The sequence below is a fragment of the Homalodisca vitripennis genome, chromosome 8 (assembly GCF_021130785.1).
Source record: "Homalodisca vitripennis isolate AUS2020 chromosome 8, UT_GWSS_2.1, whole genome shotgun sequence".
NCBI lineage: Eukaryota > Metazoa > Arthropoda > Insecta > Hemiptera > Cicadellidae > Homalodisca > Homalodisca vitripennis.
The window spans coordinates 40,980,222-41,052,310 of NC_060214.1; the positions used below are offsets into that span (position 1 = coordinate 40,980,222).

Sequence of the window (72,089 nt, forward strand, 5' to 3'; positions counted from 1 at the left end):
TGGAGACGAGGTCAGTTAAAAGGAACATAGTTTAATCATTTGCGAAGTAAATCTTTATAGGGGAAAGTAAACTGTAATAATGATTACTGTTATGGATTTATAAATTATGTAATAATGCTAAAATTTTATAAGAAAATGCATTAATTTAGTAAATATTTTGTATGTTATTAAATAAGCCTTTAACATGTTATGTTATCAGAATATGAACCTCCAAGGCTCGCCTTATATTCAGTGCCCACTCGATATTTGTGAGAGGCATTCGCGTTTTGGAACTAAACTTTATTCAACTGAAATCGGAAACTGACTCGGCTTTGGTAGTGAGCACTCACCCTCGTTGCCAACGTCCCATTGGAATGAGAAGCGGGGGGTTTATTTATAACGTTTTGCAAAAGGTCGGATTTTAAATAATAAAAGTCCTTTTTCCAGATCCAAAATTTCATTTATATTATAACCATTTACACCCTTAAGTAGGGATTATCACACTCCTAACCAAGAGGTACTATTTAAATGTTCCAAAAACTATTTGGCTGAGGGAATTTATCAAAACGAAACTGAACAGAAATAGAAAAGACCCTTACTTTTTCATCATAATCGAGATGAATGAAAACGTAAAGTACACCAAATTTAATGTTCCAGCAATAAAATAAAATAAATGGGACTCAGTTTTACCTTTGGATCCTTAATCTGTAGAACTTTCAGTAAAAATAATTACCATAGCGAGTAAGAGTAGCTAACCATTTATTCCAAGGTGGGCAAAACATGTAAACAACTCATAAATGAGTTTAATAACTAGGATTATGCGAAAAATTGCTTTATTGGTTATGTAGGTCTAATTCATGGTTATATTGGAATTGATCAATATACATTGAGTTGTATAATGTTGTTTCAGTGTTTTATTTATATTTATTCTTTAGTTCATGACAATGAGCATCAATGTAATTTAACCAACGCTAGCCTCGTAAGTTATCTATCACTATATTACTACACTCGGCATCATTGTATACAGTAAACTAAATATATACAGAAAAATATTAGATATTACTCAAATAGGTATAACAAGTTAAAAGTTAGTCATGTACTACAAGTATAACATGTTGCGGAAATCTTCTGTTAGTGAGAAGTCAGTGTAAGACACTAGAAGGTGAAGAACGTTGACAGGCTTATGAATGAAAAGCGTGTTCTTCATTTACCTTCCCATAGAGTAGCATCTGTTTTTTCATGCAGGAACAGATGTTCATCTTTCACCTTCTCTGATAGTGGGTCTAATCTTAGTATACCAATATCTGAAAAAATCTCATATGAATATTTATCTCTATGTTATAATCCAGACTGTAGCCAATGTGCGAGACAAAACTCCAGGACTTGAACTACCATTCGTTTTCGGACGGTAATTTGATTCTAAATATGAAAAATGAAAAACTGTTGGAGGTACAAGATAAATTTTGTATTTGTTTAAACATAAATGGTTTCAAAAACGGTAGCAGTACTAAACATCACACGCCAATATTTTGCCATCTTCCAGTTCTTTAAATGTTACATAAACTTTTAAATTTGATTGTGATATGAATAATTTTTATTTCTCTTTTATTAAATTTTTTCCGAACACTATGCAATTAGTTTTGAAACGTACAGAATTGGCTCTATATTCATGCATGTTTTATAGATTTATATGAAGCCAATCGGTAAGTATACGACTAGAAACTAACAGCCTTTTAACCAACATTTGTACTTTTTTCTCTAGCTCATTTTAGAATATTTCAAAATTCAGCCGAAGAATATGTTTAGTTATACTTTGTTGTAAACTACATTGGTAAGAAATTTACTAAATAGATAATGTTACGTTATACATTTTTGACCATATTGGAAAATTCATGCTATTAGTAGCCAGTTACAATTAAAAGACAAATTAAGATTTCCTGTGTATTCGGTATTTTGAGGCACCAATAGTGTTACACTTTCTGCATATTTATATGGTTGTGTACACGTAAGTGTATTCTTAAGCTAAAATGTTTACTTTGGATTTTGAAAATAGGCTGTGGCAGTTGTGATCTATCACGGATAAAACAATTCATATTATTTTCAGCAATGTCCAACTGGCAGTTATTTCATATTGACCTAACAGAAAACTTTAAAAAAATGTAGTTTCGGTTTTTTGCTAAGATAAACAGTACTTTATTTATTACAATCGAACAATAACTTTGATATATTAGCATAAACTTCTAAATATAAAAAATAGCCAACGAAATTTACTTCTCTAGTGCTAGTAAACTATTGTTTTATGTTTCAATGTTTCATACTTAAACAAATTTTAAAAATATAAACCCTTAAACATTGTACAAAAGCTCTACATTTATAGCATAATTATGTAGTTTTAAAATATCCTTGTAGGCTAGACATAATATCCCATTTAGTTGTTTTGTCAATAAGCATAAATGTATACATGAAGCTGATGATATGATTTAGGATCACAACCAAAACCAATTTGTGCAGCAATTAATTAATAAGCTGTTTTGGCAGCTATAATATTGCAAGCAAATAGGTCCGTATTTCTGAATAATTAATTGCCATTTCGTATCTACCATAATAGCACTGGTTGGATAGTTATGAGAATAAATGTAAAATGCAGTGTTTAAGGATAATTAAATAACAAACAAAATATAATACATTTAATTCAAACAAATACAGTAGGTACGATTCACTTCTAAAACAAGTCATTTCAGGTTGGCAACACTGGCATCGTTACATGGTAGTGACAATATTGCCAGGAGGAAACAAAGGCACCATTATATTATAACATGTCAACATGACAAAATAAAAGACACTCTGTTATCTTCAACGGAGATGATTCGACACTTGTGTCCAGTCGGAAAGGATTCTGAAAAATAAATGAAATTAAGTTAAATATATTTTTAATTTCTCTTTGTTGCTAGATTGAAAAATTCACGCGGCTTTGCACGCAATTTTCTATTAAGCAACATTGAGTCATAAAAATAATGACGCACATATTCTTTTAAAATGGCATAATACACACTCTAGAGTCATGATTACTGAACAATATTTCAATTTCTTGATTCGTGTATAATAATTTAAATGTTGTAATATTTTAAAGAGTTAAATACTTTGGGACCTTGAAATTGGAGAGTGAGACAAATTTACATGTATAATAAAGTACAAAAATTTATTTGCAACATTCTGTAATAGTTGAATAATATAAAAATATTAGAAAAACTTGAAATATTGTATGCCAGAGTGGATGAATATTAAGGCCGTAGTAATCTCATTGAAAGTGCTTGTGATATATTTATAATGGAGCCTTATGAAAATTTTGAATGGTAACTATACATGTTTAAGGCTCATTTCATTCCAGTTTTTATTCTTATGAGGAAACTACCACTTGAGAAAGAGATGGAGGATTTTGTATCTCTTAGTGTAGTATTATTGATATCTTTCTAAAAACCTGTTACGTTTACAACTATTTTATTGATTTTAATTTTGTGCGTCTTCTCTTACAAATTTTATGTTATGCAAAAATATTTTTACAAAATTTTAGAATTTTTGTTGGGATAGTAATATTGAAATTAACTGCGTTGTTCACTAGTTAGGCAAGTATTGTGCTTACAATTTTCTTATATACATCTTGTGTTCTTCTCCTTCCCACCAAATCTTCTGCTAACGAAGTGCTCGCTGAAACTCTGAAAAACAAAATTTCATTTTATTCATTAAAACAAAACTAATATGGTTATCCGTAATGAGTAGGTTTATTTTTTAATACACAATTTGCAATTATCTTTGGTTAGAGTAAGTTTTAGTTTCTTTATTTAGTATATTATTATATTACTTAGAATTTCTTTTGGCATCTATACTATCCGATAAGTGCTAAACAATTAATAAACTGGTCTGACATGGACTTTCATTCCTGAACTCCAGTCAGGAGATCGTCTCCTATTGGCAGGATAACATGGCGTGGTTCGTCCGTCTAGGAGAGCTTGGGCTAGACGCGGACTACAACAATCTCATAGGAATCTTGGCGACATAACCTAGTCCGATAACGGTCACTCGAGCAACAAAGTGTGGGCTCCTTTACCCCTCCTTATAACACCCTTTCTTTTTGTACCGACCTCTCCACAAAAGGAAAGCTCAGGAGCTGTCCGTTTTATTATATTAAACAATAAACTATTCATTACTTATAAAAAAATGTAACTCATTTTAATTTTTATTCCTAGTTCGCACGCAACACAGTATTCAACTGGACCAGCAGGATTTCAAAAAGGGTTACCCATTATCGATTTTCCAGTCTCGAGATTTAAATTTTTATTCACGGCAATCATAGGATTGTAATACTGAGCCCGGAGTGATTACGTGTTAGTTCTGACGAGTAATTTTGAAGGATATAAAATTTAAGCTTATATAATTAAATGTATAGTTTATAACATGTCATTGTATATACCAGAGCAAATACATATTCAGAATTCTTTTCAGTTTCTAAAATGCAACAAAAATGATCTTAATAGCAAAAAATATATTGTTTGCTTTAAATTTCAGTGAAAAACACTTTTATAACACATAATTATATTGTACAGTACAACTTTATGTAATAAGCAGCTTAGCATTCTTCAATTACTAAATTGGATTAATTTGGTTTAATACAACGTAAAATACAAGTTATTTTCTAGTTTTCTTATAAAGTTTCAATATTTTTCACACCCCAAAAATATATGTTTGTATACTATTTTGGTATATTTTGTATGTTTTTTGTATATTCTTATTTTGAATTTTTGTATTTTGTACTTGGTATAGGTTGATTTTGAATTTGGTATGTTTTGTATTTGGTATTTTTGTATTTTTGTTTTTTATTTTGTTAATTTTTGTATTTTGTATATTAAAATGTGGCTATGTAACATATTACAGGAAACCTATTTGTAAATATTAACAATACAAGATTTCAGTTTTGCAAGGATATTGCGTATGTGAACACAATCTTTACCTTCAGGCCCATCACTTTGAAACGACGTTATGAAACCATATCAATAGTTTAAAAAAAATAATTTTTGTAAGTTCTAAAATTATGTATATTAAATAATACCTTGCAATTGAATCTTATGAGATTGTAATATATGATTCTCTTGTACGTTCTGCACTTTCAAACAGTTTAAATAGTCATTATGTACTTTGATACGATTCTTAGGGTTTTTTTAAATGAGTTCAATATTTTACTGGGCCCATGATATATTATTTGAAACAGGTAACGTGAATTTCTAGCATAGTTATGTTCCAACCGAATATATGTAAAAGAAAGGAAATTCAAGCTCATACCTGCCTTTGTAATGCAGACATTTTTAATAGCTTCAAAACTAAATGTATAAAATATAAATATTATAGTTTATTTTAAAAAGTTATGAGAATGTACATTTTTTCACCTGAAAGTACGGTTGCAGAGATATTTATAACAATGTAACTGGTGAGAAATTTGTTTAACAGTTACATTATCGAGTTATTTTATAATTTTAATACTTGAATCAACAACTTCAACTATTGCAACTTGAACTAGTGCAATAATATTCAAGTTACTAAGCAGTATTTGATATGGAAAAGCTTTTACGCAATATCAAACTGTGGAAATTGGATTCTTGTTAAAAAGTAGGTGGTGTTTATAGATCGTGCCTGCAAGTGACAGGCAATTTTATCTCAACCCAAATACAGCATTTGATTATCCAACCGAACCGATCATGATCAATAATTTAGTTGGATAACCTTCTTATCTTGATACCTACACAACATTATACCACACAGAAGATTTTAGATGTATATGGTTTGCAATACTGTATTTTCATGTTTTTATTTTACCTTATGGTGAAGACGAAATGATATTAGTATAATTAATTATTGAGACTAGGTAGTCACATATTGTTAATTAAGTATGAAGCATGAGGACAATAATGTATTGAGATATATTCCATCCGTACTCTTTAAATTTTGCATAACATTTTATTTTTGCATGGACAAGAATATGTTCTATGGTGGTGCATGGCCAACTATGCAATATTCCTGTCATCTTCTTTTTGAATGATTGCATGTCTGTGTATGTTCCAGCAGAATATCTTGAGAATGAAATGAGTTATAGAATTGTAATTTCGATGTAATCTCAGCGAAGCCTGTCTGCGCAACAAGTGGTAGCGTACTCCTTCCTTGTATAAAGAAAATTGAATGTAAGTAATGCATATTTGGATGGCAAATCTTACACATAAGAGGTCCAATTTATGTTCTCACTGGAAGTCCATACTACCAGAGTCACCTTCATATTTTCTGCGTTTAAACTTGATTCATTTCATTACCTTTTCAGTGAAAAGTATATTTAAATAAACAAAACGCAATTGGACCGAAATCAGTCTAATATAATTTATTTATTTAGAAACCCTGCAATACTTTTACCATGAACTTACATTTTGAGTGCAACAACATCGACATATTCTGAAATTTAGAGTGAGCTTTTTTAATCTTGGGGATAAAAACTTCGTCTATCCTCGAAGTAGTGTAATCTACTTACCTTCAAAATCCACAGTACCCGAGTCATCCACATCAATTTCATTGACCATCCCGACAAGCTCAGCCTCCGGGATATCAGGATCCAATTCCCTCAGGATCTCTTTGAAATCCTCCGTCGTGATGTATCCGTTTCCTGAAAACAAAAATTAACTCAGCTACATACTACTGGATTGAAATAGTACCCTTCCTTCCCTTCTGTTTTTATCATTGTAAATCCCGTTTTAATAAATGCATATTCATTATGAAAGTCCTGCCATAATTATAGAATTAATAAGGCCTATTATATTTATACAGCCTAGTATTAGTTACACCGGAAATAAATCATTTATACGGTCGTAGTGTACTGAGGTCCGTCGGATTATTTCAGTTAGTTACGAAGTCGGACGCTAGGGCTAACTTTAATTGTTTCCGTTCAAATATTTGCTACCTGACCTCTTACTCCACGGCTGGCAGTCCAAGCGTTCACATTTCCGTGCCTTAATTTATAGCATTGGATGAGTTATCTCTTGTGTAACTAATATATTCAAAGCTAATACATAACACTTTTAAATTTATGTCGTTAAAAATAGTAAATATTATAAATAAAAAAAAAATTCGACCTATAACTATTTTTTAACATAGTCAAGCAAAGTATTAATACTAACTAATTACTTCAATTTTGAGAATAGCGATGAGCTGTAGAAGGGATTTTACTTTTATTGTGTGAGAATGTTAAAGTAGTATGTCACCATAGTAAAGTCGTACCTGAGAAGAAAGGTTCGCTTATGGCTGGTTTGTACCTTCCAGATAAACTTACACTGGTAAAACAAAAGCCGATGTGTTACTTAATCTGGGATGTCCAGGAGTGGCTACTCACTGAACAAAAATGTCAAGATATTAAAGTAAAAAATAGTATCGATAGGGTAATTCTACTATGGAGTATGATTGTTTGATTGAGAGGAGCTCCCTTACTGTATAGGCTGTTGCTCGCTTGGGCATGAGAAAATATTGTCCCCTGCCCGCTTTGAATGGAACATACAGAAACAGAACTAGCACCCTCTTCTTCCTAGGCGAAATTACTGATATAAATTGATCGCTATCCCTTGTCAGATCTTGACAGAAGGCATTCCTACCTTACCCATCATGAATATTTGGTCACTCCGGAAGCCAAATACCCAAGTGAACAGGTTCGTCCGTTTAAGACTAATGAGAAAAAACCTCAGATTTCTGAGTGAACAGAAAAACAAACAATTTATTCGAGAACATCCTCCACGTTCTTTGCTTGAAGGTTATCTTTGACGATGGAAGGATTGTGAAGGAAACATGATTTTTTCGGACATTTGCCATCGTTTAGTGAATCAAGAAATCAGTAACACTACGTTTCGAGATCTGCAATCTGATCTCTTCTTCAGGCAAAGAACTAACCTAATACATAATTACAAACTAGGTTAAAATAAACAAATCTTACCAAAGCGTTGTGGCACGCCTAAGTCAGGAATCACAACCTACATGTTGTTTGTCAACTTCACGAACTCTATAAACATGCACTTCATAAAAAACTATACAAAACACTAATCATTAAAACTTAACTACGGAATACAGGTCACAATACGTCTTCACTCGTCTACTAACCACCTACGACTGACCAGAGGGACTAGCCAATGGTAATCGTCACGGCTGGCTAAAACAAGATGGCGGAAATAAGAAGAAAGAAAGAAATGAAGACGTATTGTTGTGATTCCTGACTTAGGCGTGCCACAACGCTTTGGTAAGATTTGTTTATTTTAACCTAGTTTGTAATTATGTATTAGGTTAGTTCTTTACCTGAAGAAGAGATCAGATTGCAGATCTCGAAACGTAGTGTTACTGATTTCTTGTTTAACTGAACGATGGCAAATGTCCGAAAAAATCCTGTTTCCTTCATACTCCACGTTTCTTGGCACTCCCACCAGTTATAAAATAAATTACCCCCTCCCAGAAATTGTCTTAGCTATTATTGTTTATTTTCATAAAAATATCATAATAACGCAGATTTGCAGACAGGTTTTTACATGTGTCCTGAATTCTCACTGGAACAATGATCACAGCGTAATCTGACGGCTAGACCTAAGAATTATCATTGGCGATATATATTTCACATCATTAGTGAATTCTCTTGGTTAGTCATAGTTATTAGGGCTGCTGTATTATGTGTGATTAAACTAAAAACGAATAAGAAGCCACGCCTGTTGATTAAAATGTATTTTCAGAAGGTATCGTTAGCTCATTTGTTACATGTTCAACCAATACACCATAGAAGATAAATGTCTGTCTTATTTCACTCTTGGATGGTGTTCATTTACTTTCAACTACCCTTAGGACATATCAATTGACGTCAGTGAATCTGTTATCTTAAGAGACATAGAAATTGTAATTCACACTTGTGTGTAAATAACCCGCACTAAACGCTTGTTGTAGCGTTATGTCTCTGAAGGTTTGAGGGCATGAACTTGTCCTGGCTACATTTCAGTTAGAGATATGAGTTTATGGATCATGGTGAAAGCTTGATACGCGCCTAACGGGTCTTAAAACTCATTAACATGATACAAAGTAATTATGATAAGTATTCAACAAGCAAGAACTAATACTAAAGAAAGGGAGTCGTTAAATCCTTGATATAGGTTTCAAAAAACCACAAAAAATGCTGAATTCAAAAGATGTCTTCCGATCGTTGATCATAAATCCAAGATTTCAGATCCAATCCATATTTGGAAGACAATGATATAGTCCCTGACTTACCTTCTCTGTCGTAGAATCTGAAGGCCTCCTTGAGCTCGGAGTTGAGGAGTTCTGCGTTCGTGTCCTCCTCCTCCTCAGTCAGGAACTTAGACGCCAGAATACAAAACTCCTCGAACTCCAACTCTCCTGATCCTGGAAGCAACACAGAAAAAGTTTAATAAAGAAAAGGATAGATCTCCAACGAGCTGCAAGACGAAATATCTTCGTTTATTCTCATACAAATGAAATAGATAATTTGACCAGACTTACAATTGGGTACAAAAAGTACTACCATGGACCACATTTAAATAATGGCTAATAACTTGTCGTACATAAAAATCCAGAAATTTATTGCAAATAAACCGATACAAAGGAGTACCAAAGGATTAGAAAGAACGGAATGCCAGAGATATCACTCAAACGGACGAACTCTTCATTTAATTTTAAATTCTTAAACAATAGAGTTTTTCACTGTACCGACTGCTATGATACGGATGGAGCTTTCTTACATACATAAGGACTTCCTTTTGTGTTTTGATTCTAAAATCTATGGTATTCTTCCTTGGGCCAAGACGAAGTCATATATAAGCCTGTAGGACCATTTCTACAAAAATGTATTTCATATAAGGACGGGCATGTTGACGGACAAACAGGATTTAAAGATCGGGCTCTTAATAAGGAATGGACAGCTTACTTGTGTAAATATTCTCTGTAAATTGTACATTACTCGCATATTTTAAATATATGAATGTACCGCTTAAAAATAGTTTACTCCCTAAATAACGATTAAATAATTTTTTAATGTAATTAAACCTTTTGTTTGTCTAGTAAAAAAATGTAGTCATAATTGATTAAATTTTGGTACAAAATAATTCAACAAGTTCTTTTTTTCAGTAGCTGCACAATTAGCTGCATTACTCTTAAGATGCACTTGTTATTAAGAAACGTGTAACAGCCACATGCCACCTAAGAATGGATCTCCAGTTTCGTCCATGTTACTTCAGGCTCTGGAATCTGTTGTGAGGAATAGTAACATTCTGTGTAATTTATGTAATATTGAAACATTTGAGGAAACAAATATTTATTTTAAATGACACACATTGTAAAAAGAAAGGTTACAATGATTCAATCCTCCCACTAAAAATATGCGATACTTCGGTAAATTCAATGCAACACTTGACATCTTCCAGATTGCCGGGTAGTGGTGAGAGGATTGAGATTCCATATTTTATGTGTTTCCATATTGTTGGAATTGTTGGATACGGGGAAAAATACAATAGTTTCCATACTGTCAGTTTTTAAATTTAAATTATTTTACAAAGGTTTTATATAAAGTATTTGCGTGGTTATAAAATCAATGTTTTTGTTATTACTCAATAGTATTATATTGTTAAAATATATTTTATGCTTTTGTTACAATTATATGTAAAAGTTTTGTTTCAGCAATGTGAATTGCAGTTTTAAATTCTTTCCACTATGATTAGTTTGAACGGATAACAGGATTTCGGACATTTGCCATCGTTATAGATTACAAAAGGTGCCACAACGTTTCGAGGATTGGAATCTATCCTCTTCGTCAGGTGTTGGATGTATTAATACATGCAAAAAGAACAGAGAGAAGTTAGGAAGGGAAAGAAAAAGGTTAAAACATACCCTAAAGCTGCTTGGGGTCCAGTCCAGGCGTTGCCACTTCACAGGATGCAAGTCACAAATTAATCACAAGTACGACGATCACAGTCATACACCACACTAGCACAGGCTACAGTAGGATACTGAGTACAGTATACCGTACAGTTTTAACCCGTTTCTTTGCTTTTCTCTGTTGTTTATTTTTATATGTATTAATACCAGCCCCACCTGACGAATAGGATAGATTCCAATCCTCGAAACGTTGGTGTTATACCTTCTGTAACCTATAACGATGGAAAATGTCCGAAATCTTGTTATGTTTTCAAAACTTCCATCAACAAACTTTAAACAAAGAATTATTAGTTTTTTAATTTAATATATTTGACAACAGTTTAACATTAAAAAAAAATTTTTAGTAAACGGGTTACTTACGGGTTAATTAATTTTGTGACCAAGATACAGATTTACAATTAAAATTTCTTTGCCGGGTTGACGTTTAATTCCTAATTTAAATCGCCTCGCTTTACCACTCCGCATTAAATTATTCCAGAGTATATTAGATTCCAGAAGGCTCACTCCAGTATGTTAATTAATTCACCCAAAGCTAATTTCCTACTTAACTCTACTCGTACTTGCCTTGACTTTCGCATTTTGAAGTAATTCATACGAAAATTTAATTAACTAACCAATTGCTATTTATTTGCCTACCATTATTAATTATTATGTTTTAACATATGTTAATAATTTCTTAATTTTTCATTACATATACCGATAAATGTTTATTTCAATTTACCCATTCCTTTATATTTTTTGAAATATTACATTTGTGTGGGAGGTAGAAAATCTTTATGGACTCTATATTTTTAATTATTTATCACGACATCAATTCTTTAAAAAATATTATTAATACGCCGTAGCAGGCAAACAGAGTTATCAATTGTTACAATCAATGCATATGGTTATGTGAAATGCAGAATTCACTGGTATAAGGTTTATAAAATCGAAAATCAACAATATTTTTCTCAATATAAGGTATTGTTCTATTTAAAATACGCTATTTAATAAGGAAAATTTGCTGTTTTAGAATTTTAAAAACATTTTAAAAATCTACTGTTGATTGAACGTATCACTCTTGGCTTAAAACGAATTTAATTTCTCTCTCTGTTTGTTTGTCAGACTGTCCACACAGTCTTTAAATTTTAAATGAAACTTAATTTCTTCAGAAACAATAATGAGTTCTATGATGATACATGTCCAAATATGAAATTTGGCTGAGCGTCATTGAATTTTACTGAGGAGGCAGGCACAAGTTTTCTTTTGTGTACAGGGCGGGTGTAAAATTTGTTTTCTGTATGATTGTGTGTCTATCTCTCTGTCTGCAGGATATATCAAGAATGAAATAAGTTAAGGATTTAAAATTTTATGCAACCTCAGCAAAGCCGTCACGTGACATTATGTTGTAATGGAACAATTGTTTAAATTGTTCATTTCATTACACACTTTTCTATTCCAATATACAGTATATTGGTGATTCACCATGATATTAAAAAAATGGAGCTCATTCTACGAACAAAAGTAATGAAAAAGTTTATATAAACATGGGCTTATAAAAACTTTATTTATTTATGGTATGCAATATATATTTCTTTACAATCGAAGTACTAAATTTGTTTTATTTCAGGTTTGGCACAAATTTTAAAACTATGTTTGAATTTATTTTACTAAAATAAATTTATGCAGGTTGTCATTGAGTAATCTTTCGTAGAAGAGAAACAGCAGGATTTTGGTTTAAGCACGTAAACTCATTCAAAGATTAATTTTTGGAAGGATATCCCCACTTGTTTTTTAGCATCCCACTGCTAATTTAATATAAGTTCATCTTGCCAGGACATGTCAGAAATGATTGCTTTAAGTATTATAAATGTCTTTATACTGCCATAAGCATTTTTAACAGTATTCCAACTGATGCTGAACGTAGCATCACATACATACATTTAACATACATTTATGTCAAGCACTCTTCTATCGTTACACTTCTGAAATGGGTTTAACGCACAATTAATCACCATAAATTGAGCACGATATTCACTGTAATTCATGAATTTACGCCATGGGAGCTCATTCTACGTGTAAAAAAGTTTATATAAACATGTGTCCAGAAATGTTTCGTTATTGAGTTACGGCTTGTAAAAATTTCACCCTGATTTCAGCTCAACATGTTAAACAAGGTCTCTTTGCATGGGGTTTGTGATAGTTGCAATAGAAAAAATTAGATACTAAACTTGCTTGGATATGTAATCAATACACTTTTATAATTTAATAATATTCATTCAACCGACTCTACCTTTCGGGAAACCCCCTCTACCGCCACACAACACTGCTTGCGGCTCGGTTTGTTAGGAATTTAATTTAGATATTGTAGTAGCACACCACAATGTGCCGAGTTTAGTTTGGCTTAATAAGTTGCAGGAGAATTTAATTATAGCTGAAACTGCATAGTTTAGTTAAACCATCAGTCATCTCATTAGTAGTTACTGAGAAGTAACCGCTCGTTGTTTAGGCAAACTTCAATAGAACCGTACCTTCTCGCGGTTTTAGAAGATTGTACCATTCTCTGTTTAATTGGAATGACAAGTCAATTTAAATTTAGGAATGAACTAATAAACTCTTTCCTCATAAATTAAAACAGTAGATGCCACGGTCGTATAAGCTTCACGTTAGTATCATGCTTATAAACGAAGATTGGTTTATTCGCAATGCTTCCTCGTAAATTGGCACTTTAATATTAATTGTAATATGAGTGAATGTGTAAACCTTACATACAATTAACAAGCATCCAAATTGAATTGTACAGCTGGATGGTTTTGATGTTGAGAGATAAATAAAAAACAACAGATCCGAGGGAGGGAAAGAGAGAGAGAGAGGGGAGAGAGAGAGAGAGAGAGAGAGAGAGAGAGAGAGAGAGAGAGAGAGAGAGAGAGAGAGAGAGGAGAGAGAGAGAGAGAGAGAGAGAGAGAGAGAGAGAGAGAGAGAGAGGAGAGAGAGAGAGAGAGAGAGAGAGAGAGAGAGAGAGAGAGAGAGAGAGAGAGAGAGAGAGAGAGAGAGGAGAGAGAGAGAGAGAGGAGAGAGAGAGAGAGAGAGAGAGAGAGAGAGAGAGAGAGAGAGAGAGAGAGAGAGAGAGCTTGTAAAGAATAGAAGAGGTCCAGTTAATGGTAGAATTAGGTCTGGCCGTCGGATCGCATTATGAACAGTAGGTCCAGTGTAAGAAATGTTCAAAAGTGGATGAATTTTCTCGTCGTAAAATGAAATCAGTGGTCTGTACTCAGGGCTCACAAATATTCAAAATCAACAATCTGTGCGGCGAATTCAAATTCTTAATTTTAAAACCTTAACAAATCAAGACATTCTTCTCTGGGATATATTTTAATTTTCTAAATTAAGTTACTTTAATATGTTCCCTTAATACTTATTATGTATTTAACATGAACAGTCAGTAATGACTAATTAAAATCATAATATTGGTAAAACATCAGATTTTCAAAAAGTTGCTGTGATTTAATACAAAATTCTACAGGTTATGGCTGATTAAACACATTAAGAATTTATTGCATACTATATATACTCGTTTGTGTATTGTTTACTAAATTCCATTTAAATTACTGGGGCCAATGGAAGAAAACACTTTTCAAAAGACTTTATCGCAAGGAAAAGTTTACTAAAATTCTTACTACGTCTTGGGAGAAACTTTGAGCCAAAATTTGTTACTAGGTGCTTATTTATTCTTACCATCGACGTCGACTTCTTTAATGATGTTCTCTAGCTGGGCCTGGGTTTGCGCGTGTCCTAGAAGTTCCAAGATGGTGCCAATCATGTCAATCCCGATGCAGCCTTTCTTCTCGTGATCGAAGGCAGTGAAAGCATTCTTCAATACTGAAAACAGTTAGCTTGATTACATACATCATGCATTTTTAATAGTTTTTATATTTATGCCAATTGGTAAGATTTATTGTGCAGAGTTCTCAGAAAACTTTTAAAGAATAAAATATACTGCTAACAATTTGTATTTATAAAATAGAAAATGTAAATGCAAAACTACCACTCTTATCACTAATTCGATCGTAAGTACACTTTAATGTACAAAATTCCAAACGCAAGAAAAATTAAATTAATTTTTTGTCGCAATATATTTTTAATACAAGGATATTAAGAAACACATTAGTTCTAAATGTGTTGAGCCTACGCACAGGCTTTCTACAAGCCTATGTAGGCTTATTTCCTAGGTCACTAATATGTTTTATTAATACCTAATGAGTTCAACTTCTTAAAATAAATTAACTGCTAATATTAACGAATGTACAAACTAGTTATATAATAAGATTCCTTTATTGTATATTATTAACTAAACTTGTAATTAATACTTAGTTTTTACATTGTTACATTTTGTTTATTTTTAAAGGAGTTTGAATTTTAGTTTGTACACTGTTTCATGTACCAAAATTGGAAATAAATTATTAAATTCTGAACATTTAACGAAGCTGTCACACAGGTGTAACACCCATTTCAGATTAGTAAAATAAACACTGGTCAACACCAATCGTAAAATTATACACTATAATGTACACTGAAACAATTACTTTTTAGTGAAACAATACATTTTATTTATTAGAAGAAACAAATGAGAACACAATTCGTAACTGCCCTAGGATTTAAACATTCAAAATGTATCAAAGTATATAGAAACACTCATAAATAACTTTAATAACATAAACAAAAACAGCTGCATGAGGTATGTTGAACAACGGTTGAGAGGGTTATAAACAAACAGTCTGAACTAGTTCCAGAACTAACCACTAGGGAGATCACTGAATACAATTAATGTACACCACAACTGTTGGTTTCTTGAAAAATAATACTTCTACAGCTATAGATACATTTGGTTTTTCATGTATCTTGTTTTTAGAGATATAAAAATACACAATAAGGGTTTTTTTTGGGAATAACACAAGAAAACTAGTAAACTGTTTTTAACTTCCACGAAAACTAGTGTGACTCACGATCGGTTTCTAGGAAAACAACGTTGTGTTCTGTTACAGTCAAAATTGACTATCGGCTCCTAGACAATCATAAAGATACTCAAATTTTTATAAACTGTGACGTACAAGTTTAGTTTTAGTACCTTTCTTAAAGTTACTTTAAGTTTTTTAATTTGTTAAATTGCTCTACTATCAAACACGATGTTTATATAAAATACTCGTTTAAACACAGAAGACAAATTTTTCAAATGGGAGAATCTGAATTTGAATAGCTTTACTGGATATAATGTAAATTTATATCCTTCAACTGTTCACTTTTTGATTTATAATTATAGTTACGTCAGATATATTCATAAAATTAAAACACAGTATATATCAAACATACTAATTCAACTACAATAAACTATTGTGATTGATACAATGAATTATCATGTATTACATTTAAAATCAAAACTACCATGAGGACACAAAGAATCGAGAACACACAAAGAGAAATTCTCGGCAAAGCCTGAGATTTAGGCCTTCGGTAAGTGCCACCATGTTTTACCAGTGTAGCCTTCTGATCCGAGAGGAAGCGGTAAATCTTGTGCGCTAGTGAATGTTGTTGGTAACACTGACCAATATCCATAATTTTGGTCGTACAGCTGTTCTGCAACATTTGGCTTCTCTCTAAACATTTCGTTTCGCTCCACTTATCCCAATGTTTATATTGACACTATTCAATTCTGGGACAAACTCATATTACATTAATACTAGTAAATAAATCCCAATTTTCACGTTAACAAATATTGCACATTATTAACAATATCTTATGGAATTCAGGCGCAATAAGACTTCCTAAATCCTTCCCCAGACGATTAAAAGAAACCACAGCCATAAAACCTATTAACACAAATTTTTAAAATAAGTTTTATTCTCATTGACTATTGTTCTATTCTTTTAATGTACAAGAATAAGACGTTGTACACAGTTTTAATAACATGTCAGAGCTAAAATCTCTTTATTGCAATGTTTGAATTTTAAGTTTCTTCAACACAAAAACAGTCATAAATATAATTATAATTACAGCTACAAAACAACTGTTATCTATTATCGCCTTCACAGTGATATTAAATATGATACAGAATTCAGGAGAAGAATTTGACTACTTAAAGTCTGTGCATAGCCAGGATGACAACGAAGTCTATAACAATATTCTGAAACTTGAGATGTATAATAGTTTAACTCATTTTCTGCAGCTCACTACTATCATGGCTGTCCTAAGTTCGGTACATAGTTAGTGTGACAGTGAAGGTGATAATATGATATTCTGTAGCTAGAGATGTATACTTGTTAACAATCATTTACTGCGGTGGACGCAGCTCACTACTATCGTGGCTGTCCTAAGTTCGGTACATAGTTAGTGTGACAGTGAAGGTGATAATATGATATTCTGTAGCTAGAGATGTATACTTGTTAAACAATCATTTACTGCGGTGGACGCAGCTCACTACTATCGTGGCTGTCCTAAGTTCGGTACATAGTTAGTGTGACAGTGAAGGTGATAATATGATATTCTGTAGCTAGAGATGTATACTTGTTAACAATCATTTACTGCGGTGGACGCAGCTCACTACTATCGTGGCTGTCCTAAGTTCGGTACATAGTTAGTGTGACAGTGAAGGTGATAATATGATATTCTGTAGCTAGAGATGTATACTTGTTAAAAATCATTTACTGCGGTGGACGCAGCTCACTACTATCGTGGCTGTCCTAAGTTCGGTACATAGTTAGTGTGACAGTGAAGGTGATAATATGATATTCTGTAGCTAGAGATGTATACTTGTTAAAAATCATTTACTGCGGTGGACGCAGCTCACTACTATCGTGGCTGTCCTAAGTTCGGTACATAGTTAGTGTGACAGTGAAGGTGATAATATGATATTCTGTAGCTAGAGATGTATACTTGTTAAAAATCATTTACTGCGGTGGACGCAGCTCACTACTATCGTGGCTGTCCTAAGTTCGGTACATAGTTAGTGTGACAGTGAAGGTGATAATATGATATTCTGTAGCTAGAGATGTATACTTGTTAAAAATCATTTACTGCGGTGGACGCAGCTCACTACTATCGTGGCTGTCCTAAGTTCGGTACATAGTTAGTGTGACAGTGAAGGTGATAATATGATATTCTGTAGCTAGAGATGTATACTTGTTAACAATCATTTACTGCGGTGGACGCAGCTCACTACTATCGTGGCTGTCCTAAGTTCGGTACATAGTTAGTGTGACAGTGAAGGTGATAATATGATATTCTGTAGCTAGAGATGTATACTTGTTAAACAATCATTTACTGCGGTGGACGCAGCTCACTACTATCGTGGCTGTCCTAAGTTCGGTACATAGTTAGTGTGACAGTGAAGGTGATAATATGATATTCTGTAGCTAGAGATGTATACTTGTTAAAAATCATTTACTGCGGTGGACGCAGCTCACTACTATCGTGGCTGTCCTAAGTTCGGTACATAGTTAGTGTGACAGTGAAGGTGATAATATGATATTCTGTAGCTAGAGATGTATACTTGTTAACAATCATTTACTGCGGTGGACGCAGCTCACTACTATCGTGGCTGTCCTAAGTTCGGTACATAGTTAGTGTGACAGTGAAGGTGATAATATGATATTCTGTAGCTAGAGATGTATACTTGTTAACAATCATTTACTGCGGTGGACGCAGCTCACTACTATCGTGGCTGTCCTAAGTTCGGTACATAGTTAGTGTGACAGTGAAGGTGATAATATGATATTCTGTAGCTAGAGATGTATACTTGTTAACAATCATTTACTGCGGTGGACGCAGCTCACTACTATCGTGGCTGTCCTAAGTTCGGTACATAGTTAGTGTGACAGTGAAGGTGATAATATGATATTCTGTAGCTAGAGATGTATACTTGTTAAAAATCATTTACTGCGGTGGACGCAGCTCACTACTATCGTGGCTGTCCTAAGTTCGGTACATAGTTAGTGTGACAGTGAAGGTGATAATATGATATTCTGTAGCTAGAGATGTATACTTGTTAAAAATCATTTACTGCGGTGGACGCAGCTCACTACTATCGTGGCTGTCCTAAGTTCGGTACATAGTTAGTGTGACAGTGAAGGTGATAATATGATATTCTGTAGCTAGAGATGTATACTTGTTAACAATCATTTACTGCGGTGGACGCAGCTCACTACTATCGTGGCTGTCCTAAGTTCGGTACATAGTTAGTGTGACAGTGAAGGTGATAATATGATATTCTGTAGCTAGAGATGTATACTTGTTAACAATCATTTACTGCGGTGGACGCAGCTCACTACTATCGTGGCTGTCCTAAGTTCGGTACATAGTTAGTGTGACAGTGAAGGTGATAATATGATATTCTGTAGCTAGAGATGTATACTTGTTAACAATCATTTACTGCGGTGGACGCAGCTCACTACTATCGTGGCTGTCCTAAGTTCGGTACATAGTTAGTGTGACAGTGAAGGTGATAATATGATATTCTGTAGCTAGAGATGTATACTTGTTAAAAATCATTTACTGCGGTGGACGCAGCTCACTACTATCGTGGCTGTCCTAAGTTCGGTACATAGTTAGTGTGACAGTGAAGGTGATAATATGATATTCTGTAGCTAGAGATGTATACTTGTTAAAAATCATTTACTGCGGTGGACGCAGCTCACTACTATCGTGGCTGTCCTAAGTTCGGTACATAGTTAGTGTGACAGTGAAGGTGATAATATGATATTCTGTAGCTAGAGATGTATACTTGTTAAAAATCATTTACTGCGGTGGACGCAGCTCACTACTATCGTGGCTGTCCTAAGTTCGGTACATAGTTAGTGTGACAGTGAAGGTGATAATATGATATTCTGTAGCTAGAGATGTATACTTGTTAAAAATCATTTACTGCGGTGGACGCAGCTCACTACTATCGTGGCTGTCCTAAGTTCGGTACATAGTTAGTGTGACAGTGAAGGTGATAATATGATATTCTGTAGCTAGAGATGTATACTTGTTAAAAATCATTTACTGCGGTGGACGCAGCTCACTACTATCGTGGCTGTCCTAAGTTCGGTACATAGTTAGTGTGACAGTGAAGGTGATAATATGATATTCTGTAGCTAGAGATGTATACTTGTTAACAATCATTTACTGCGGTGGACGCAGCTCACTACTATCGTGGCTGTCCTAAGTTCGGTACATAGTTAGTGTGACAGTGAAGGTGATAATATGATATTCTGTAGCTAGAGATGTATACTTGTTAAAAATCATTTACTGCGGTGGACGCAGCTCACTACTATCGTGGCTGTCCTAAGTTCGGTACATAGTTAGTGTGACAGTGAAGGTGATAATATGATATTCTGTAGCTAGAGATGTATACTTGTTAAAAATCATTTACTGCGGTGGACGCAGCTCACTACTATCGTGGCTGTCCTAAGTTCGGTACATAGTTAGTGTGACAGTGAAGGTGATAATATGATATTCTGTAGCTAGAGATGTATACTTGTTAAAAATCATTTACTGCGGTGGACGCAGTTCACTACTATCGTGGCTGTCGTAGGTTCGGTACATAGTTAGTGTGACAGTGAAGGTGATAATATGATATTCTGTAGCTAGAGATGTATACTTGTTAAAAATCATGGACTGCGGTGGACGCAGCTCACTACTATCGTGGCTGTCGGAGGTTCGGTACATAGTTAGTGTGACAGTGAAGGTGATAATATGATATTCTGTAGCTAGGGATGTATACTTGTTAAAAATCATTGACTGCTGTGGACGCAGCTCACTACTATCGTTGCTGTCCTAAGTTCGGTACATAGTTAGTGTGACAGTGAAGGTGATAATATGATATTCTGTAGCTAGAGATGTATACTTGTTAAAAATCATGGACTGCGGTGGACGCAGTTCACTGCCAGGCTGGTCAAGAAATGTGTGGCTGAGATGTGCGGTGACTCTGCTCCTGATTGTGACGATTTCCATTCTAATATACTAAAATAACAATATTATACATATTGTTCGTCCACTTAAACATCTAAGATTGATTAGCCTAACTTCTGACATTTTCCGGAAAGATTGAAACTGGCCAAAATTCCGTTACACAGGGATACAGCAAATCGGACATGAGGAACTAAGATATAACTTATACTAAAATGTATAACATAGAAAACATGATTGGGTTCTTCTATATTTGCCTTTTACGAACATATTCAAGTACCGTACTTGAGAAATAAACGTAACGCCTATCTTCACAAGGAGGAAAAGGGGCTATGACTTCTCCAGACATCTCGACCATTCACTACTGGTAGGGTGGGGGGCATGTTTAGGCCTAAGTCCGTGTGTCTGTCAGCTGGCAAGCTCTCGCCGACATCTTTGGCTGCGGTTCAAATCTGGACTCGGCTATCTTAAAACGTTTCAAACTGCCTTGCCTCAACATTCTCCTCTTTGTGGTTTAATCGCCCATTAGCCCCGCTGTCCGGCCGTTCAACGCGACTGCAGGAATGGCAGACTTGGGTCTAATTGTGCTCATCATTATTGTTGAAAACCTTGTAAACATCTGCCGCCAACGCGCGGTCTTGTTTACATTCCACCATTGTTCCCGCTCTACCCTTTCATCTCTTTGAGCAGAAATAATTGCACCCGTCCGTTTTAAGCCGCAGTGTTGCTCTGGGGCCAGATTTATCTAAATTCTAAAAGACAAAATTAGGGGGCACCCCTATTCGCTGTGCTGGCTTGTCGCTCTGACCGTGCATAGTGGAATAGGCTGTACTGAAGGACATTTTGATGTAAGACCCAAAAGGACAATAATGCATTTCGAAAATTTAATTGGCATTATTTACAATCACAGAATGTGGAAAATGTCTCATTCTACTGATATGATTAATACAAAACGCTTGTTTTGTTGGATTTTTATCCGACTAGTTATTAAAAAAATCAATCTCGGGTTCAAACCCCTGTTCGGTCACTGCATATTTGCGTGGTGACAAAAAATCAACAGTCTATCCTACTGAGCATGACAAGCTGATTTGATAAAGGTCGTGATCATCCATAAACATACATCTCAAAATTGGTTTCATGGATGCCCTTACATTTGAGAGTAAGCCCCTTATACGAGTTGAATTTTGGTTGTATGTAGTTAAAATAAGAATTTCTTCGTTTTTATTTTTTTAAATACAATGACAAAATTATCCACTCTTAAATTTATCGCAAAACATAGTTGTATTCTATGTGATTACAATTGAAATGATAAAAATATTAATGATGATATTTACCAATTGACAATAGAATTGACACTTACCAATTGGCAACAATATTTCAACGAACGCAATATGGTGGTGGTACTGCAAAGAATTGTAGTACCAATTCTTGTACTACCTGTCATGCTCATATTTTATAACTAATAAAAGTTATAGTTGTAACAATCTATCAGCTGACACTAGCGAAATCTTGGATCATCGTGACGAAAATATTGGTATCTATATATCCTGGTGTCCATAAATTACCCTATCAAACTTCACCATTAAATATCATTTATAAGGTCAAGATAAGTAATAAATTATGTACAAAGTATTGCCCTATTTTTCTGTAAGTCTGTTTGTGTTTTTATGAAAATATTATACCTTTAAATAGAGTAAAGGTATGAAGTTCAAATTTGATAAAGTTTTTTTAATTAGGGTTTTGTTTGAATTTTTTATTTTTTTAACGAAAATATTATATTATATCACGTTTAAAAATAGAAGCCATTATAATTTTTCGAATTATAAATTGAGACATTTTACGAACATGTATTGAAACAGTGGAATATGGGTTAATTGTAGAAGTAAATTGTTATTCATATTTTATCTAATACCCTTTGAGTATTTTATTTGGACAAGTAATATGAAAGTTAAATTTTTGAAAGCAATGAAACTTTTATCCACGCGTTTTAACGTGTAAAAAACAACTACAATTCTTTGCAGTACCACCACCATATTGCGTAAAATATTGTTGCCAATTGGTAAGTGTCAATTCTGAATCATACAGAATTTAAAATGTTGAGCCATCCTCAGAGATGACAAAAATGCCAGGACGCAATTCTCTTCCATGAACGATTGCTCCTCACGATTTAGTTTTAAATTATTAATTTTCATGATCAATTTTGTTTGGAACTTGAAACAGTGAAAATTACTGGGGGAATCATAATTAATCAAAGCGAAAAAAGTTAAATGGTATGATTCGAGAATAATGCTTCTTTGAATGATTGAATGATTTGAGTTTCGGAGCCGAATGTTTTTAAAAATACTCCTGAAAACCCATGTTTGCCACAAATGTTATTTAGGATAATATGACATGATAATACTGTGATATAAATTTCAATTTATGGTATTCATCCAGTAATTATTAAGAATGCACGTATTACACAATATTTTGCACAAATCTAATTGAGATTTTATTAAAATATCCTATCCAAGGATATGGTAATTAGATAATTAAAAATAATCCCTTAAAGTAGCACATTTGAAGATTTCCAAACAAATATCTTCGAAATTTACATACGGAAATTATCAGTTGCTTTTGGTCTATAGAAGTGGAGATTTAGAGCCAGATTGTTTTCTCATGCAAAAACTGTCCTTAAATATTTTTAATGCATTGCCTTTAATCAATAGTATATTTTTACGAGACTAATTTAAATCAATAACAATTTTCGGGATGTTTTCAAATCCCACAGAATCCCATAGTCAAATCAGTTTTCTATAAAATTATCTTAGGTATGTTTTCTACATACAGTTTTAATCGAAATTTTTGTGAATATTATGTGGGATAAATAATAACTAACTAGAGTTAAATCTGTATTTGCATGAAAGTGTCAGAAGTTTAAGGTATAGGTATACATAATTATCATCACAGACAGTACGCATGTCTTAAACAGTGGAGCAATCAATTAGATAAATATTTCGGAGTATCTAGATACCGGAGATTCATTAGAAGTTAAGGTTTTATTACGATGAAAGTTCTATGGAAGGATTTGTAGGGAGATATCTTCCAAAGGGAGGGAGTTGAGGCCAAATTGAGCCATCAATTTAAAGTTTTGCATACATTTTAATTTCGACACGGCCAACATAGAGTTCGACGATATTGCGTCACTCTCTATGTATGGAATTTGGCTGAGAATTAACGAAGTATCTTGCATTTACTTTGATGTTCAAAATAGCTATGATATACATACTTGACAAATATTTGTGGAAATAAAATTATTCATTTGAAAATTTAACGGCCGTATCTGGCTATTTATTTCCAAATGTTTACTCTAAATATTGCATAAATAACTTCTGTCATAACTTCAGAATTGTCATCGATGTTTGAGATACATTTTGTCCAAAAAGTAAATTTTGCTAACTGGGATGTTTTAATAAATAACTGCTTAATTGTTTCCAGTATATTTTTTGGGGTCGGATTCAATTTATCGCAATAAAGTACAATTTTCCTTGCTTTAATATGGTTTTAAGTAACCGTACTCATTGTTTTACTCCAAAATCAAAATATAATCTCAAAGCAATATGTTCAAAGTATCTTTTTCTATGGATTAGTATTTAATGGACGAGAAGCGATTTGAATTATAAATAAAGATTCGTTTGAACAATGTAATACGATAAAAAGTTTAAAATGTGTTAGATATAAGAAAGCTATACTTACATGCATAATTTAGTCATAGTCGAATTTTACGTTTAATTTTTACTATGTATAAATGGTGTTTTCCTTAACATGATACATTTTTATAACATTTGACTGATAAATAATTGTATGGGCATGTAGTTATTTTTTATATGTGATTCAACCTAGCGAGCTTAAGTGTCATTTGAAGAGGAATATAATAACAACTCATTTCCCTTGTAGGAGTAGGCTCATGAAATAATTAATTATCAAAAAGGACTATATTATTACTTTTACCTGTATATTAACACGTTTAAACAAAGTTACATCAACTTGTATGTGAGATAACGGGCAAATTAATTCTATCCTATGAACATTTATGAAGTTGTAGTATAGTAAAAAGCACAGTATAATAACATAAATACATGTGATGTGTAAATTATGCATATAAGAGTTGACCCAAAACGTGCAAAATTAATATATTTCATGTGGAACGTGTTGACCTAGAAATATAAAGGAGCATTTTAATCGGGTTCAAAGTGAAATCTGCGAGCGCCGTGCCGAGCGTGTCCGTGGCTATTCCTGGACGCCGTGTAATTCTTGGAGATCAAAGTTTGGAAATAATTAAGGACACATTTCGCAGCATTGCCGTCCTCAACACACTTCTGCCACCAATACTGGAACTCCTCCATCCGAATTTAGACACGATTATAGTGCGTTAGCGTTTTTACGAAATAGGGTGTTTTTACGTAAATGGGGAATTTACACCACACATTGCGTATTTTATCAACCTCATATAACGAGTAAGTTATTTGTAAAATTGAAATTGTAATATACATAACTCAAATTATTAAAGTTATTTGGTGATTTGTGAGGTCTAGGTACTTTTTGCAGTTGGAGCTTCATGTTGAAAGTTTCTAAGGAGTTGCGCTTTCCTCTTAAAGTCACAGAGATAACAAAGAACTTTTCTTAGTTAATTATTCCAACGTTACAAGTGTTTCCAACGCTAACTTAGCATTTGAAAACCAAACACATCTATTTGGTGAATATTAAGAATGGTTACGTATTATTATGTAAAGGAAATGCGGTAATTTATTTAAAACAACCAACAGCGAAGAAAAGGATTGTTTTTATATAAAAATACTTACATATTATCTGGTCCTTTGTAAGACTCAGGTCGTCCTGCAACAATAAAAAGGATGAGTGTTAAAATTATAACACAATAAATTGTTATGATGATTTTTACAATGTGTACAAAGAGAAAAAGATAATTACTGATTTATTTAATTATTTCATTCCAACCTTAAAAGTTCAATATTCATCTAAACCTAGACATAGGCCTAGCTGAATAAAATTTTATACGTTTTAAGGAAAGCCATTGGGTGATTTATTATAGTGTTATTTGTTTAAAAACTGGTGACATATACGAGTATGTAATGCAATCCAGCAAATTCAATTTTTCAACATTAAAACACTATTCCCAGACAAAAACAATACACTTTTTTTTGCCATTTTAGCCATATCTGGTTATGATACAGTGTCCTTCTAACTGTGAAGAATTTTCATAGGTCACAATCTTATTTTGAGGTGAAGTTGTAATATTATCAATAAAAGATCCGATTTTGCGGTGTATACAGTACTTAAAACCTGTATTTTCCTAGATTAAATATCCGTAGTTTTAAATTCAACCATAAATGTTTTAAATTTGGTTTCAAATTAAAAATCTTTAATATCTTATAAGAAATAAATAAAATCGCCATGTGTGCATGTAAGTAAATATTCAATATACCATTACCACAAAAATCTCTTGAATCATTCTTCATAGTACAATGTTTTATTCGGATAGCTTACTCTGTTTAAGAAAATTGTAAGGAGGTTAAAATGGTAAATGGCTTTACATTGTACAACAGTCAGTTTGCTTGCACAGATGACGTTAATTAATAATTCATAAAGAATAACTGGAGTGTAAACAAACGAGATTGTGTGCAATTAATTAAACTTTAGCGCAATTAATTGTCTAGTTGTATTCGTAATAAGAGTAGAAGACATCAATATACTTTCACCATCATTACAACTTACATTTATAGGTTCGGTCATGAATATATTTCGCGCCCGATCGTAAAGAAAACGTTTTGCGAATCTGTAGTGATTCCTTAACATATTTATGAAGCCTAATTTCATGTTTTGAAACTATAATTAACAGGGTTTTGGACATCTGCCAACTTTATATGTTACAGGATTAGGACACTACGTTTCGAGGATAGTAATCTACCCTCTTCTTCAGGTGTCAATAATTTTTTAGGCAAATGGATGTCACTGAATTCGCGAAATTAGTTAACAACAGAACAAGCTGATCTTCAAAAAACCCCAAGCACATACCTGAGAGTCCAGATTGGCTAGAATAAGCACAAACCCCGTCACTGCACAAAACAGGTGCAATGAACAATACATACCGCACAAACTAGAGAAGGTGAGAGACTGCTGAGGTAAAATTATAACGATTCTCAAAACATGGTGTTCTATTTTTGTAACAATTGACTTTGGCAACTGTCCAAAAATCTATGGATTATCCATTTCAAACTATCCATCGTCGATAGAAATTTAAAAAGGAGTTAAAATTTTCTTAGGATTTTAATATGGATGAAACTTACAAAATATATAATTCACATTTAAACTATGGAAATGACCAGTGGCGCAAAGATGGAGAGGCGAAGGAGCCCAAACACTCGACCACATAATTATGCAATACTTATTACAATGTTCGAATTACATTTTTAACGACCCAGCAGGGCCTACATAAATTCGTGTCGCATGTGTAATAGATCTTGAGAGAAATATCCTACAGACGTGACACTTGGTCCATATGATCCCCTTTGTCAAAGCCAAAAGGTCAAAAACCAGTCCGTCTCTGTCTGTCTGTCTATGCGGTAACTCAAGGCAGAAAAACACTAAGACATGATACTTCCAACATGGATTCCTCTTGGTCCAAAGATCTCTGTTCATTTGAGAGTAGGACAGCCGCCCGTCTGTCCCGCTGCATGTACGATAACTCTTTCGTTGCGATTTATTGGAATTAAAACTCTTGTAATCTCACATTAGCACCAATACTATACAAACATGTTCAAGTCATCTTTGGTAAGGGAAGAAATCAAAACAGGCGTTGAGAATAAAATTTCATCTTAACATCATATACCAAAATCATATGGGTCATACTCCTTGTAAAACGTTTGTTGACATCTCAAATTTTTTAAATATGTACATTTACCAGAAATTAGCTAAAAAAAGACATTATTTATCCACGCTCATAATTTATTAAAGTAAAATAAAATATTTGTGAATGTCAGTTTTGTTATTATTTATTAATAATTGATTCGTATCGAAAAATATTACTTCTGAAAACGCAATTTTTACATACGAGTATTTCAGAAAATATTAATAAATTACAATGAACTGTAGCAAAGTTTGGTTTCCGAGGTGAGAAAAGGTCTGAAATGCATCTTTGCAGCTTTGCCAAATAGTGCAGAGGGTAAACTTGGAACGTGTCAAGTGGAGTGTTTTTATTATCATCTAAAATGCCAGAGTGTACTATTATGTCTAGTTGGCGCGTACAAGCTAAAACTACCTTTATAAAATATATTCCCACTTTGTGGACAACTAGTCCAGTTGTTTAAACAATAAATACGTACATCATTTCATATTTTTATATAACGCTTCCTTAAAATTATTTTTACTTAACTACTTTTTTTATTTTTTTCATATATTCTATGTTGTATGACAGGGTATTTCAAAACAAAGTCATTACTTTATGTATTGGTGCTCTTAAAAAAATTGAGTTAAAGTTCAGTTCAAAACATAACACCTATTTTGTATAAGCAATTCGAACACAATTTCACACTAACAACTTATAAGCATCTATAGACAATTTAATGGAATAAGATGAATTTTGGGGAATTATTTACAAATAAATACATGATTTAGAGGCCTTTTAACACCAATAGACCTATATATATATATATATTATATATATATATATATATATATATATACATATATAAAAAAAAGTAAGGAATTTCTTATTTTACCAAGCGACGTTAGGGCTAAGAAGCCCTCTCTAACACCTAACCTGGGGACCAACGGCTATAGACCTGAAACTGATTATTATATGTTTCTTTAGTTACATTATACATGTTATATTTTACATCAAGTACAGTAGGAGGCACCTATCTGTGCGCACGCCTAGATGAGACCAAAGTTGTACAGTCATGCGTAAAAACATCGGTCTATGCCACGCATACCAGAACAAGACGGTAGGGATCTTGAGGTACATGTACAGTAGATAAGTGACGTCATTAGGACCAAGCCCAGCGGTTCGCCTTGCGTGTCTGCCCGGAGTGAGAGCTTATTGTTCCAGGTAATAAGAAAACAGTGCTTTATTTTATGTCTATGTTATGAGTAAAAATACTATCAGCGCACGAGCAGAATTTAGTTTATTAAAAACGGTTTCGTTTCCTTATTTGATGCATGCAATCTCTTTCAAGATATCAATTGCATCAATTGAACCTGAGTTTACTTTCTGTAATGAAGGCTCAGAATATTATACATTTTTAATCCTTTTATTACTATGGGCTGTAAAACTAAAACAAATAGTAAATTATTTCCACAGTCCTCAGTGATGAACTTGATATATTGTATCAAGTATGAAATAAGAAAACGAGACCATTTTTTATAAACTACAGTCTGCTTGTGAACTGATAGTAAGTTTTACTCATAACGTAGACATAAAATAAAGCACCCTTTACTCATTACCCAAAACAATATGTATTAAGGAATAAATTTACTAACTGTTCTTTGGAAAACATATCATAGGCTGTTACGATTCGTTGTAAAGGATATGCTGTATTGTATACAATTTTGATAAAATTGTAGCAACGGAGTTATTTATTTTTTGAAGCAGTTAAAGTCATTGTGTACATACATACCGGGCATTTGTAGGTGGTATGGGTGGCCCAAAAAGGGAATTATTGTCTAACCTTGATGTGACACATTTCGGAAAAAAATCCTTGCTCACGCTTTCGTGTTGTTTGGGGATTATATGATGCGGCCCACACGCTAAAGCTTTTGAGTAACCATTTTTTGATGAAGGCTATGGGCTTTGAAATGAAAAGAATGTTACTAGAGATGTTTGGGTGGATCTATTTAACCATCAAAGTAGTATGGATTTAAAATATGCTCACAAAATTCGAAAAAAACACATTTTAAATTCAAGGCCTCCTCATCATCCAACTGAAAACCCGAAAAGGACATTGTACAAAACAAGAGTTATTGTCCAAAAAATTTACTTCGTATCAAATCTAGATTTACGATTGTAATCCGTAGTTTACATGGTTTAATAATAAATTTGTAATCTGAGAGTTGTCACTACATTTTGTCCTCTAAATGTAACCAAGACGTTCTGGAGCATATTTTTCACAAATTAGAGACTAATTATGACCACCCTCTTTCAATTACAGTGTCACACAGAATGAAATTCCACCTATTTACTCGAAATGCATCTGAAATTATACCACTCAGAAACTGTTTAAGTAAACGCTGTGAGACCTGGAGTGGTGAAGCCTTCGAATCAGTTGATTACCTCTTGCAATAAACTGAAAGAGTTCCACAGTCTAAATGCTGAAAATAAAACTGAAGATAAAGGAACTTAATTCCATGGTCAATGATTTCATCACAGAGATTTTCACTCAAGATAATAATGAGAACAAGCCTATTGCGAGAGTTTAAAAGTTCGATTTCCACGATCAACAAATTTTTGGAAATAAGTGTGAATAATTCTCCATAAAAAAATATTAGTATCACTGATTGAAATTCTAATGGGAGAGAAGGAACCCACTTAAAGGAGAAAGATAATTTTGTCAGATGTGATGGATTTTTGAAAATTTTTGAGTTTGCTTTCAAATCACTGTTATTTCCATAAATTTTAAATTTATATTGAACATCTCTAAATTACGTGAAAAAAGATACCAGTTTAAGATTTAAAGTACATCTAATAAGTAATATACCTTTTTACTCAGTGTTTAATCTTAAAGATCACACCATGTAGGTTTTAATTTCGAGGATCCTAAAAAGTGATCTATTTACTCAGGTTTTGTGGTCGCGGTCAGTCCACACTTCTCGTATGCCAAAATTCTGAAAGGCAACAAATAACATTAATGCTCACAAACAGTACGGTATAGTTAATTTGGGCTTAATAATAAGCTTTTGGAAATAGATGCACCAGAGCAGTGCCGTATACACTTCATCAAGTGATATAACAAGCCGCCACCCACTGTCTCCAATAAGAGATAGTACTTCGTGCCAAATGCATGAGTCCATTTTCGTTTTAAAACATAGGGTCTGGCCTTGGCTCCGTGCATACTGTAGTGCACTTCGTAGTACAGTTTTTTACTCCGCCAATTCAGGGACCAGGAAGTAACAAACAAGGCCGAAAGATGAGATATGATCCAATTCTAGCGCCAAGAGCTTCTTTGAGAGATTTTTTTCTATAAATGTCTGACATCCAGCAAACCACATTTTACAATTAAAGGAACATTATTTAAATTTGCTCCAAATATTCTGGTTCTCTTTCTGAATTATCATGAATAGGGTCATGACTGACGGAATTCTATTACAAAATAAGGTGTTTTTACTCGCAAGCATGACATTCTGTACTTTTTTAAGCAATAAATTTTAATTTTTTTAAGAAAAAGAAAATCTATACAGTAATTTTCAATTTTATGCGTCTTTCTAGATAGAATAAATTTTGATAGATTCCAATTTGATTTATTTTACCATATTATTACTTGAAGTGTTATAAGTGATAATTAAATAAGAATACTCATAGAACTGATATTAAAATATTTGGTACTCGGCCAGAAGAGTAGGTAGGGTTTGTGACAACTGAAGTATTAGAAATAAATTCACATGGCATTTACACGTGCTCAGTATATAGTTTCCGTTTCCAAAATGTAAATAAGACACACACACACCAGTGTGTGTGTGTGTGTGTGTGTGTGTGTGTGTGTGTGTGTGTGTGTGTGTACAGAATTATTACAATGCAAGATAGAATCTGAAAGGAGCGAAAATTAAGTTTTTTACGCGATCACCCTGAAACTGTTTATTGACTGATACTCACTAACGAAAATTTAATTTATGGTTTTACAGTATAGACCAAATTGTATAATAGTTTTTAATCCTAGAGCTGTACCTGAAGTGGTAGTCCACTTTCTGCCTATATCAAGCCCTTTTTTTTAATAATTTGTAATAAATACTAATTTGTGAGTAATCTTTAAACTGTTGAATATCCTTTTAGCGCATGAAAATAATTTTTAACACAACAGCTAAACATAAGAAATTTTTATTTTAGATGCAAATATAAAATAAAAGTGCAAGGAATAAAAGTTTATATTAAAAATCTATATTTAAACCACCTAAACTGTGTTAAATAACAAAGTATATTTCGCAAAATCTATTACCAATTTATAAAGCTCGTAATAGGCTGAGCATTAGTGAAGCCTATCACTCGTGGGGATGGAAAAATTGTATTTCTACCTGTATGTATGTAAGTATGTATTTATTTATGTCTGCCTAGATACTTAAAGAACTAAATACTTAAATTGTGCATGAAGCTTCAGTTCTATATGAGGATCACTGTGTTTAGGTATAATGTGGCAATATACCGAGATATATCACGAGAAGCATTTCATGTGAGGAATTGAAATGTTGAATGAAACTTTATTTTTACATTGGCAATGAATTCTATGATGGTACATGTCTAAACACTGAATATGGCAGAGCGATATCCAAGACTGTTACACATGGGTTGACGCAATTTCTCTTTTGTTTGCTGGCAGATGTAAAACAAATTCTGTTCTGAATGATTGTTAGCGGTTCCATCTGTCAGTAATGAAATGAACTATATGCTTGAAATTTTGTATTGAACCTAAGCGAAGCCTGTTACGCGTCACGTGGTGAGGCGATTTCCACCATGTCTGTCACACTAACACAAGTAATTCAACCCCTCACTGTTACTTATTATACAATCTCGGTTACGCCTTATTAAATTCATCTGTCATTTTTGGTTGCAGTAACTTTGAAGTACTTTTTCCACTTCCAGCCAGTCTGACATTTGGACACCTTATACTTAATATCAAGGGTCTACTAGGGAACAACATACTCTCTGGAAAGGAGAGGATTGTTCTCATTCGTAATGTTTTGCCACGATCGTTGGATAGTAGTTAATACAAGGGTTCACGTTTAATTATTGGTGGTAAATTGAAGAGAGTTGTGATTTCTAGAGTAAACTATTAACTCACATTTGTTAAAATAATGCAATAAATTGAATGTAATAAATTGCAAAAAATATTGATTCTCTAACAACTAGGTCACAGAGATAATGTTTCACAGAATTTGATTGACGTAATCAGAAAACTCATTAAATTTGAAAAACCTTTGTCTTCATACCTTATTAAAGATGGGTTTAGTTTGAAACTGATACTGCATTATTTATTACTTAACATTGTGTTTTCATTTTACTATCTTATCCATTTTATTTTATTCCACAAAATATTACTTAATTCCTAAGTTAAATATTATATTTTGTATTCTTTCTGAGGTGTAATTTCCTATTGTGATCCGTTACAAACTATTAACTACAAGCAGTTGTGGCTCCGCACGCAATTTCGCAGGCTTTTCACGTGTTTGAGCAATTCTTTTTCGAGTGAATTATATATCCGATACCTATGTTGAGTTTGCCATGTTTCCACGATCAAGAAGATATGTCAAAAAGGGTATATAGTTATAGAAATTTACCCAGGTTTTCGTATTTTTGTGCCATTGATCATTTTTCCGTGTTTCTCCGTACAAGAAAATATACACACATACATAAACAGGTCTGTGAATCATACTCCAGTCTATAGACAACTAAGATGGGTTTTAAAGTAGTCTATTAAATTTATAGTAAAAGTTATATGGTGAATTTGCCTTTGATTTGTGCCTGACAGTAGCACTGTATACTTAGTATTTCTTTAAATTATCAGTTCAAAATAAGTTTTTACTAAAACCTTCATTTTTCTTATATGTGTATTTTCTTATTTTCTACTCAACAGCGATTTCAGAAAAGGTTGAAATACGAAATATTGTTACTATCAAGTTTGTTTCGTTTTCTTAGAACAAGTAGCTTAAAAATTTCATCTAGTCCTAAAAGGACTACATCTTGCGCTGCTTTCGGAGTGATTACGGGAGAAGTTGGGGGTAGTGGTTACCTCCTGTAGAAATCCATGAGTAAATATTTATTGCATTAGTATCAAGCCATGTTCCCTGGGAAGAAGGGAAAGCCAGCTCTAAACCAGCCTCTCCAGTCAAATCAGGCAGCGAGGTGACACACCTTTATGTGTAGGCTAACAAGAACCTTTTTTAAATAAGATTATATATGTTATTTCTTATTTTTACATTGATTGATCATTATCCTTTCTCATTTTTGTCCTTTTGTGTGTCTGCATATCCGCAAGACAAAATAAGAACGTACTGACATAGATTTGAAATTTTTTATCAAACTTCATCGTTTGAATTTTTTATGTCAGCAACATCGAGTTCCAAAATGTTGTATGTGACTTCATGGGATTTGGCAGAGCGTCAACGAATTCTTTTATATTGATGTTATGGATAACCACGAAGGAAATGAGAAAAGCGTAGAAACTATAAATTTCTAAAAAAACTGTGTACAATCATAAGACGTTTTAACATGCGGCATAGTGACACATGTGGCCTAATGAAAGTAGCTATAGACTTGAAAATTCACCACGCAACTTCGGCGAATCATGGTACACGCAACAAGGGGGTAGCGTACTCCTTCCTTGTACGTAATAAGTGTCATTGAGTTATTCATAGTTTTTATTACTATATACAGTACATGTTTTTTACTTGTTATTTTGCCATCTTAAATTATGTTTAAGGAATTTCAATCTTATTCTAAATCCATTTGTTTTTTAATTTTGTTAAGTAAAATATGACAAGCATCAGAAGTCTAAGAGGTCATGGCAATTACCGTCTAATCTAATATTAAATAATTAGATTATTTAATATTAATAATTAAGATTAAAAATTAGGAAATATATTAAGACTTGGTGTCCCATGAGTGAAGATTTTCTTCGCGAAGCCGAAATATCAAGATGTAGTAATAAATACTACGTCAGTGATATTTCGACGCGGTGTGAACCGCAAAACGTTTACACATTATATTCAAATATATTTGTATTTATTATTGTGACTGAACCTAAAATTACACTCAATTATCCTGGTTGCGTCACATATTTTCCATAATATCTTGACCATCGCAATAAATCAATAGTTGCGCCTGAATAGTATAAATAGTGGTAAAACGTGCTAAACAACCAAGTATAAACACATAAGCACATTCTATAAATTCATTATCAATCATTCTTCACACGGCAATAACAAAATTTGAACATTTTAATTTAAAAATCAGGTATAAATGTTAAGTTTTATTTCTTTATGTCGTTATATAATTCTTCTACAATTATTTAACTTATAAGTGTATATTTTACTTTACCCTCTATATCTTTCATTTTATGTAAACTTTTTATAATCTAAATGGATGAATTGATATTGTGGTAACATGTTAGCCCTAACACATTTTTATTTTACTTTGTAACTGTTTAGTAATTTTGAACACGTTATTAAAATAATAATAAAGGAAGAGCTTCCGCAGTGAAAGAATTAGTTTGTTTGTCTTACTATGTCATAATAATAAACCAGTAAACTAAATATGGACTAGCACTCTTCATTACTTGCTGCTTAAACTCTAAATGACACTGAAATGTATTATTAAAACAGTTATATTGCGTTCTCGTAAAACCTGTCAATTTGTTCACAAAGATAACTAAAAATAATGTTTTTTTATATTATTAGCAACTCTATGTTTTTAATTAATGGAATAATGTTCTAATGTTTTCTCTTGGGTTGCTTCATTTCGATATCATTATTTTTAATAATTTTAAAATTTTTATTATGCTTTATTATGAATGCAAACCATCATAATAAAGGTGACATTAAACTAGTTAGTGAATGTTGCAACCAATCAGTTGAAACAAAGCTTGATAATGGATTGAGATTAACTGTCTAAGGAACACATGTTTTAGTAATCAGCTGTTTGAAAACAAACAAAAATACTTTCTTAAGGGTTACATTGGAACTTTAGGAATCTTGTGGAGCAGTGCCCTATAGTCAGATGAACTTCAAACCTACAAAACGAACCTAAAGAGTATTAGTGTTTTCGACCGATACAAAAAAATAATGCACAAAAAAAATCAAGAGTTCTTTTAATCATTATTATTACTTAGTTTTATTTAATTTTGTTTGAACATATAGGCAGACAAATGTATCTATATTTCAAGTTTTATGGATATATGTGATAGAAGAGTTTTACGTAGAACTGTAAACTGAAACTGAACGTAAATATATTTTGGAATGTGTGATATGTGACACTAAAATAAATAATTTCTTTTTGTTATCCATTCTAAAACTATACTATCCTAAAATAATATTAAATGTAATAAATTATTACCAGTTCACATTCTTTAAGACTCCAACTTAAAACACTGCTGCTAAATTCATCGTGAGTTAACTCAAAAAATGTCCCCAATTCCAAATATAACAATTACCAACATTTTTTACCAGCGTTTTTAAGGAATACGTCTACAGTTTCAAATAAACACAAAGTAAACAACACACCTGTTCAACACATACAAGACTCACTAACGAGATCAGTTAGTCACACAAATACGGTATATAAACACTGAGTAGCTCGAGAGTTACGTTAGTTGAATATCACACAAAAATGAGAAATTACCATGTTCACGGGCCAGAGATGACATCGGCAGTGTCCCTGCAAGGAGGCTCTACGCCGCTTGGCTATTCTCAGCTGGCAGTTTCCCCGATTGCTTTCCAATTTTACAATGTGGATTTAGATGCTATTCCATGCAGATCTGGTCTTCTACACTGTCCAAGAATTTCAATTCCTTCCCCAACCTGATTTTGCTTCAATTCACGTAGTTAATCTCAACGGAGAAACTTTATTCAGTGAAATAATTCGTGAAGACACATCAGCTGACCAGCAATCACAAGAAACGCAACTATAAAAGAAACTCTGAAAATCTGGTCAAGGTATTTAATAACCCCAAGGTTGGATTTGTCCTCCTCCGTAGACTAATGGTTATAGTCTCGGCTCTCTAACCGAGAGATCACGGGTTCAAATCCCGGGGAGGTCAAATCAGGTCCAAAAATGTAATAAATAACAAAAGCCAGTGCACTTCAAAGCCGGCATAGCTGACGCTGAGGCTTAAATGAGCAATACAAAAAAAAATGGTCAAGGTATTTAATAATACCAAGGTTGGATTTGTCCTCCTCCGTAGACTAATGGTTATAGTCTCGGCTCTCTAACCGAGAGATCACGTGTTCGAATCCCGGGGAGGTAAAATCAGGTCCAAAAATGTAATAAAAACAAAAACCAGTGCACTTCGAAGCCGGCATAGCTGACGCTGAGGCTTAAATGAGTAATGAAAAAAATTATCAAGGTATTTACTAATACGAAGGTTGGAGTACGCCACCACGTGTCACGTAACAGGTTTCGATCACGTTGCATGCAATTTTTTAAGTCTCATTTTATTATGATAGGTACCTGTGTTGCTATGTTAAAATGAAATATGATTATACTCAGTTTTTTGTTTCTAGACATGATGATTACTCTTACGACTAATGTAAAAATCTGTTCGCTGACGTTCAGCCACATTCCATGGGGAGGCATGCACCATCACTTAACTCAATATTGCTTCTATAGAAATAAATATTCGAGCAAAATTCCGTTCTCGAGACATCGTTCGACTAGTCAGACAGATAGACTGAAAAAAATGAAATGTTTCCAGTCCCAAGAGTGATAGGCTTCGCTAACGTAATCAGTATATAGTAATATTAATATTGAATAAGAGTGTAATTACATCGTAATAGTCAATATATTTACATTAAGGAAAAACAAGAGCCGACCAGTCCATTGACGCATTCATGCTTGCCGACAAGTCTGTTCGTGCATAAATAATTACCTTTACTCATTATCAGCTCCATTCCATTCTGATTTTGAAATTAATTTAAGAATTTTTCGAGGGAATTATTACAAATAGTTTTAATAATTTATAATGTTGGGATTTTAAATGTGTCGCTACTTTCTGACCACAGCAATTGCTCGAATGATTTTTTACTGCACCGTCCTACGCGAAAATTGCCCCTACTTAGTCTCCTATGCGTGAAAATCACTAAAATTCTCACAATTTTAACTTGAAATTGTCAGTAAAGGATCCTAGAAGGTTTTTCTTCATGACTCTCTGAATATTAATTTATTACAATTGTAATAGTTTTATTAGAGCTTAATACAAACTCTATATTATAAACGCTCCCTACAGTCATTCCATACAAGTGAGAATAAATTAGCCCATAACAGGCTATCTTTAAAACCAAGGGTACAAGATTCTGCAAGGCGAAAATATTTGACCCAACCTGTAAGCAAACGTTGTCTGTGTGGTAGGTAACTCACAATCCCACAATATGCATTCCAAGTGACTTTGAGGAATCGGTTTCCTATAGGAGTACACCATCCACAATCACCCAAAGTTTGTTTGTGTATCCATCTGCCGAATATAAAAATTAATATCGTTTGGTTTTGTTTAATTAGTGTTTAAGTTTATTTCTGGGAAATATTGAATGCACGAGTTCAATTGAAACCAAGATTTTTACCTTCAAATTTTCATTAGGATTTGCTTAAATAAAGAGTAATTTAGTCTACCTATTGGATCACGCCTCCATTCTGAATAAATGAACTCAAATTATTGGAAAAATTAAAAATAGCATAGGCCCAGGAATTGATCCCTGAGGAACTCCATTATGTATTTTGTTTCTACTAGACATGAAGCTCAATATTGGCATACATAGTCTTAGAGTAATACGTAACCAATTAAGTGGGAGACCAAGCACGCCACACGCTTCTAATTGGAGAACAATACATCATGATGAACTACATCAAAAGCTTTAGAGAGATCAAGAAATATGGGACTTGTTCTCGCCTCTTTAGTTCCTTGACAACTAGGTTAATAAATTTGTCACTGCATCACTTTGCATTTCTATTTTTGTGAATCCATACTGCTACCATAAAGGATTTTTTTCGAAAATCTTCTCAACACCTTGCTCAGAACAGGCTACTTATATTATTTTATTTACATTTGAAGTATAATTTATAGCCTATTCTATATTTCTATATCCTTGTTTAAATGAACTAATAGTTAGGAACTGATGTTATAATTAAGATATTATTAGGCTGAACATAACTTCACCATAAGATTTCCCACACTCTGTTAAGAAGTTACAATGAATATTCGTATTAAGGTTATCATAAAATTAACCTTGACGGGTTTAAGGAGAATAAATTGAAACTCCGTGTATTGAAATCGGCCAGCAGTAACTGAGGGTATATTTAATTAAATTCCAAGCATTTATACATAGCTATTCTGTTATTTAAACATATTATAAAACAGCCCATTGCTCAAATCGTACGAACCTTTATTAAAGAATGGTACAACACATTTATCTTATAGCTATATAAATTCCTTTCTGATATATAACAATTCAACAGATATATTTGTAAATGTAAAAGAAAGCTGCCTCTCTGAAACAGTTTACATAACCAACCTTAGAAATAACTCAGAGTGTAACAGTACACAGTAGAGACTCCAAATTGATTTTGTCTTGAATTGTCATTCTAAATGAGTTGACTTGCAGATTTGCATTTATAATGTACATCTTGTGCTTCCCTATTTTATTTTATCTTTACGGTTTCATCATTGGCTAAGTGTTTAAGCGGTCATTGATGTTACTTTTCTTACATGACAAAAAATTGAGATTCCCTCTTTTTATTTTTAATGCTCTAACTTACTGGAGACTTTTCATTTAATATTAAACTATCTAAATTATACTTATCTGCTTAAATTTTTAGCAAAAAAGTTTTAAAAGCTTAAATAAAGAAATATTACATCTGACACTTCAAAAAATAAAATCTTGTTATACACACACACTTCAGAGCTAACGCCTTTAAATGTTTGAATGTTTCGCCTTAATTAATTGTTTGGACAAAAACTCCTCAGAATGCTGGTTAAGCGTAGTGTATAAATTTCTGCTGTTAATATCTGAGCTGGACCACGATGTGGTAGTTTTTGCTTACCTCACAAAAAGGATTCTAAAAAAAATAGCGAACAATTAAAGACTTTAGTATTCTTGCTAATCTCAAACTTTGCTAAAGTTACAATGCAAGAAATAAAAGCTGTTTTTGATGTTAGTTGATATAATGACTATTTAGAATTGAAATTTAATTAATAAAATGTGTTTTACGGTTTTGTATATGATACAACATTGTGTTCATCACACGGAGCAAAAGTGTCTTTAGTCACTTCCGAACTCAGATTCGCTTCAAATCGCAAAACACGATTCCGCACCGAAAACAATAACTTTTGCTCCTAATAATGAAAAATAGTACTTTCTATATTGCAATAATAACAGCTGATATGTTTATGTGAGTGAACGTAGGCTATGAAGTGAGTTTTTGTTTTTAATTTTTTTAAATATCATTTAAGTGCTCTGATTTTTAATTTAAAAGTACAAAGTACTCGTACATGATTTGACCTCCTCGGGATTTGAACCCGTGATCTCTCACTTGAGCCGATACTATAACCATTAGTCTACGGAGGAGGACTATGAAGTGAGTTGTTTTGAGTTACATTAAAAGAAGAATCTAAACAATCTGCTCGTGTAAATTCAAAGCTTTTTTAGTACGCTATTTTTTTGTTTCACTAAAATTTAATTAAATCAATTCATTTTTAATATTTAAACTTGAGGAAACAACAATTTTAAATCATGATGTAGCAAAAATGAAATACCAAATATAAAATGTAATGTTACATTCCGTATGATAAAAACGTTGTTCATTATATGGAGCAAGATTGTCTTTCGGTGGTTTGTTTTATTTATGAACAAGGTTTATGGCGCACCGAAACAACCACGTTAGTTGCTAACCAAGAAACTACTATTAGAGGTTTTTACTAACGCAGATTCCATCGTTTGCTATACAATTAATTGAATAAGTTTACAATATTTTTGCTAGAAATTATTCTTTCGTAAGTGTGAAAAACATTTATGGTATCGATAAGGTTTACGATAAATAATTACAGTGTTTTGCTGTATGAAATCGCACAATTATATGACATCCCACATTTTACTAGGTGCGATGTTCCATTTTTGAGAAAATCAAGTTAGAAGTTGAAAGCCTCCACCCGTTATATCTGTCTGGTTTGGAATTCATTGCAATAGCCGTTTACTGCTGTCCTGTAGCAATGTTCACTACCAGTAGACACTAAACTTCCATAGCTATTTACGATATAACCAAATGTATACAATCGGGATTATTAAAAATAACTAATCTTCAAACTGGGGAGGTCCCTGACTTCTACATATATTTTAAACGTCATGAGCTTCGAACATTTTAGCTTCGAACACAGCTTCGAACATTTTCCAAAGACTGTTACGTACAAAAGGAGACAGATAGAGAGAGACACGTAGGGTGTTTAAAATTGATTCTAAAAATGTACTTGATTTTTTAACGTACCTGAATTGTGAGACTAGTATTGCGGTTACATTAGGTTGCTCACCAGGGTTGGCTAGGGCTAGGAAAGCATGAGAAGTCAAAGGCAAAATATTGTTTGAGGGAGCCGATCAATCTCCTCTCATAATAGTCTAGAAGGAGAGAACATATTCGTTGTATAACTAAAAACTCTAGTTTCTCTTAATATTGATAAAAAATTCGTTTACTTTAAGAAAGAAATCGATCATCAGCCACACAATACTTGGTGGACGGTTTATTAATGAAAGGTTACGAATTCGAAAGGGTTGAAAATAGCAAAACAATTGTTTCTCAAATCAAAAACTTTCAGCTTTACATACTTAATAACGACTTTTAGCTAATGAAATGATATTGTTGTTTTCGGCTACATAGCATGGCCGCTGAATTTACTTTGATATATATTAGCTAAAAAGTATTATATAAGAAAAACATATTATTTCGTATTTTGGCTAAAGATAAGAGGCCACCACAACAACAGAATACAATTTATGATTATTTAAACTATAGACACAAAGATGTTGACACGAATTATGTTATATAAAACTATCTATGTTGTGTATATATATAATGTAACAAACAAAACAGTTTAACCTTTAGTTACTTTTTACTGTTTTTAAAGATATACTATGATTCTATTCTGGTGATGGCCTGTTATTATACTACAGCCCGTATTTTTACCTCTTTTGCAACTCTCCATTACGACCCAACCAAAATTACACGAATTTTGCCCAATTTCTTTATTGGGAGAAATTTCTATATAGATTTCAGTAAAAGCAGGCTGTATACTTATTTATTGCAATTGGCCTTCAAATTTTGGACTTATATCTTTATTAACAGATCTACCAAAATTGTTGTTGATATTGTGGATGCGAACTCGAGTCTTGTAATTCCAAAGGGAGGATCACCCTTGTAATACCTAAGGAAGGGGTGGATTTCAAATCCTTTTATAACTTATATTCTATCCGATACTTACAACTGCGTTCTCCTCAGCTCCGGAGCTGTCGGGGGTGGAGGAGCCGCTGCTGGAGCCGCTAGCGGGCTTCTTAGCAGCAGCAGGAGCCTTAGCAGCAGCAGGAGCTGGCATCGTGATGTACTGTCCGTGTGCTCAGAGTATCGCGGCACGCCACTCACTGGTCGACGAAAGGTCAGGTAAATACTAAGTCAGTGCCAGAACGCCCATTGTTGACTCACCTGTGTAATTAATTACTAGCTGTCAATCAACTGGAATGCAGCCGCGTCTGGACTCTACTGCCTGTTAAAATTATCGCAGTCTATGTTTGAAACAACGTTGAAGCAATCCGGCACCGATATTCCTGTATCAATGACCTTGAATCTTTGGAGTCCAGGTATTTGGTAGAGTAGGAACAATATAATAAGGTTACCCCACGCTGCTAAAGCGGACCCGTACTGTTAGATTTACAAAAATACCCTGCTAAATCTTACCTTGCTACCCTCATAAATGAATTCTTAGCCCTACACACCCATCTCCTCAAAGACACACGTGTCAATCTTAATACACCGTTAAAACAGTGCCAAAGTACCCAACAGAACGTAACCAAACAGACTATAAAATTTCCAGATTATTGCAACTATGTTCCGTTTGAATTTTTTAACCCAGCATCAATGGGGATCTTCCTTGAACCAAAATAGCCCTATGTGCCATTTTTTAAGTCTCTAGGATCTTACTGTCAAGAGTATAGAACAGACAACGACAAGATTTTGACATGGGCCGCTCGGTTCTTTGTAGCAGATTTATGAAGTCATGATATTGTTAACAGGATTCTGCGAAAGAAATGATAAGTACTCTAGGTACACGAGTCACTCTGACCTTTCTTTGATGTTAAAAACGTCTTCTGAAGACAGCAAGTAAGGTAATTAGAGTGAAGAGAAAGATGGATTAGATAGGAAGTGTAAAGGAAATTTCAGGATTTTTGTAGTTATAAGTTATGAAGTTATAAGCATATCACCTTCATCTTCAGTCTTCACTATTATTGAAACTGTGTCCACAAAAGGATGAATAGTGGTAACGGCTCCAAAATAGGACAGTGATAGTTGATACTCCCAATGTTGTTATCTCTTTATAGCAGCCACTGGTACTGTGGTAATGATATGGTATAAGACACATCTTGAAAATAGAACCTTGTGCTTGTGCGTTTCATATATCCAAGTTTCAAGATGATTTAGAGTTGAGGCAAGATGTAGTTAAGTAAACTATCTCTCTCAGTATCCCGCAGTATTATTATTATTCTTATCTACTATCTCCAGCTGGGCTAATATTTCATATTAACAGAAGGGTAAGCCAATTTAAGAACACAACCTAGTTCATAGTGAATTTGATAGAGACATTTTACATAAGAAATCATATATAGGCAACCGCATTGTTTTTGACGAGGAGCAGAATATGAGGGAAGTAAACCGATTAAAATAACAATTGATACGATTTTCTATATCGAATATTGACACGTTTATCACCAACCGTCAGACATGTAAGTAATGGATGTATGACCGTCACCATACTAAGGAAAAAGGTTGAAAATGGCGATTTTCGGATTATTTGTCTCATTTTCTGACACTAATATAACTAATATTTACGTGTTGGTCAAAAGAAGCGTGTCTTGCTAAATAGTGACATATGAAAAATTATTATTCTATATTTTTATTGTCTTATTTTTTATTAGTATTGTTCCCATTTCGACCTTCACGAAACCTAGAACATCTGACGGTGGCGACTGATTTTGTCTTATTGAACATTACGTATATATTGTCGGTTGTTAATAATTTTGAAAGAAATTATTATTTGCTGTTTTTCATCAGTTTTGTACTCAATTTATACGAATAATTTCTTCTAAATCTGATTTCTTGAAAAACTAGGTTGTGGTCTTATCAAATGAAAATTACTGTACTCCACCGGACGTTGATAGTTGACCTAACAAAAAAATTAAGTTACATGGAATGCATCTTTTCTGGAGGAAATGATCACTTTGCCATTAAAAATTAAATTTCAAAGACGGATGATTAGTTCTCTTTTTAAACTTTTTAGTGGTTTATCTAATATTTCTCTCACTAGAAATAGTTCCTCGGTGTTCTAGAGAGGAAATAGTATTGACTAACTCATTGGTGTTGGTGCTTTGTAACTTTGAACTCAACATAAAACCTCATTCGCTATATAGGGTCAAATAACCTTTTTAGGTTATTTGGAACTAATTGCACAATAGAGATTCTAGACATGAAAATGATTGCGCATCTCAAAGATTAGTAGTCGTTCTTCACTCACATATCCTTAAATGGCATCTCATACTCTATCCATATTTATTTGGAGAGTTTTTGCTACCTCAAGGATAAGTAGAGTCGTTCTTCATTTCTGTTCCCTTGGGTTGTATCCCATATTCTTTCCACAAGAGAAATTTTGGAAACTTTTTCTGTCTCATGGACCAGTAGAGCCGTTCTTAATTCGCATTCACTTGGGAGGCATCACATCTTCTCTCTAAAGAGAAATGTGGATATTTTTGTTTTTATCGTCTTTTTGATATTAAGCCTAATCACAGAGAGGAAGCGGGTATCTCTTAAAGTGGGTATCTTTTGAGATACACATTCCTTTAGACATATCTATGGCGGGAAGAGGTTTAATCAATACGAATGTTGAGTTCAGCTCCATTTCACCTTCTGCATAGTGCAGCATTTGAAATATGACTTGACTACTAAAATCTGGAGTTAAAGTCTACCTGAAGTGGTCCAAAAACATCGGCGAAGAAAAAAGCTTAAAACAAACGATTTGCATTATTTCGACATCAGAAACATCTAGAATACAAAAACATCACGCAGAAGGTGAAATAGAGCGGAACCCAATATTAGTATTGAATAAAAAATACCTCATTAGGTGTAGAAAACTCGGTGCTCTACCGCGATTTTGTAACGTGTCTGAAACATGGTAGTGTAATCATTTGTGCACATTGTTTCATTACCTCTTTATCTAGATTACATTTTATTGCAAGACGAAACTGTAAAGCACTTGTGTTATTGACAGTGCTGTGTCAGAACTTAGAATTAAAATAGTTCATACACGCCAGTTGAATTCCTCGGCATATTTATCAACAGATTGTGAAATTACGAATTTTTACTCTTTGTACGTATATTCTTGGAGTTTGGGGAGAGGGTGGTAGGAAAAACATAGTCTAGAAGCGTAGACAGTTCGTGTGAAGGTATAAACACACAGTGTCCGAAATAGATTAGAAACCCAATTATAAGTTTAGGCACTCATCTACTACAGATGGTTCAGTCAACAATCAATTATAAAAAGCGAAACGAGCTGCAAGCTACTTTGAAGAGAGCTAAAATGTTTTGATCGCCAAGTAACTTAGCATAGTGCCATGTTGAATTCTTGATCCTTGTTGCGATGGATTCTAGGCGCCAAAGAGTCTCTTTCAGTCGGTTATCTTAAGCGAATACCGACTCGTTTCGTTAAGCAATGCACTTGCAAGACCAATTATTTGAAATTTTCATTAAATATCATTTTTATTTTGATTTAACTTAATATATTTAGAACTTTTCCTTTGCCTTTTGAGTGTGAAAAATAAAACACCAGTATGAAATAAACGAAACTGATATGTAGAAACTAAAAATTTGTTTCAAGGGATTATTTTGTTATTAGTTAAGATCATTCACTGTACATATATCTGTATATTATTTGAGGTTGAGTGGTAGAGAGGGCTAAATAGCCCTAACTCCGCCTCTTAAATAAAGGCATATTTCATTTCATTCTGTTATACATATGACTTTTTTATGTAATTGTGTTGTGTATTAAAAACAACTGTTCTACAGTAAAATTTTAATAATAATACTAATACTAATAATAATAATAGTAATAATTATAATAATGATGATAATAATAGTAAATGTTTAGTACATAAAAATTTTTTACAAGAAATGCATCGGAATCGTCAAATGTAGAAAGATAACATTTTCCATTCATTTCAACACAAAAGTCTCTTTCGTAAATATATTGTTTGCAGTCACTCTCTCCCAATCATTAGAATTGTACCACACTAGTCCCTAGGCAGTCTGCTAATCGAATCTCCCAATTGAATACCATAAACTCGAACAGCTTTGTTGTAAAAAGCGACTAAATTTTCCTTCAGACGAGCTTTAAATGCCTTCGGCATTGGGGAATTGTTTAATGAATTTGGTAATTTGTAGAGAAAGAGAACTGTCTGGGAAGGCAAACGATCAAACAGTACCGTCCTGTGTGCCCCAGTTCGGTAGCTGTTCCTGCCTATAGTTACATAAGATTGTATGTCATTATCTCTTATTGCATGATATTTAGATTTAATAAACTTAATTATTAGATAATTGCAGTTTTTTGAGTCTGAGTACCAATTTCCTAATGTACAACTGGAATATTTATTATATTGCATTCCGAAGACTCTGATAAATGATGGTCACTAGATAATATTCCAATCTCTTGATCCATTTTCGAATAGTTGGGCTTTTTATAGGTACCAATGAAATAGATCAAATTTCTCTGCAACGGTCCATTATATTTGATAGGCTTCCTCCCATGGTTTTAGTAAAACCTGATATACTTTGGGCATTTAGGAGATATAAGTCTGTGTGGTGAGAGTATTTATAATTCACCATGATGGATCTCTATGACGATTTTAAAAAGGGGAATGTTTCACCTGTAGGCCGTATTAGGTGCACACTGACGAGGGGACTTGCCCCTCTCCCCAAGAGCATTTAATTTCAAACTAATCGACCTCGTAAACTATCGACTAAAATCAGAATCAGATATGTAAATTCAAACATTATAATTATTTTAATTTATGAAATACGTGGCACTGCACATATAATAGTTATTGCAGAAGGTAAATATTTTAATACCTATTACCTTCAAAGCAATAATGAAAGTGAGGTTAGTTTTTACTATTTATTTTGGCTTATACCTGTACCCAGTACTTCCAAAAAATCCAGGATCTACCTCTCAGTAAGATGCTGACTTGCAAAACGTAACTCCTAATCCCTCTTCGTCAAATAAAATTCTTTCAGTATCCATAATCGTATAAGATCTTCCTAGGCATGAATCTCTTTATTCAACTCATATGTACGCATTATTTGACTATGTTATCATATATTGTTTGTGAAAGTTCTAAAACAGTAGGACACCCAAAGTCGTCAAGAGCTGAAAGTATATGAAGGGATCAGTATTTCTACTTCCAAATCGTTATTTACTTCATATGTAATAGGCACTGGGGAAACGGCCACCAACCCCATACTACTTTTTAAAGTTTTATGTCAAACAATGATCGATATTTGACTAATGTCCACGAACAAGCAGATAAAATGTCACTTGGAAATATTCCACAGATATCTTTGCATGAAAAAGGATCACATTGTTTATTGGAAATTATTATAATTGATGGTATAAGTCAGGAATGCAGCACTTGGATTCACAGTGATGTATTCACTTGTAAGGCAACAGGCTTGTCGGCGATACAGTAAACCTCAGGTGACAATGACGCTTCAGGAATAGCCTTGGCACCGGCAGCAGTGCAGTCAGTTGTAATTAGACTTGATTTACCTTCGCCTCGCCGCGATCCTTTCATTAATCCTTGCCAACATCTAGTTACGTATCTCAATGCTGTAAAGTAAATAAGTAATATGTTAGTAGACATTTTATTTTATTCGTCTATATGAATATGTTATTTCATTAATGATAAATTTAGTTTTTTTGGCGATTTAATTACATGTATAATAGAATTATATATACCATATTTCATTATTATATGAAAAAATTAAATTAAATCGGTCAGTGGCGTAACTTTGGGAAGGGTGAGGTGGGTAAATTTCCCCACACAAAGAGCCCTAAAAATGTCCTTTTAGCAGTAACACAGCTTATTTTAAATACATAAGTTAATCGTTTAACTTCAATTAGGCCTACCTTTATATTATTTAAATTTATTCGGATTTATTCCAAATCCCCCAATGCGGTGTGCTCTTCAATCAGATTCTCCCCCTCCCTCAAAGCCAAGTCCTAGTTACGCCACTGAACCAGTTGAACTGTAAGAGGAATGTTTCAGTAAGAGACGTAAAATATGTTCTGAAATTTAGACTTTTATGAACATTTTACAACTAAACAAAATAATTAAAGACTTCTATGGAACACTATGGAACATTGCTAGTTAAAGTGTTCACAAAATTAACTCTTTCGATTGATCTGAAAAATGTATTATCTATTTTTGTTGATTCTAAAAAACGACCTATTTAGTGATAAAATACACGTAACTTAGGGTTCCAGCAAGAGATTCCTTCAACTCTACGTGCCATGGACATACTAAATGGATCGATTTTGAAAACCCATATACGTATAGTATCCAATGAATAGCTCACTCGTGCAGCAAAAACTGTTAATTTATGTCAACTTCGTTTAGTACAAAGGTGGTCTGAGCTGACCTATAAACTGCTTAAACGCAACACATTTTAAGAAAAAAATCCACCCGAATGTGCCTGCGAATCCTTCACCTGGATTGATTTAAATCACTGATTACAAGGAGTACGCCACACCACAAGTCACGTTAACAGGTTTCGCTAAGGTTGCATTCAAGCTTTCAAGTGTACAGATCATTTCGTTCTTCAGATGTCTTGCGGACAAACAACCGATCAGGTAGAAAAAACTTTTACATCTCCTGGAAAAGAAAAATTTTTCCAGTCTACAGTGATAAGCTTATATGTAGCTCAGTCGAATACCATGATTGACGTGCACCATAATACAACTAATTCTTGTCTGTATAATAATTATTATGCAAATTTTAAAGACTGAAAATAAAATCTCTCTTGGTATACCTCATAAATAATTAGGCTACCTGTGCTACAAATTTATTTATTCTGCAATTTTCTCGTCCCCATTATGGTTACCCATAAGACCAATGTAAAATTGTTTATGAACCCAACCCAACCAAATCCCATAGAATTACATGCACCGTCATTTTGGCCGTATAAAAATGCAAAATGTTGTCTATGTCAGTATACATGACAAGATATTGTGCGGACATGGACAGAAATCAAATTTTTGCAGCTCTTCAAGTGATAGGCTTCATTAATGCTTAGCAAACTAATTAATTTGCTTTATACGGAGTGGTTTGGTGAATTCTGAACGTCTTTCAGTAGTGCAAATCTACACCATGAAAAATCAATCCAGTTTGCTATCAGTTTTTATGCAGATTACGAATGTAGTAATTTCCACTCTTATAATTATTGTTTTATATATTACTAGCTGTTACCCGCAGCTTCGCACGCAATCTTTAGAACCGAAGTCCTTATATTACTTAGTAAAAGCAATTATGCGCAATTAGCCGTGGGTAACAGCTAGTTCGTCAATAAATTTGTAGTATTTTATAACGAAAACACTTGATTTTTAATAAAATACCAATTGCAACCAGATACCCAGTTACCCACGGCTTCGCACGCGATTTCCTACAGAAAAATTGGGACATAGGAGGCATATTTCTTTCGAACGTCGTTATTACCCTTCTGAGATAAATGATAGTCACTGAAAGATACTCCAATTTCATGATCTATATAAGATTTAAATTTTAAAACAGTCTCAATATGCACCTGTGAAATAACTGGAATTTTTCTCCAATATTCTATGATTTTTGTATACAATTGAACTATATTAGCCCAGCGTGGACAGGAGTCAAAAAGTCGGAATTCATTAGCGCACATACGATGTAATAAATGATGGCGCTCAATGTAATTTTGAAACGAAAATAGGCATATTTTAGGTACATATTATTACAGTCTAATGATTATGAGCTTCAGATGTTAAGCGAAATTGCGTATGGTTTTTATTTTAGGCTTTTCGAGTGTATCACTTCTGGATCGAATTAGTTATATCTCCGACGCCATGATTGAGCTTGCTTTGTTGTCTCAATTGAGAGAATATGTACGCCCGGAGTTCTGAGAACCATACTTCTGTCAAAAAAAAAAAAAATTTAATATCTGAATTGCTCTTCTGATCAAGCACGAGCATGGTTTATATTAGATAAATATTGCAGTTAAAGGTGAATTTTTACGTAAAATTTGAATTGTATTATCTGGATAGTAAAATCTATGTTTAACAGTGATTGCAGAAACAGTTATTTGCTGTTTCTCTTAAGCTTACTCTATGCTTTCAAACTATAAGTGTAAAGAAATGTAAAATAGTAATTAAATGATATAAACATATGTTTCTTTTGTCGCATTATACATGTTTACAAAGAACAGCTGATTAAATTTGAAAAGGCTCTTTCACTTAATAACATATGTTTGCTGCAATGCATTTCTTACGGGTATTTCTGTAACTTTTAGAGACCAGTGGGGCGGAATCCTGAATCGGGAACGGGATAAAAAGTATCCTATGTTCTTATCCCAGTTCTTAGCTACCTCCCTACCAATTTTCAGCCAAATCGGATCAGGCGTTCTTGACTTATAAATAGTGTAACTAACACGACTTTCTTTTATATATATAGATTCGTATTGGTTAATATAAATTTAAGATGAGAGTCGTATGACTATATAAAATTGTAAACGATGAATGCATCATTTTAGTTGGTTGTACAACAACCAAGTGCAACTTCATTAAAACATCTTGTCTTGTTTTTTGAGTTTTCTGTGCCGTAAAGACTACTAGAAGTACCTTTATACTCAATAGAAGAGTATTTAGGAGACTTGTTCTAGCTTGTTTTTTTATTATACTCCATTGATCTTTCATAGACTATAATAGTCTTTTAAATTCTAACTTTGTTATGAATTAATTTGTACGTCTTTGTTTATGTTACAACTAAGCTCTATACAATGTTTTGTCTATGAAGAGTAAATGCTTTAACTTTAACTTTAACAATAGAGACGAGACAATTAGCGAAGAAGAATTGTAATCAGCATTAAGCCAACATTAAAATGCAAGTAATTCCAGAAAGATTTTCAAGAAATGAGCTTGGATAGTAATGTCTGTCCTTTATAATGTGCATAAGAAAAGACAATGGTAATGTAAATTATTATAGTTGTGGGAAATCTAGTAATTTGTCTCTTGTAAAGAATGTTATCACCAATCGGTTAATTACAGCAGGTAATATACTACGGAACGTGCCGCAGCATAAATGTTAATACAAGTGTACAACCGTAAATAATCGTATTATATTATTATTATGGTACAACAGAGAAAACGTATGCTGTACTAAAGGAAGACTGCTGTACGACAGAGATTAACACACTTTAGGCTCCTGCGGATAGGGTTCTTCTGCGACAAGAAAACGCTAGTATCGCCCAATAGTTTGTTCTCGGAATTTGTAATAGACACCAAGTAATTTGGGTGCGATCCGCTAGAGTTCGCTGGTGTACACGAAATATGTATTCTAGGCTGATAGTAATAGTCTAGGAGGCGAGAACCAATTTGCACTGTATAATAAGGAAACAACAGAGCTTTTCTTGGAAACGAGAGAGGATTTTCTCTAAAAATAATCACTGCCGCGCTAAATTTTGTGGAACTCAATTGGGAGGGTTTAAATATAAGAACGTATAATTTTCTCCCAGTTTTTTTTTCCTAATTCTACACAACTAAAACACACTAAAAATAAAAGCAATATTATCGTCAGATAACTAAATAAAGTGATTAAAATTCACTAATTTAAGGGTCTTTGTATTCAAATAACGCTAATTCAACACTGATTTAAGTATTTTAGTGGCGTTTGAGGTGGTCGAATGATTTAAAGTTCAAATTATATTATCTGCCCTCAAATCCTTTTCTAGGATACCGTGACTACTAAAATAGTAATGTGAACTAAGAAAATCAGTATTTATAATTGTTTGAACAAGATTAGAATGAATATCGAATTTCTGAATAGTCTGAAAATAATAGCTACATACATAACCTCCCTCGAGATAGTGCCTATCACGAAACAGATTAAAATTCTATAGGGTCTAATCACAAATGCCTGAAAGAGCTATCAAATACTATAGATTTATTTACATAAATGTATATATACAGAAAAGCTTACAGCTTCAAGCTCTGCTTATCAGTTTTAAATTCGTTATCTTATAGTGATGAGACTTTTGAATCTGATAACGGCTCACTGATAACGACACCTTAAAACTTGTTCTAAAATAATTTTTTTTATTTAGAACTTTTGTCAGTGTTGAATATTATGATTGTCCCGTGTACGAAATTGTTTTAGCACTAAATATCAGTTTAGAAAACGGTAGAAGATTGGTGTGCACCTAACAGATCTTTACAGTTAAAATAAATACTTTAAATATAAGTAGCACATTTATGGAAAAGTTCAGTATTTCAATAATAATATAGAACAAAATAAATCCAAACAATAGGATCTCCACTTAAATTAAGCAAATATAATTATGAAACAAATAAAAATAAAAATATATACATCAAACCCCAAATAAAATATTTATAAAAAGATTACATTTTGATGGAACATAAGTGCATGCATATCGCTTTTTCTTTCTTTCTTTTTTTGATTTTTTATCATTATTATTAGAAGAACACTGACTTAAGAAACTTTGTTGGATCTGTAACGAGTTGGTCATCAATAACTGCACCAAAATGCTCAGACTTGAAAACTTTTGGACACTACCCCAACCTACCAAAAGCGCCTGTTTGAGTAACTTTTGAGGGTTAAAAATAATTTTACTGAATTCTTTGGGCTTAAAAATGAGAGTTTGATTTGAAACCAATTATTCAACTCAGTTTGATTTGCTGGTATAGATACTCCACAGTTATTCTGAAACACCCTGAATAACTGTTATTATTTTATTTAAAAACTATAATAATTGAACGGTCCTTATTAGTACGTGATATATCTTACTTCAGACACTATAACATAAACATAAAAATCGGTATTACCTTAGTAAACTTCTAATCCGTTTTGTCTTTATGTTCATAGATATTGTGTCAACGGTGGTTGAATTAAACAAGGCTTCACTTGATGAATAGTGTGTAAACTAATTTAAAATTGACACACCAAATACTAACAAACTGTTAAAAATAAATTAATCATAAAAAATATTGCTCGAAAAAGTAAAATAATAACGTGATTATACAGAGGATATTTTTACAAAACGAGCTTTGGATGAATTCGGACCTATTTGTAAATATAAATACATACTTAATAAGTTTACGAACTTCAATAATAAAAATATGTTGCATTGTAAATATTTCCAGAAAAAAGTCATGAATTTCAGAACAATTTTCAAATATTAAATGTTTGATTCATATTTACCTATACATTCAGACAAAAATGTTTTCTTAATATTGAAATAGGAATAATATATTTAGTACTATTATTTTGACATAATAAATCAATTGAAACAAAAACAGGAAAGGTACTGTTTTATTGTTATTGCTAGGGCAAAACAATAAAACTCACAACAATGCACAAAATTCCACTTACTAATTAATTACAAAATCCATCACCATAATACAATTTAAACAAATAATAATCCAGTTTTACTAAAATTTACAATTTTGTGTACAACTTCACGTCATTCTTGCTTCCACGAATTCTGTAATGGATTTATGGATATTATTAATATAGTTTATCGACGATGTACATTTTGAATGGATACCAAATTGTAACTAATACAGAAAACTGCTTTTATTACGGATTGGTCTCAAGGGTGACCGTTTTTGGCCCTACAATCTGTACTCTTCACAACTTTGCCTCTCGCGAAAAAACACCACTATTTATTGATTAGTTTTTAATTTTTCGTATATGGTTAACCTAATACCTTTAAATATTTTTACATCTGAGATTCAAATCCTCGGAATGTAGTGTTATTGGCTGAATTCAGAAAACCCTATCACTCAAGGAGATGGAAAGATTTCGTTTTGTATTTTTGTACGCACAATATTACGAGAATGGACTGACCTGTCCATAAAACTGAAATCTTTGCGCGAAACTTCTTTTCTATATAGTCACCATTAAATTCTGTGGTGTTTCATGTAATTCCATCATTCCATGAGGATTTGGCTGAGCATTAATGACTCTTTATATTGGTCTTATGGGTAATCATGGGGACAAAGAGGAATTGCAGGTTAAATAAATTTACAAATAAAGCAGATATGGTCGGAAGGGTTGATTAAATGGGAATGTTGATTTCCCATTGAAAACCCAGTTCATCTTCCTGTTACGTGCAGCATCTGAAATCTTTTTTTTGGATCTCTTCAGACGTACATGACTTCATGTTTCAGGAGTCAAGTCCGTGACACCATTGAACATTGAACCAACCCTTCCACCGTAGCTGCGTTATTTGTAGAATACTCAGTTACTCCACCGTGCTTTGGCATTGTGTCAGTTAACATTGTAGTCCACTCAATTGTGCACCTGATGAGTCAGTGAGAATGCCTCTTAACCTCAATTTCAATAAATTTTGTAGTCTAGGTCTCTCCGATGTCAAAACGATGCAATGAGTTCGTTTGAGTCTCTTCTTTCTTCGGCGCCGACGACATATTCTGTTTATTCAATATTCTGTTTATTTGCATGCACAGGGTGAGACAAAATGTCTTTAATTTAGGTTCTATTGGTATGTTATAATGGACATTAAATAGTATTATAGAAATCGCGTCGTTGTTCATTTGTCTATAGGGAAGTCTGTGAGATAACTCTTGCTAGAAAGGTGCTAGAGGTGAAAGGTCAAAAGGCAGTCCCTCCATCTGTCTGTCCGTCTGTGCGATAAACCTTACTAGAAAGACACTGAAGGTCAAAAGTTAAAAGGCAATCTATCCATCGGTCTGTCCGTCTGTGCGATAATTCTTACTAGAAAGGTGCTAGAGGTGAAAGGTCAAAAGGCAGTCCCTCCATCTGTCTGTCCGTCTGTGCGATAACTCTTACTAGAAAGACACTGAAGGTCAAAAGGTTAAAAGGCAGTCCATCCATTGGTATGTCCGTCTGTGCGATAACTCTTACTAGAAAGACACTGAAGGTCAAAAGTTAAAAGGCAATCTATCCATCGGTCTGTCCGTCTGTGCGATAACTCTTACTAGAAAAACACTGAAGGTCAAAAGTTAAAAGGCAGTCCATCCATCTGTCTGTCCGTCTGTGCGATAACTCTTACTAGAAAGACACTGAAGGTCAAAAGTTAAAAGGCAATCTATCCATAGGTCTGTCCGTCTGTGCGATAACTCTTACTAGAAAGGTGCTAGAGGTGAAAGGTCAAAAGGCAGTCCCTCCATCTGTCTGTCCGTCTGTGCGATGACTCTTACTAGAAAGGTGCTAGAGGTGAAAGGTCAAAAGGCAATCTATCCATCGGTCTGTCCGTCTGTGCGATAATTCTTACTAGAAAGGTGCTAGAGGTGAAAGGTCAAAAGGCAGTCCATCCATCTGTCTGTTCGTCTGTGCGATAACTCTTACTAGAAAGACACTGAAAGTCAAAAGTTAAAAGGCAGTCCATCCATCGGTCTGTCCGTCTGTGCGATAACTCTTACTAGAAAGGTGCTAGAGGTTAAAGGTCAAAAGGCAGTCTATCTATCTGCCCGTCTGTGCGATACTCTTGCTAGAAAGACACTAAAGGTCAAAGGGCAAAAGGCTATCCATCCATCTGTCTGTCCGTCTGTGCGATAAATCTTGCTAGAAAGGCCCTAGAGGTCAAAGGTAATCCGTTTGTCTGTCTGACAATACTTAACAATAACTCTTTTGTTAGGTTTTGTGGGTACTTCGATATTCCGTTGTATCGGTTAATCGATTTATTTAAGAAAGAATATTAATAAAAACACGTATTCGAATCTTTTGGACATAAAAATGGTGTTAAATATATTAGGTATCCGAAAAGTTTTATCACTGCTTCTTAGGAGGTACGTAAAGACACTATCTCATGCAATCCAGTTTTTTATAATTATTTAACATGATTATTCTTTTATCATGATCAAAAGTATCCCAAATTGGGGTTACAGTTAAGATGTTTTTACTACTCCCCGAAATTAAATGGTATTCGATCTAAAATTTCATACGCTGAGCCTCAGCGAAGCCATCATACGTTAGGCTGGAAAAGTTTATTTTCTGACTGTCTATTTCTCTATCTGTTGGAGTTAGCTGAGATTTCGCGAATATTTTTATATTGCTTTGATCGGTAACCATAATGGCAATGATATCTGAATATCGAGTAGCAAGTAGTTTTTAAAATTGAAATTTTATATGAATTTTAATTTTGTCATAGATTAGATCGAGTACTAGGTTGTGTCTGACGAGACGTGGTGTAGCGTACTCCTAGGTTTTTATAAGCAACCAACAATTATAATTTGTATGGGTGCCATGCGAGTATTAAAACAGTAATCTTTAGTATAGCCACATTATAATAGGATTGTTATACTTATAAAGATTCTCGTTTGTCACACTTATATAGGGTCAAGTTCCAAAACCCTTCATGACATTTTGATCACTAGTATCCAAAATGCTAGGAGCTTTTAACAAATATTATCTTGGTATATCATTGTGTTGTTCTAGTGTTTAGATTCTAACAACAAAGATTATCCTAGGAAAGCTACGTTTTATTTATTAAAGTGTTAGAAGCTTACAACATAGATTATCTTGGATAAGCTTTGTGTTGTACTGTGTTTAGATGCTGAAAATAAATATTATATTAGAACAGCTATGTTGTATTTATGACAGTGCTATGGGCTATGAAACAAGTACACTTTTCGTTTAGTGTATGAAAGTTAGTAGAAATTTTAAGCCCTTTGACGCTGTTGTTATAGTGAGTAGAGACGTTTTTGAGGGTACGTAGTATAATAATACTAAGGTTGAGAAAATTCTCAATGTCATAGCTAATTTCGGTCATACATTCATGGTTTTTCCACTAAAATACTCCTGACAAAACTCACAATAAAGCTCTTATAATAATTTTGTTACGTGATTATTTGTGTATAGTTAAATTTGTTTAATACTGTGAGATAAATAAAAAAAAAATTGTTTATCTCTTGTTTTCACAGTTCCGAGCAGCCATTTTTCTTATCACAGCTTTCAGATATTAAATAACAATCCCCAAATGTATCTGAAGAACAGTAAATGTTCCTGACTTATAAAAAACCAACAAATCGTTTCACGATAGAAGTCTCGGTACAATATAAAATAAAATAAAATCAACGTAACATGATATAACTCACATATAAGTTTCGGTTCTGTCTACAACGTTCTCTCATAGCCACTTGGTCAAACTAATTTAAAAACTGGCCGCTAGATAGAACCACAAGACGGCCGGATAAGCGCGTTATATGGACGCTAAACTACTTAAAAAGGTCTTAAATTGACGCTTTCATATATCTGAGACGTGAGATTGGAAATTTGAAGCAAAATATTTGTATTTTTAAACCAAATAAATTAATCCAGATTAAACATTAACGCTAAAAAAGTAAAGAAAGTATATCTAAGATTCAAAGCGGTACTTGTTTCCAAAGTATTGTCCAAATCGGTTGGTTACAACGCGATAGGGAATTAGAAACTCACCTTTTTAATCAATGCTTCTAAAATGGGCTATTCTACCAAACATCAAAACGAATGTTGGACACCAAAACACTTTTGCATTATGAAAGAAACATCGAGAGGAGTAAAAGGGGAATATTTACCAAGGGGTTCTTGTTTGAATGAAGAAAACTTGAGACATGGACGTACGTTGCATGTATGTATTTTTGTTTTAATGACGAATATGTCTGCAGAGCGGGCAATTATTTAAATTTTTCGATACATTCTGCAGCTGGATTCTTGTTCATATTTGAATATTATAGTATGATGCGACCTCCAAATAGACTCAGCCTTGGAAGGCCTATGTTCCTCAACAATACTAACAATATTTATGTTACTTAATGACTATCAAATTTATAATTTATTCTTTTCAGTACATGAATTTAGTTATCCAGTACAGTACTATACGTAGACTAAAACATTTGACAAGAATTCAAGGGCATTATATTGTTGATAAGCTTGTCAATGCAAAATTAATAAAGTTTGCATAGTTATTATACATTAAGGAAATAAATACATTTAACTTCCACTTGTATTTAATGACAGTTATTTATACTTTTAAGGTTTCCGCACAAATTTCTCAATAAGAAAGTCTATCTAGATTTTGATTAAAACCGGTTTCAAAATAATTTAATGCAGTCTGAAAAAACGTTATGGAATCAGCATAATCAGTTAATAGTTACGTTGTAGTAAGTGCCTGATAAGAACTTATCACTGCCCGGGCCGTAATCAGCTAAGGCGGGCCTCGGAAAAGATATTCGGCAGGGCCCCATCTTGTCCTGACGTGTGGCCTGTAAGCCCGAGCTCCGTAAAATTGTCCGAACAACTGGTCTAAGTAGGGGCCTGATCACTGCCGAGGTCCCAATACCATCGTGTGCGCAATTTAACCGTCTTATCTGGCACTGACGTTGCGATAGTAAACAAACATGGACAGAGATCAGGATTTTTGGCATCAAGATGTCCTGGCTGGAAGCCAAAGTGGTGGGATAACTGATCGATTGGCACGAACAAAGTATTGGTCAATGAGTAAACAACGCCAATGAAACAGTCTGCATTGAACTGTAAACTTCCTGTTTGGGTTTTGATTATAATGGCTTACTGCAGAACTTGCTGCCTGAAAAAGATTGATTTGATTGCAAGAATGACCAAAACCTCAGAAACAAAAGTTTTGGTTTTTTTTCTTTTGCACATAAGATGAGATAAGAAAATTATGCAACGCAATCTCGAATGTAACGTAAATCTTAACAACCAACCCAAAAAAAGTTCATTGTGACAGTTTGCTCAAATTTGTTGCCAGATCGCTTAATAACAACAAATATATGATTGCAGGCTATTCCGTTTTTGTAAATTTATTTATTCTCTAAGTTTTTTGCTTTTATCATGATTACTTTTAGCAATAGTAATCTTACGGCCGGGGAGAGAACTACATCATTTTAAGAATGCTTTGTCTGATCCACAGTAGTGAAATAAAGATGATTATTTACACAAACTCATATAATTATTTCCAATTTATAGCACTAGCCTCACATGGAACTAAAGAAAATCTTAAAGATACACTATGAAAAAATATATTTGATTCTTTGATCATGTCAACCCAAATAAACTATAAACATGAGTTCTGTAAGTACAGAGTACAATATGACTAAAAAAGTGAAATTAAATTTTTTTATACAGTAATAATGGTAACATTTTTTACGAACCATACAAAAAATGTTGTAAAAAAACAAAAAATGGTCAGTACGATTAGTAACTGTTCTTCTATAGACAACTATTTGTGTACCTGAGTTTGAACTTAAATATAAAACAAAAATAAATTTGATGTTCTTCAATGTAAAACAAACCGGAGTGGACAAGTATAATTTTAAATGATGTACATAGTAGCACTTGTGGACAAATGTTTGCAATATCTTGCTTTGAGTTATTCAATGAAAGCTATGACCCCATAGATGGTTGGAAATATTTAGTACGTAACAAATGTACTTTTCGTATTCCAATATTCAGACATCATGCTACGAGATTGTACAGAGAGTAAAGAAAGATTAAGACGTAAGCAGGAATTTGTAAAGGTGATATATTCAGACGCCACTAGAATTATTGGATTAAAGAGATGAATATTCAAGACAAGATCTTTTGGTGGACTATTTGATCAGACATTTGCTTAAAATCATAGCTTCCAAGCAAAAATGTTTGTTATTGCTCTTCTTAGAGATATCTTATTCGAAGCATTTTTATACTGCAATGCTAGAATAGAAGGTAGCTGACGTTTTAGTCAGCTATTTTCCAAATTATTATTACAATAGGCGTTGAAAATGATTTCTTAAGTACATAGGAGTATAACCACTGCACTGATTTTTTGAAGCATAATGCCTGTTTAACGAAATAAAAAGAATATGTTAAAGGTAGCTTTTATGGACGATTACCCTTATGGATTCTTTGGTAATAGCTATGCGAATTGTGTTATGGCGAGAACGATGCATTTTTAAGATGGATTTCCTATAGAAACCATGTAAAAAATACGAGTTTTCGGGGCATTTAACTACACTACTGCAACACAGTGCTGTACTGCCAACTCCGGAAAATCGGAGACACGGCGCAACAAAATGACAATATAGCTCTGTTGTATAGCAGAAACCGACTTATTTATTTACTAGGTTTTTTTTATAAAAACTGTTGTTATCTTTTGTTGTTATTGTTGTTGTCATGGCTCGTAATTGTTGACTCATTTTTATATTTAGTTATTAGTTTCGTAGTCATAGTATTTTATATCCTTCATTAACTTATTATTGTTATTTAGTTATTAGTTTCGTAGTCGTAGTATTTTATCCTTCATTAACTTATTATTGTTATTTATTATTTAAATAGTTTGACTAAAATGCCTCCAGTAACGAGATCAAGCGAACTGCTGAATGTTATTGACGGTCTATTTTTTATTGACCAAGATGTTATTGATCTTGCATCTATCTTATATAACGAACTAAAATCTGTTATGGCTACGTTTGGTGAAGGTGCAATTAAACAATTAGTTCCTCATATTAGCTCCCTGATGAGCAAATTAAATGACTTATCAAAGGAGAATAGTGAAATCAAACATGAGGTTGAATCCATAACTAGCAATCTAGCGTCTATGGAACATCGTTGCATGGACTTAAATAATAGTTATAAGGATAAGTCTGTGGGCGTGTGGTGAGCTAGAGGAACAATATGACGCTGACATAAACAAACTTAATGCTCAGCTGGTCAAGTGTAGAGAAGACAACGCTCTATTACAAGAGGCAGTGAACCGGCGGGTTAACATAGACAATGACATGCTGCTTGTAGAGAGCCGCGAAAAAATTGCCGTACTGACAGCGGAGCGCCCTGTGTCTGGTGACAAGTATTGAGGTACTGGAGGCCGACGTGAGGGCTCTTCGGGCGGAGATGAGACAGGCGGAGTCACGGGCGAGGACAGCGGCGGATCTCAGCAGACGACAGCCTGCTGGCCGAGATGACCTTGGCTGAGGCTAGCTGCCTTCCTCCCCCTGCTACATTGACGGCGGCTCATCAGAGCACCACACCAGCCCGCAACAGCATCGACCAACCTACCAGCCTCTCTAGTCTTCCGGTGCCTCATGCTGTCACTCCCACACCCTCAGCAGATCGTCAGGGACTGCAGTTTTAAGAATGTTTTGTTGATAGGTGACTTCACATTTGAGACACGCTAGTAGTAAATGCGTTTTTAAAGGGGCCTATCTTGAGTGCTGTCCTGGGGGGAAAATAGTAGATATTAAGAATAGATTGTTAAATTATGTAGGTTTAAGTTTATCGGTAATTTATATTCATGTTGGTGCCAACAACTTGAGGAAAGGGTATCGGGGGGGGGGGGGGGTCCTGGGTACAACGGAGGGCGTGGTAAGCGGGAGGCCCTCCACAGCATGGCGGATCTGCTGTTCACTGTCAAAACCAATTTTCAAAATTCTAATAATTTTTCTTGGACAGTGTACTAATTCGACGTGACGTTGGCTATAAAGCTCTATCATGACTTCAACCTTCAGTTGGAGCTCATGTGCAATAACTTCGACGTTGAATTCGTCGAAGCTAACACTTGTGTTAGCAGGCGGGACCTCACCCGGGATGGTGTGCACTTCTCCAGAAGAGGTGTTACTCGCTTGGGATCTCTATTTGTGAAACGCTATTACTGCGGGTTTGCGGTATCTGGATGCAGCACCAGCCAATGACCTGGGTGAGGACATGTCTAGTCTCGGTTTGAGTCCCGGGCCTGGGAAATACCATCCAGCAGTGACCATGACCCCTCTGGGAGCTGCGATTGTTTCTCTGGTCCCGGGAAACTAACTGGGATGGGGGGGCACGGGGCGTCTCAAAGTCGCGCGCACCTCAAACATTAGATCCCTCAATACAGGGTTTGAGGAAATGTGCTCATTTGTGCGTGACTTTGACTTTGATGCAATTGGGATATCTGAGACATGGCTTCACCCCGGCACCCCATCAGACAATTATCAGATGACTGGGTACACACTTCTGCGATGTGATCGGCGTGCTGACTTACACGGCATTGCAGACGCGCGGTGACAGGTGGTGGGCGTTGCCTTGTATATTAAGGAGGGAATCTCCTTCGAGCAGCACACACTTACTGAGGATGTGGGCCCTGGTATCGAGTCTCTTTGTGTTGTCCTGAGGATAAGGGGGAGTAAGGCTTGGTTTATGTGTGGTATACAGGCCACCACATGTAAGGTACACCTCACTGTCAGCTTTGTTTCACTCTATCTTTGTTAACTTGGCTATCGGATCGAACTCCATTATGTACTTGGGCGACAACAACATAGATTTATTGTCAAATAGTTGTAATGAAGCCAAGTACTTACGTCGACTCTTGAAAGAATACAATGCAATACAATTAGTAAATGAACCAACAAGAGTGACAGCAACCTCTTCCACCTTGTTAGACCACATAATAGTGGACAGGTCGGTCGAGGTCGAGAGGACCGGCGTCATCGATGCAGCAGGCATTAGGGACCATAGAGGGGGTGAAGATAACGGACCACAAGTTGATATATTGTTGCGTAAAAGTTAAGAAAGAGAAAAAAAGGGCCAAAAATGATAACCTATAGAGATTTTTCAAAATTCAACCCAGAAAGTGCTGTCAAAGCAGTCGCGGAGATTGACTGGGAGAGAGCAATGCACATTGACGGGGTTGACAATAATTGAGCACTTCATCACTACCCATGTTATAAGTGTATTTGATTCACATGCTCCAATTGTATGCAAGAGAGTGACAAAAAAGAAAGCCCCGTGGAGGAACGATTGTCATAAACAAGCAGACTAAACTAAAAAAACAAACTCCGTAAGATATATTGGAAAACCAGGGACAGTAAAGATTGGGAGATGTATAAAAGAACACGCAATGAATTGAATGGGATGGTGTGGAGAGCAAAGAGAGATTTTTTTCACTGAGAAATTATCCACTAACAAGGATCCCAAAGATTTTTGGACTTGTTTGAAACAGTGTAATATAGTTATGAAAAACAGAAATGAAAACATTCCACACCAACTGAAGCTTGATGACATCAATCAGTATTTTGTCAATATGGGGAATGGAAAGGAAGCCAGAGTTGAAGAAATCGATGTCTTCAGAACTAGTAAGAGAATTGAATCGATGAATGATTTTAGCTTTTCTGCTGTCACTGAAGATGATGTAAAAAAAGCACTAAATGAAATAAAATCTAGAGCTGTTGGTAGTGATGAAATATCCATCCAAATGATTAAGGCCGTGAGTCCGTATGCTTTGGGTGCAATTACTCATCTCATTAACAAATCATTTGACGAGCGGTGTGTTCCGCGCAGAGATGGAAAATGAGTGTTGTTCATCCATTGCAAAAGTAACGTCCCCTAAAAGTGTCCAACAACTGAGACCCATCTCGATTTTTACCAGCGCATATCAAAGATTATGGAAAAGATAGTAACACGTCAAATAGCACAGTATATGAACGAAGTAAACATATTGCCAAAAACACAATCTGGATTTAGAAAAAAATCATAGCACATGGCACTGCCCTGGTAAGTCTGTTCAGTGACTTAATTGATGCGAAAGATAAAGGGATGTGTAGTTCACTAGTGATACTGGACTACTCACAAGCATTTGATTCCCTTAACCATGAACTTTTGTACGCTAAGATGCATTTTTATGGCTTTGGCAAAAATTCAATCGAGTGGGTAAAATCATACCTAGGAGACAGAAGTCAGGTTACAAAGATGGGAAGTGAGACCGTCAACTTCACTTGTCAAAAGGGCGAGGTGTTTCTCAAGGAAGTTGTCTTGGACCTATATTGTTCAACTTATATACGTCTGACTTCCCAAGTTGTGTTCAAAGCTGTGCAGCTCACCTGTACGCAGATGATTGTCAGTTGCGCTTGTCATACGAGCCTTGGCTCCATTGATGAGGCTATTGAGAAAATAAATTCCGACCTAGTGAACATCAACACTTGGTCGGTTAACAATGGCCTTAAACTCAATATAGGTAAGTGCATTGTCCTTCATCTTGCCCCACACAATCTGGTGCAGGCCCTTGGTCAGAGAGGAGTGAGAGTTAAGGCTCAGTGGGGAGAGCCTGTCTGTCTCTGAGTCAGTCAAGACTCTTGGAGTTGTGCTTGACAGTAAGGTCACCTTTTCTGATCATGTCACTCATGCTATCCAGCGTGCCCTTGGTAGGCTGAGGGGTCTGTACAGATTTAGAAGTCTGCTGCCAGGATCCGCTAAGCTCCGGCTTATGAGTTCTCTTGTTCTGTCTGTATTTTATTACTGCTATCCTGCATACGGCAACAGTATCTCTAGGGGAGACACAGATCGGATTCAAAGACTGCAAAACTCTGCAGTTCGATTCATTTTCAATTTGAGGCGCTTTGATCATGTGTCACCCTTCCGAGATGCTGTCAGTTTGTCCCCCATGGAAAATGTATGCAGGATCCTGACATGTGGCATGATCCACAAGGTGCTTGCGCTGGGTGAGCCGCGGTACCTGATCGAGAAGCTCCAATTTCGGGAGGAGGTCTCTCAACGCAGTGTCCGCCATGGTGACCTGCTTCACTTTCCCAGAGTCAAGCATGAGTTTGGGAGGAGGAGCTTTTCTTACTTTGGCCCAAAGTTGTACAATGACCTCCCCCAGAACCTTAAACAGACTTCTGTTACTGTTTTTAAAAGTAAACTAAGAAAAAAATTATTGTACAGTAATTTATTTGTCTTGTTTGGGTGTTTTCTTTAGTCTATAGGTTTTAGTTTTTTTTTTTATTTCCCAGTATTGTAAATAGTGTAAGATATGACAAGAGTTGTTCTGTAAAGCAGTTGTTATACTGAGAAACGCTTGCCAATAAAGGCATTTTTTATTTATTTATTTATTTATTTGTAAAAATACAAATTGGGTCAGCAGCTCCTGTTTTATGATGATAAGGAATTTTAATATTGTTTATCACAGATTAAAAATAAGGTTGTCAGGACATAGTGAGTCTTGCCAGTAAAACACAGTCAGCCTGACAAAGATCCTATTGAAATATTCTTACATGAGACCACCAAACTTACTAGACATAATTAATACATAGTTAAGAAGACATACAATACTATAAAAAGCCATTGGATAAAAGCCGAACCAAAGACTACAGCAATCATAATTCTATGCATAATAGCAAAATAGAATTAATAGCGTAAATAGCGTAAATAACAGTGATATCACAAAACATATCATATGATATAGTCCAGTGTCATATTTTAGTAATAAAATTATGTAAGTTACGAGATGAAGAGTGTTAATTAAATCAATGACGATGAAGAGAGAAGGTCATGCGGCTAGTTATATGAAATAATAACCGTCAGATTTAGAACTTAGTACTCTAAACGTATTAGCAAACCCTTATTAGAGCCGAGTTTATCACAATTATTAGTAAATATATTAGTCGATTTTCCATACTGATAGTCTACAATGATAATGAAAACCCTTTTGAAGTCTTTATTGAATGTCGTACTATGGCATTATTACGAATTATGGCGTGGTCTTCAAATAAAGATAATCGTGTTTTCATAATCAAAAGGTTAGAACAATGAGGAACTTCCAAGCAGTTAAATTAAAAAAGCTGGAGTGATTCATTGAACATTTTGACGGAGTCTTGTGGGAGGTTATCTCTATAACCCAAAAGGGTTTTATCTACAACCCTTTTGATATTCTCGCATTTCAATCCCCATTAATTTTCACGATAAACTAGGTTCTGTGATTACACAACGAACATTGCCCTTCGCCGCCTCCTAAATTATTGGCGATTATACCCCAAAGAGGTCGATGCATGTGACTTGATTTTGTACAATACACTTTATTTTAAGTGCTGTACCTGTACTTTAAATATTTTACATGTACCTGTTCTACGGGAACTAGAAATTACAGTGAATAAAAAAAAAATTATGGTTGCCTGTAAAGTCGGTTTTACGGGCGAAGATTTTACGTGACAACGTCTTTTTCTCGGTAGAATATATTTATTGATATGAATATTATTAAATTGCACAATAGGAACAAGGAATTGAATGAAAATAAGAATTGCACAAATTTTAACTATAGAAATATATTTTGTTTACTAAAACATTGTACATAATTTGAAATTAATTAAAATTTTTTATTGTAAATGGTAAAGTTGAATAAAACATTTACTAAAATTGGAATTTGAAATTCTTGCTAAACACAGTTAAATTCTAACTCCGCGCGTGATGATTGGTCGGTTTAGTTCGTTTGTTTGGTCGCACTGTTATGACAGGTTAGAGGTTATAATTTGTTATTTTAAATGTTTGACTAGCAATACGCGCTGTTTCTTCTCAATCGACTGAATTACGATTGATTGCAGAGTGATTTAAACTAATAATTTACTTAACACTATCAACATATGTCAATAGTATGACATAACCTATAAACTCAGTTTCTCAACTTTTGTGTCAATCTAACAATTAATCAATCAATCATAGTTTACGATAATGAAATATCAGTGTACAATTATTTACCTTTATTGTTGTAGTTGTTGTAAATGACAAATCTAAGCATTCCACATTTTCATGAATAAACATAGTTATCTGCTTTATCCCGTGCGGCGGACCCACAGTTATCTGCTTTATCCCGTGCGGATCCCGTGCGGCGGACCCACTGGACGGGCATCGTAACGTTACCAGGCGTTACACTTTTTCATGAGTGACTCCGAGCCGCAACCTAATTTAGACGTTGTCACGTCAAAAAAGAAAACATGTAATGTAAAACGCTTTTTTCCTTTTGATAGACATATGTTGTGAGTACCGGTTAATATACAAACTGTAAGATCATGTTCGCACGGATTAGAAAGTTGAGAGGGTTCCTAAGCACAACAAATTGTGAAGCAATATATCGGTAAATAATGCACAGTTTGGATTACGCTATTGCAGAGACTAATGCAGATAGCTTGGTTTAAGCCATTAAATTAGCCCATTCTTTTAAGGCCTAACAAAATATTCGCAGAATGTATCGAGAAGAAATATAGTTGTTCACAAAATCGATCTGCTACACAACACGAACACAAAGCTTCAAGAATGTCATCAAATGGCTTATATGCATTCTGTTTTTTTCAGTTTTCAAAGCATCATATACAAATGTGTAATATCCCGCAGGAGTTAATGACTCTGTACCTGGAATTGTAATTGAATATATAGGTGGGTAAACTGACCACCTAACTCTGCTCACTTCTTAGAGTTCTGCGCCAACTTCTCCGGCTGGAAAAATTCAAATAGCTTACTCGATGAGTACTGTTGGTAAATTCTCTGAAAAGCTAATAGGGGAGATCTAGACTGGTAAAGAAATCTCATACGACAACCCAATTCTGCATCAAATCATCTTGTACAACAAAAGGGTGATGTTCTCAAAATAAATATTGTTCTTCCAGCCAAAACCGGGTTGAAGGTCTGGCTTTATTATGGCACCTTTGATAATATCGGCCATGCAGGAGACAAATATTTCATATGGAGGAAGGTTCAGTTCAGTCCTGATAGTCATGATATTCAAAAGATATTCGCCTTTTCTGTTGATTGTTAGTGACGTGTCATGTCGAGTGACAGCGCTGGCGTCGCGGTCGTCCCTTTCATTCATGTTCCAGCACGTCCGGAGCGCTGCACTGGACAAAGGACTATAATTACGATTCTAGTAAGTCGACCCGGACAGATGCCAACCAGTGACCAACTCGTCACTTGCTAGCCCAACACAGAGCGAGTGAGAGACTCTATTAGTTCATTTCACGGCAGCTAGGGTGCAGCACAGTACAGTCTGTCACACCAGGAAAGAGAGGAGCGCGCACTTTCCGTACCTCCATTTATAACACTGTAACTCTTGAGTAACACATGCAGACAAAATAACAAAAACATAAGAATTCAACTATAATTAAGAAGGAGTTTAGTATATGAACGTTTCCTAAACAATCAGAAAAAAGTTCTGAAACACCCTTTATACATACATATAATCATAAAAGTGATTTTATTGCATATTCCCGCTGGTGAGAGTAGTAAGAATTATGACATTTTAAAATTCTTTTTAGTATATTCATTTGTTTAATCTGGACGGTGTCTTTATGGAGAAATTAAACCATTTCTATCATTACATATATGAGCATATTAGTTTAGGAGCCGAGAACCAATTTGTACTTTATAGTCATAGAAACTAGTTTTTCTTAAAATCAAGAGAGGAATTTTCCTAATAAGGGACCGTCGGAGGTTGAAATGAGAAAGTATCAAAAGAGTTGAACATATGAGGAGCATATAAACAATAGTTATATAACCCTCAGGTAACTATATAAAGAGATTAAAAGTTAGAGTCTTTAAGGCTTGATATATGGTTAGATAATGGAGATTAACATTTTATTTACATGTCTAGCAATCGGTTTTGAGTGTGTCAAGCAAAGAAAGATACTACCCTAGAAAAAGTTCAATTTAATAGTTTTAACCCTCTTGTTACCATTTCCATTTCAAAACTAGCATGGCTGAAAAACCGTTAATAATTCTTAGGGGAAATCATTATATCGATTTCAAGAAATACCAGGTTGTGTGGTCATAGAGTGAAAAGTGGTTCTTTGCTCTTAAACTAATCACAGCCCATAACTCATAGAATCTACACCGGCCATTTTCCGAAAATGTATAGTTCCACACAAACAGGTCATTCACTTCAACAAATAAACCACGCTATAATTCGTCAAAACTTTTATGAATTTCCGTGTGTCTAACTACACGTCTTCGGATAAATATAAATTGTATAAACATTTCCAAAACAATAAGTAACTGAGGAATCAAACTAGAAAAACTAACATTATAAATATATAAATAGACCAGCAGTTGGTGTTCCATGACATAGACGTGTGCGAATAAATAGAAGAAAATTAAGTTTTTCTTAAATTGACCCCTCGGATATCTTGTTTCGAATACCAATTGGTGTGCAGTTTCACTTTTTAAACTTCAATCTATTAAAGGTTTTTGTTTAATGTTTCAGGGATCAATCATTTATACCTTTGATGGTGTAACAATTTTCTAAATGATTTTGTTTATGTGCATTGATAGCGTGACTGGCTAAAGGTTTTTTTACGTCGCTATGAACAATGTAGAGTCGATGACCAGTTACTCGTGGACGTAATGGATCTGCAGTAATTGTTTTAATATCCAGATTAACTTGGTACAAAGGAATAAATTGCACATAGCTTGCATGAGTTAGTTACTTAACCGATACAAAGTTTTAAGATAGCGAGTAAAACCTTTAACTCGAAAATTCCCAACGTAGATCCTGAACGGTATAGTTTTAAAATATAATTAAATACATTATATAAAATAAAAGCAATACATAGAGCTGGAGATATAAAAAGTAAACTTTTAAATTTGAACATAAAAAAGTCACATAGAAGTGTATTACTCTGAGATAGCGCTATACTCTCTGTACATATATTTAGTACGGTTTTAGTGTAAAATTATGTTTCAAAAATATTCCAAAAAAATCGCGCGTTTCATTCTATAAGTTTATTTTAAGTTTATCTAATAATATGTGATCATAAGTGATTTATATACTTAAATAATCATAACTTTAAATTAATATGACACAAGAGAGAAGGGAGACATAAAATACTTGTCCTCAAAATCTATAAATTAGGCACTGCTACAGTTTTTACATATAGCTTGGTTGAGCTTGTTAGCCAGCCTTAACCAATAAAACGTTTCAAGATGGTGATCATTCACATTAGGGTCGAATTTTTACGTCGGGTATTTGAAAATAAACCACATAAACATAAGTAAAAATTAACATGGTAACATTTTTTACTTATCTTTTGATAATTTAAAGTTTCAAGGTGGTAATTATTAAAAGTTATAGAAGTATAAGTAAATATCTTTACAAACATAATTTCTTAACTAAATTGAAGTAAGCTTTTGCAAAGAAATGCATAAGCTTTTAACAATTTTCGTCTTTTACAGTTTCAAGATTAAGGAGTTACTAAATGTTAAAAAAATGTGACACATATTACATGTCAGCACTAAGAGTTATCCCATAAGTGGTGTGCAAATTAAACATATTTAAAATTAAATTAATCATGTTTGTAGTTCAGAAATGACGGCTACTGTGAAACCTACCTTTCTTTCTGCTGAGCCGGAAGGGATATTTTACTTTTTGTGCTTAAAACCTGGTTCTGTGCTTGTAGAATGAACAAATGAACATAGGCTCACGGCTCCTAGACTATATGTTCATATCTTAAATGTCCAGAACTTTGTTCTTAGTACGTCTACTTGCTTAGGTGTGTTTGAACTAAAATGTAAACACCCTAAAGAAACTAACTTATTTACCTATAAAAGAAAGGGCTAAAAAGTACAATAAACAGATACTTTATACCTCAGTAAATAACGAAGCGCAGCCTGAGTTATGTTATTGCCCAGATTAAAGCAAAGAACTCAGTTTAGTCAATTCCTGGAAAACGGTCAACTGTTTTAAAATCTCTTATTTATCAAATTACTTTTAATTCATGAAACAAACACCTCAGTGGGTTCAGAGCATATGTATGATTGATTACTAGAAGCATGGATTCATAAATGATTTGTAGGAGAATTCTATTTAGTACGATATAATGCTTGTCGTTAACACAATATAACTAGCAGAATTGTATTATATGGATTATTTGGTCCTTAACTATATAGTGTTTTGAAAATAATGAATGCATCAACGTAATACATTGGTTTTGTTATTGTTTTAGATATTATGAGTTAATATTTCTTATTAGAAACAATTCTACATGGACAAGTAAACGCTATATCCGACTGAATGAAATATCAGATAAATTCATAAACATGAAAAAAATGCCACTCTCAAATTTACATAAACCAGAATCTTATTAAGCACGAGGGTTAATTGTGATTTTAAATCATGGGGAATTTAGTATATCTGTAATTGCTGAGAGATGGGAACCCCCTCACGGTACACCTTAGTCTGGTTTGTACCTGATAGTTGAACCTACAAAGGTAACAATAAAAATCGATGTTGTCACGTACATTATGAACAACCGAATGGATATTCATCCAGGAGTGATAAATTAACATTATCGATATTTGTGTTAAGAGATAACATGATCGATAGCAACTGAAGTACTTTGATCTGAAAGTAGACATCTCAAGGGATAATAAGAATACCCGATACAGTATGAAGTTAATTTCGCTTTTAAAAATCCTGCGGAAATGATATCCTCAATAAAATTATATTAAATCCATAAGTTGCTCATCTGTGCCAAAATTTACGAGAGACGATGTGCCAGAGCAATTACTAGAGTTCCTACTTTTAGATATGTATAGTGTAGAGGTATTCAATTTAAAACAATTTTAAATATTTTTGAGTTCCGTTTTTGTATTAGATGACTTTGCAAGCCGAGACCCAAATATCTCAAGGTTTTAAATGGGATTACAAATGTTTCGGCATTATGTGAGAACTAGGATCGTATTCATGACACTGACCCATGAAACCCCAAGAACTAATATATATTTAATTCCAATAAAACTAAGACAGTTATCGGTACTCCTTCTTCTTTCACATTACTACAAAATACTTAAAAATGTCATGTAGATTTTTCTTACTTTCCAGGTTGGAAATTCCCTAAATGTATTGGAGCAAATACTCAAGACTTCTTAAACGCTTTTATTTGAAATTCATTGTTTACGATAAAAAGAATAAGCACAAA

General features: G+C 33.9%; 1 protein-coding gene across 2 annotated transcripts; it reads right to left on the reverse strand.

Moving 5' to 3' along the window:
* Window positions 1-2,652: 2,652 nt before the first annotated feature.
* Window positions 2,653-42,510, reverse strand: LOC124367608 (troponin C, isoallergen Bla g 6.0201-like). 2 transcript variants are annotated; one of them, XM_046824568.1, is made up of 7 exons: window positions 42,333-42,510; window positions 25,743-25,776; window positions 14,695-14,838; window positions 9,301-9,432; window positions 6,545-6,676; window positions 3,620-3,692; window positions 2,653-2,875 (listed from the first exon to the last, which is right to left on the reverse strand). In XM_046824568.1, exons 1-6 carry the CDS (start codon window positions 42,441-42,443, stop codon window positions 3,670-3,672), a joined length of 576 nt encoding a protein of 191 aa, XP_046680524.1. In that variant the 5' UTR covers window positions 42,444-42,510; the 3' UTR covers window positions 2,653-2,875; window positions 3,620-3,669. The 2 variants fall into 2 exon arrangements, with proteins under 2 accessions (XP_046680524.1, XP_046680525.1); XM_046824569.1 differs by lacking the exon at window positions 42,333-42,510 and adding an exon at window positions 36,497-36,606.
* Between the last annotated feature and the right edge of the window lie 29,579 nt (window positions 42,511-72,089).

Coding starts and splice junctions, on each gene's coding strand:
- LOC124367608 (XM_046824568.1), bottom strand. CDS start 42,443: ATGCCAGCTCCTGCTGCTGCTAAGGCTCCTGCTGCTGCTAAGAAGCCC. Junction 25,777..42,332: donor GAGCTGAGGAGAACGCAGTT/GTAAGTATCGGA, acceptor TTATTGTTGCAG/GACGACCTGAGTCTTACAAA. Junction 3,693..6,544: donor GGGTACTGTGGATTTTGAAG/GTAAGTAGATTA, acceptor TTTGTTTTTCAG/AGTTTCAGCGAGCACTTCGT.